Raw genomic sequence first — 72089 nt, 5'->3', positions numbered from 1 at the left:
AACTCTGGCTTTAGGGAATACAGTATCATTATCTACAGCCTTTTTGCTCATTTATATACACACACAGTGTCATTATCACGGCTTTCCCTTCTGCCAAACACACACACAGCTTCAGCTCAGCCCCTGAGAGAGAATACAGCCCTCGCACCCCCAAATCCTCAGATTAAGCAGTCTTTTAACCCAGTGCCAGAACTGGCTAGCTTACTCTCTGTGCTAGAGGGCGAAAGTCTCTCTCTTTCTGTTTAGCCTCTCTCACTCTTTTATCTCCTCTTAATAAGCTCATCATTGTGTGTGTGTGACGTGAAATCACTGATCAAGGACCACTTTTGTTCAGACAAGATGTTAAACATCATGAAAAAAGTAGTGATTTAAAATGAATTGATTTCACTTATATGAATTTACTTAAATTATTTTTTGTTCGATTTGTCGGTTTAATGCCCTTTTACCCATAGCTGTGTTGATGCAACATATTTACTTTTTTATTGTAGACTTACTACTATAACAGTGAAGCAGGGGAACAAAAGGCTAGGGAAGAGAGATTCCCATGCCACTAGGGATACTAAAGTGCCATAAAAGTATCAGAAAAAATGGCTTGAAATACACTGTGGACCAGATGCATAGTACCTTACTACGTACAAATAAACACATAGATGGTCATAGCCACCCTAAAGTGACTGTGTAAAGAAAGGATTGCTTCCTAACCCTCTGATATCAGAACCCAGACAGTTGACTCCACAAAACAGAAAATCAGGTCAAGTTCTTTTCTCTTTCTGAGGGGTGTGTCTATCTCTTTATTCATGCATTCTTCTGTCTGTCTTTATCCAGCCATTTCTCTGTCTGAAGTAAATTCACACTTTTTTTAGAACTGTAGGTTCTATCCAGCTAAAAAAACAACCTGGGTAAGTTAATTGACCAGCATGACCAAGCTGGATGTCCAGCATGAACAAACATGACCAAATTTAAATGCAACATACACTATACTGGCCATGAGCTGGTTAATCGTTTAGCTTACCAATCTGGGTGACCAGCCTTGCAACTATCCGGACCATAAAAATCCGTCTGAGACCAGTTACCAGCAAAAACTAGTTTTGAGCTAGATTTTTAGAAGGGTTTAAATCATACCTTTAATATATTTTGCATTTAAGAAAAAAATTCATTGAAATTTATTCCTTTCAAAAGAAAGTAAATTAAATTAGGAACATTTATGACTATATTTTCTGTACTAACTCATAACTCATAATCAGGATGTATCATCACGTATTAAGGAAACATGCTAAGTTAAATCATCAAATGTCTTTTCAGCAGAGCATCAGCTAGTATGTTCTTATATGAACCGTGCTGAAAGTCACAGTAATCTGTGTGGTTTCCAAACCTGCCCACCGCCATTCCCTACTTTTGCAGGGGCCTCCATGTAAAGTCAGGGCTTTAGATTTAATCTTTCTCTGTTTAATGATGTCATGCTTTTCATTAGACTTTAGAAGACTTGATTTGTAAGGTCTGTGACACCATATATGTCCAGTTTTATGTCTCCCTATAATATAATCTATTTTATTATCTAGAACAGCTTTTGTTGGAATATGCTAAGAGGGATAATATATGAGCTCTGTTCATGAAGCTAGTCTCTTTATGTAATATTATACAGTATATTCACACAGCAGCACAGACATGTTGTCTGGTGTTGATATACTGCTTCACCGGGAGACATGAAATGAGCTCAATTTACAGAAATGAACGCTTGAAGACCAAATACCTTATTTCACTTCAGTCTGACATGGAACACAAGAGACAAACCATGTTGCAGCATCTAGTATCCTAATTAGAGTCTATTTTTCATCCATCATGCATGAGGATGACTGACCTTTCAGGAGCAAAACATTAATTAGAAAATGATTGTTAATGTGGTGTTCTGAACAGGATTTTGCTCAATTTAAAACTGAAACCAAAAATAATGAACAATAACATAAAAGCAGTATTTCTTAATTACTGGGTTGAATTTAGATTGGTATTATCTTTGGTCTGACTCTTGTTGTGGACCTAATGTCATACATAAGAACCAAGGCTGTATATTGGCAAGAGTTGGCGATATGATATGTATTATAATACTGGACTAACAAAGGGTTTACTTTTTCATGCAATCAGAACAGTGGGGTCTACAACACTGACATCTAATGACTAGGGCATAAATACATCACTAAAGGAACCCCTGTCTGCCACCAATCTTTACATTAAAAAAATATGATCAATACTGTGTTTTTGAAAATTGAACAGTATTGCAAATCCAAAAAACAAAATACTTTGGTATCCCTCTTGTGTAGCTTTTTCTTTCTACAAGAATCAGTAAGGTTAGAGGCAGTTGTCATGGCCTTCATATCTGCTGAATGGCTTAACTGTGCTTGTACTTGTCCTCGTGTTTCAAAATAACCAATAACACAGTGGCACACTGCTGTACTACAAACTCAGCTAAGGTTTTAGACTCCAGCCTGGAGTTTAATTCAGACTTGTTGTGTCTGGCTGTAATTTGGCTGTCGTAGTTAAGTCTTCAAAGCTGCTGCAGCTACAGTTTAGATTTGAGTGGCTTTAGATGCTCCATTATTCACACAGTCGCATCATTCTGACCCAAAACTCTTTTTATCAGTAGGCTATGAAGAAAGGAGTTACATCTGGAGTTGAAACCAATGATGCTCATGCCAAAAGTACACAGCTAGAAATAACACTAGCAAAAACACTGTTAAAATGATTCCTGTAAAGTAGCAGTTACTATTTGGAAGCAGATGTACATTTAGGTAGTGAGGAATGAGGAAAAAAAGTATTTACATCAATGCCTTGTAGATGATAGACTTCTCCAGACAATAGAGTTTAAGAACCTAGCTTTGCAGCTTTATAAATTTATACTTGCTGACATATAGGGTCTAGGGTAGCATAGACTATGTTTTGTTTTATCATTTAGCTGGTCTTCAGGCAAAAACCATGACAAACCTTGCTGACCAGGGATTTCATTTTTTAATTCAGTATTGTTAATGCATTTCACAGTAGACATACAGAAAGATGTTTGTGCCATTCTGTAAAGGCTATTATTTCAGGTTAGTATCTCTGGTGATGCTGACATAAATATTACATGCTGAGGTTTTCACAGCAGATTCACATCAGCAGCTGAACTGTGAGACAGAGAAATTTCATATGCCTCTCCAACAGAAGACAGATTTGATTTCACACAAACCTATCAGAAATGATCATTATCGCACAATAATAACGTTCATATTTAACGAAGAGGGGCATTGTGACATCTGTGATCTTTAAGAAACTCCTGAAGACAGAGCTCTTCGAAGAGCACTTACTCCCCTAACACCTCTAATAAACTAACTACTTCTAACCTCATTTCCTTTTTCCCCTCCCTTCTTCCTCTATCCCACTATTTCCAGTTGAGCACCTTTAGACCCTGTCTAAAAATGTTTTTTTACCTTGAACTTCTAATATTCTATGTACATCATTATTGTAAGTCGTTTTTGACAAAAGCGTCTGCCAAATGTAATGTAATGTAATGTGTCTCAGTGTTACTGAACTTACCAAAGCATGATTACACTGATTAATCACTGTGCTGATCAGTTATGTATCATAGTGTTACTGAACTTAATAAAGCATGAGTACACTGATAAATCACTGTGCTGATTAGTTATTTATCTCACTGTTACTGAGCTCTACTAAAGCATGAAAAGACTGATAAATCAATTATGCTCTTGATGTGATGTCAGTTTTCACACTGCTGTACCTTACACTTCCTGCCATCCACAGTCTCCTCATCGAACTCCTCTCCAACGTGGAAGTTGATCTCTGTGGTGCGCACAGTGGTGGAGGTCTTAATGTAGAATTGCTCTCCGTCCTGTCGGATCTCCACATGGGGTTTGGCAGCGGCTGCCCCAGCCACCTTCCGGAGCATGGCGTTTACGCCTGAGGGAGCACAGCATGGGGGTCATAATGAGCTTCTCTGCTGCCCAGACAACTGCCCTCAACCAGCCCCACCCTGCCCTTAGCCGTCTGACAGCACGATCCCCAAACACAAGAGCCCTGTCCTTTACACAGAATCCCACCGCCTTCATGCTGTTAGAAACAGACAGAATGTTCTCTGCTTGGACCCCTCGCTGTATTGAGAACATAATGTTGCAATATTTATGTGAACGTAAGAGACCACTTCTGATTAATGTGGCAACAGATAAGCTTTCACAACTAAGTTGTTTTAACACTCAAAGGTAATATAATGCAATTCTCAGACTGCATAAATGGGCGGCAGCAGGGAGAGTTTGTTTTTATATCACTGGTGCCAGACAGAGCACCATAAACTCTGATTATATTGTCACTGAGGAGCAATCTGAGGAATTCTGGGACTGCAGACTTAGACATTTGACTTGTTTTTTCCCATAGTGCAACACAGTCTGTCTAGAGCTGTGCTTTCAAAGGCTGTGAAAACAAAGCCAGTGGTATACAGGCAGTACAGGCATGTTTTGCTGTTTAAAACATGGAATCTAAATTCTCGAGGGACAGTCAACCAGAGATTCACCATTTAAAAGTCCTCTAGCCTGTATATGTTTTTCTCTCTGTTCCTATACTGTAAGGACCTTACACAGGGATTGTATTGTTTATGCATGGGGTGTCCAGCCCTGGTCCTGGAGGGCTAGATTTTAACACACTTTCGTGATTTTCGTAAATTTACCAAACCTGAATGAAATTACCAGCCTGGGCTAGACATAGGTCCTCTAAGACCAGCGCTGGACACATCCAAAGAACGTAATTATACCCTAAAAATTGGCCAACCTTAGGGCTTACATGTGTTTTAAAGATACATTAGTTTACTTTTTTTGGTGTAAAGGCACACAAATGTGCATTTTACCTTTTTCAAATAAAATAATACAACAAAAAAACTAAAATACGTCAGAACTGTGATTCAGTGCAATTAGATCAATTGACATAACAAATGGGATACCCTAAAATGTATACTTTTTAGTATCTGTCTTTTGTATCTGAGAATATATATTAACATGGAAATCTGATCTCAGAACAGCCTAAACAGATGTAAGACCATTGTGCTAAAGCCCACGGCTCCAGCGGAAAAGCTGCTGAAAGATCAGAGGGCTCTGCTGTATCTCCATTACACATGGCCTTGATGGTGAAGTTGTTGACAAGCACAGAGGACTTCAGACACAGTGGGTGAGTGATTTCTATGGCCAGTTGTAGTTAATTCATGTATGTAAGCCCTGACAGAGTGACAACAAGGAGGCACACCAGCCCTGGGAACATTATCTCCTAATACATATCAGTATTGTAATAAACATCAGGGACACTAAGTTCTTAATCTTCATTGGCAGGCTTTTGCTTTCGACATATTTTGAAATATTTTTGTATTACAAATATATAATGCAATGTTTAAATTATAAATCCATAATTTTTTGCTTGTATACTTCAACATATAGGGAGTACTGTGTTTTAATTTTGCAATAAACAGCTGTGTTCATGTCTCTCTTTACAAGGATAGCTTGCTCATGTAATCATGTTCGTCTCTGTGTGGACAAAAAAAAAAAACGGAGGGAGGTAATGGGGATTCATGTGGATTCAGCCTAAAATGTGCAAGAAAGAGGAAAGCCAGGCAGGTACTAAACGTCTTGTAAATGTCTTATTAGATTAGGGCCTTTAGATTAAAATCCTATGTCGAAAGCAAAAGCCTGCATAATTTTAGCCTTTAGCCACTCCCAACATGCTCAAGATATTCAGCTAATCATCAAGCCTTTCAGAATGTGGATTAAATGTGATGTGTAGGACCCTGACTTAGAATGTGAAGAGCAGTGGTGTACATTTGATAACTGTTCATTTTTCCACTGAAAAGGGTTATCTGCAATACATATGGTATACTAATAAATACACAATATTCAGATTTCTCAGGCATCATCATTTGATAATAACAATAAATTCCTTCTGCATATTGAAGATACACACTTTGACCTACTTTACATCTAGGGCTAGACATCTAAAGATACAAGAGGGGCAAATGGTGGTCTTTGCCTTTCTCCAGTCAGACCACATCTATGCTTCTACTCTATGTGCTTCACATTCCTGCTTTAGCGTGAAAGCTCTGATCTCATCTCTCACAATCTGCCTTGCTAATATTACAACACTGCAGCAGACATTGATCAGGAGGTTAATGCACTCAGCTGTAGTTTGCATACAGAATAAAGAATGAAGCGGGATATTGGTCTCACTTATCTGCTCTCCCAATATAAACATCCTGGGGCCAATCTCTATCAGATTGTGAGGAGTAATTCAATCTGGCTCAGTATGCACTCCTGAAGGGCTTGGGTTGAATGCTTTTCCTTTCTGACACACAACGGGTTCAAATCTCACGCAATCCCTTCTAGTGCAGTTAAACATATTAGAAGCCAAGCCAGTTCTGCTGTAGATAAAGACAGCAGAGAATCAGGCCCTAACTTTTCGCTTTAGGCATGTGATATTTGCCAGTTTTTCCCAAATGCAGCTTTTGTCTTATCTTTAATTTTGGCTGTTTCAAATAGGCACATCACAGTAAATATCATTTTTTTAAACTAACTTTTTTGGATTATGCCCAAACCTTGAATCAGAGAAACAAACTTCAATATATTACTGACCCAGTTTGTGCTCATTGTCCTTCGGGGTCTCTGCGGCCAAGCCTCACAGAGCCCGCTGTCTGATCTGCAGATATAAAGGGGTACAGAGGAGAATAAAACGCACACAAAAGGCAAGACGAATAGGAGAATTCCTGCTGGGAGACCTCCCTCTGCTCCGGGGTGTTCTACTTTAATGCTAAACGTGAATAATTAGTCCTCTATACATTGCCTGCCCTTGTACTGTACAATAGAATGCCTGTTCCAAATGAAGACCAAGTGTTGGCTTGACTGTATGTTGATGAAATAGCCTGTGCTATAATGTGATTATGGCTTTTAAGCTAGTCTGAGAAGATCTAAAGCAAAAGATGAAGTGAAGAAGTGACTGTTATTATCATGAACACACTGAGTAAAAGAGAGGCAGAGAGGCAGTCTTACCCAGTGCTTTAAGAAGTTCATCAAAATTCTCACTGCTCTTCATCTTCCAAGTGCCGGCGAAGTTGGGGTGCATTATCTCAGTCAGGGTTTGTCCAGGACAACCTGCAGTTCGTTCTGCTCACTCTTTCTCGCTTTCTCTCCCTCTTCTGCTCCTCTTTTCACTCTTTTTCACTCTCGCTCTCTTATCCTCCCCTCCCTCTCCCTCTCTCTCCCTCCCTCTATGGCTTCAACTGTCTTCCTTACTCCTTACACAAATATACTCTCTCTCTCTCTCTCTCTCTCTCTCTCTCTCTCTTGCTGCACCACTCACTCCAGACACGGCCTCGAGTCTGTCTCCACAGTTCCACCCCTATCTGTCACAGCACAGCCCCAAGCAACCTGTTTCTGCAGAAGCTGAAACTCTGGATGCTCAATGTGTCTGCACATTTCCCCTGTCACAACAAGCTTCTGTAAAAAATATATCTCCCAACTCTACTAAAGATGCTGATATTGGAGTGATGCACAACTGTGGTCATATGTTTACGTACACATTTTTTTCTCTCACCCCATCTTCTAGAGCCTGCTAGGGTAGTTAAACAAGGTGTCTCATTCTTAGTATATTTATATCTCATTCACAAACAAATTAGCATTATCATTTTCCCCAGAGTTCTCATTTCCACCGTAAATTTCACCTTAAATGGGACAACTCGATCAGCAGTTCAAGCTAACGTTAGGGACAAGTTCTGTTTTTCTCATTCAATGTCAATAAAGCCTGCTAGAGTAGTTAAACAAGACATTCTTATTTTTAGTACTTATAGTAGTTTAGTACTTATAGTAGTTTTAAAGTCTATTCTCACTTTGACATTGAGTGGAAGTGTTTGAGAATCACAGCCAAGTGCATTATGGGTCATTCCACCGAATTGGTGCCATTTGCTTGTTATAACTCTTTTTTTTTTCAACTCTGAATCTAATAACACATATATTTAACTATTCCCAACATGTAGTGGTCAAACTTTACTTAATCGGTAACACTATAATACTGTTCCATAGTTAATAGGTAACTAAGCAGGAACTAATTAATAGTGCTGCATTAACACCTAAATATTTTCTATTAACTACCAGGGAGTACTGAATAATTACTCAGTAGATAATACTGAACTAATATTTATAGTAGTTCACTATTAACTCCACAATAATTACTGAGACTTACATATCTCCTGGAGAAGTACTTACTAATAATGTTTCATTTATAATAACTATTCATTAATTACTGCTCAAATCAACATTAACTACTAAAAACCCTTACATGCCACCTGGGAACTAGATCTAAATCAGTCTACACAAACAATTATTTGATCAGTGGTGATATTAAAGGCATATTTGAAGCCAGTGACACCATTTGTAGTAGTAGTAGTAACATTAATTACCTTATTATCCTCATTATCTTCCAAATATTAGCAACATATAGTAAACTACTACAGTGTGTAGTAGTCTGCTTAACCCACATTTTGGAAAGGAAACGTAATATTATTACATAGGAGACATTAATTATATTCTCCAGAAGGCATCTAAGACTCTAAGACTGACTGTCCTTTATTTTGTTTTAATGATCACTGCTTTAATTTTAAGCACCAACCTTATAAACGTTCAGCCTTGCAGTCTCGCATACACTTTGAGTGCGCATTATTAGGGTAATTACGGTAATTCCACAGCGCCGGACCCTAGCCTCTATCAGTGTGTTTATCTGCTGCTGCAGGTTATTCTATCAGTGGTGATATTAAAGTCAATGACACCACTTATCATATATTAACCTTACTTACCTTAGTATCCTCAATATCTTCCAAATGTTAGACACACTGAAATGTGCAGTAGTCTGCTTGACCCCCATTTTTGTAATGTTCTGTCAGTGTGTTACAGGTGTTTATTCTAAACCTGTGCTCTTCTTCAGTCCTCCTGGAGATGTGCTCAGTAGAACTGATGGCTCACATACAGCTTTACTGTAGGCTGTGTCCTACATCCTTATTCTGGGGGAAATCATGTTTAAATGAATAAATATTTGTGTTAGATAACAGACTAGTTGTCCCTGTGTTCTTCATTTTTAATTAATTAGGTGTCCCTGTCTTCTTTTTTCGGGAGTTAACAGCACCACATGGTAACCCATTACTAACGACTGAGGAGTTACTGTGTTCTTCTTTAGGAGTTACTGCAGATCATGTCACAGTATTATAAAGTGAAACACATGGTAAATAATTACTAATAACTAGAGAGTTATTGCAGATCAGAACACAGTATTACAAAGGGAAATATATAATAATAATAATAATAATAATAATAATAATAATAATAATAATAATAATAATAATAATAATAACACATTTAACCTAGTTAACTAACACACACACATTTAAACTAGCTAACTAACAAATGCAAAAACTTAGCTAACTAACACAATTAACCTAGCTAACACACACACAATTCCCCTAGCTAACTTAGCTAGCTAACTAACTAACCCACACATAAACTAGTTAAGTAAACATAGCTAGCAAACGAACACACATAACCTAGCTAACTTACCGTAATTACCCTAATAATGCGCAGATAAAAAGTCTGCCAGACTGCAAAGGCTGAAGATGCCCTTTTATAAGGCTGATACCTAATATTATACTCTAAGCCATTCTTAGAGTCTTAGATGCCTTCTGGAGAACTTAATAACTTAATTAATATCTCCTATGCAATAATATTACGTTATAATGTTTTGTTTTTTTTTTCTTCCAAAAATTATGGTTAATACACACTATTTTACTATATGTTGCTAATATTTGGAAGGAACTGAGGATAATAAGGTAATTAAGGTTACCACTACTACAAATGGTGTCACTTGCTTAATTCAAACATGCCTTCAACTATTAAGCATTTAACTCAAATATGCCTTTAGACTGATTTAGATCTATAGTTCCCCAGGTGGCATGTAAGGGTTTTTAGTAGTTAATGTTGATTTGAGCAGTAAGTAATTAATAGTTATTATAAATGAGAAATTATTAGTAAGTAGTTCTCCAGGAGATATGTAAGTCTCAGTAATTAATGTGGAGTTCATAGTGAACTACTATAATCATTAGTTCAGTACTATCTACTGAGTAATTATTCAGTACTCCCTGGTAGTTAATAGAAAATATTTAGGTGTTAATGCAGCACTATTAATTAGTTCCTGCTTAGTTCCTGCTTAGTTACCTATTAACTATGGAACAGTATTATAAAGTGTTACCACTTAATCTTTTACAAGGTTTCTAAGCCGAAGATGGTTACATTTTTCTCAGTCCTGTTACCAAACTCGTTTAAAAAAGCATGTTTAAAAGCAAGTCCACTAATTCCTTAAATTTTCTCTCAAGAAAGTGTTTATTAAATGGTTGCATGTTGCATGTTGAAATAATTAATATTTATGACAAAAAAAAATCACTCTATGTCCGTGTACATTTATTATCATACAATTTATAAAACAAATGGATAACTTATGAACCAAACAGAATTGAAAAAAGAGGCTTACATTAACTAATATTCATATTAATAAATCAATAAACCAGGAGACAACACTCATTCCTGTAACTGGAACTTACTTCTGTTACTGGCATTCACTCCTGTTACTGACACTCACTACTGTTACTTTTTATGTTTTGAGTAACAGTGCTGAAAATAATGGGAATGAGTATTTAGCATAGAATTAGCAAAAACATGGAAAATAACTAAATGGCAGTTATGCTAATAGCATGAGGACACTGAGCCCAATCTAGTAATTTTCCCAAAATCTGTATTTTAAAAACTAACCAATAACATCTAAGAATTTATACATTCTGTGGAATGGCCCATATTTACATTACATACACATTTGTGATGTTATCAAATAATGATAATACTAAAATGTATGTAATTGTCAGGTTAATTGTACATCTAAACAGATATATTTTAATATTTTTAGGTTGTGTGTTCCTTATACAATTTCAACATAATGTACAAAGACAGTTTAGTTCATTAAATAAAATGCTGAAAATCAAATTTAGCTAGCTTTTTCACATTTTTATCCAATTATTAATCGATTCATTAAAAAAAATTGACAGATTAATCAATAATCAAAATAATCATTAGTTGCAGCCCTATTTGTGGCATAAATGTAGGTCCACTGTGTAAAACTCAACTAACATTAACCAGAGCACTGTCTCAAGGGTTTTGATATAAGCCAGTAAGTTAACTACAGCGGACATTTGATCATACTAACCACATCACCCACTCACTGTTAACTTCCCTAAAGCATATTTATGCTGTTCATCAGTGCTAAATGTTTGGTCTGCATTTAACTCATCTTAAAAAAGGTTTGGACATCCATATTTAACTTACTAGCTACCAAGATAAGTAACCTAGTGTAGTATCTCACTGAGGGGACTGACTGAATTCATTTCTTGTGACAGTACAGATCAATAGATGCCCAAAACATTTGAGATAATGATTTTGCAAGTCCTAGTCAGAGGTACTGAGGGGAAATTAAAAACTTATTTTTTTAGAGCATTATTTGAAAAAAGAGTGGGGGCTAATCCCCATAAGCTACTATGGAAGCCAATTCCCTCCACCTAAAAAATACAAATAATTCAGCAAATTTTTTTAATTATTACTAAGTAAACTGCTATCTTAATATTTTGAAATGCTAAGTCATTATTTTGAGATACTATCTTATTATTTTGAGATAGTAAGTCGCTATTTTGAGATACTATCTCCTTATTTTGAGATACTAGTAGAATGTACAGAGAGAGGTGAGACAAAGACGCAAAATGGGTACTGTTATTGAGTACTACTTCAGATGTGGATTCACAAATTATGAAATATTGGTGCTTTCAGAGGAATCAAACTATCAAAATAAGCCTTCATTTAATAACACACACTGGACTTCTGTTTTAGCTTGTTAAATAGTGTGGCTGTGGTGCCGACTGTATGTTATGTATCTGTCACCACTCGAATAATAAGGCCTAAATAAACTCTTTACAGTTACAGCAGAACACAGTTCACTCCCCACAGTCACTGCTGTCTTACCTGCCCCTCTCTACTCTTCTCCCTTCACCACTTAGCTCCTCCTAGTGGTTCTCTACACACCACAGTGTGGTAGGCTTCATTGAAATCTTCAAAATTTATAGTATCACAAAATAATGACTAGTATCTTAGAATAATGACATAGTATTTCAAAATAATGACTTAGTATGTTAAAATATTGAGATAGCAGTTTATTTAATAATAATAATAATAATAATAATAATAATAATAATAATAATAATGAGCTGGATTATTTTTATTTTTTGGGGTAATAATCAACAATATTGAATAACTTCAATAAATTGCAAAATAGTCTGTCAACAGCGCTTAATGAACAGCGCTTAATGAACTGCAATGAATCTTCCAAATTTCCTTCGGGATACATAAAGTATCTATCTATCTATCTATCTATAAGCTGATGAACTAAACGTGACAGATAATTGGGGCCATTGCTACAAACATAAGGGACTTAATCACCAGATCTCCTTAATCAATGTTGCCCATGTGTTGTGGGTCATTAAAAAATATTCAGGTCTTCAGCCAGGAAGTCCAGGCCAGGTGACACCCATATAATACATTATGTGAAGTAGAACTGTAAGATGAATCATATTTTTTTGTTATTGTGATATGATATTATGATTAGTTTTCAAGATCACACATTTAAAAAAACTGCACTAATTCTTTGAATGACAGCAAATTTAAACTGCATTACCTGCATGCTGCAACAAAAACAGCTCTTCAAGCTGCCAAAAAACATATTCTGTTCATATGGTATAATTTGAAATGTAAGAAAAAAGAGAGATCAATTTAAAGTGCAACAAATCTGGTGGTTTGATATACAAAAGTTCGAAATATTGGCTAACTAGGAACAAAAATTAGGGGTATGGGATGATGTTTGGGCAGACAAACTCTGTCTTTTATAAAGCCTGTTGGACCACTAAACAAAGAATTTCTCCATTTCATACTAAACACCTTTAATGTTAGCATTATGCATTTACAGTAAAGCATATAAAGACCTTATTCCATTTAAAGGACCAATTAGTATTATATGTTCTGTACTAACTAATGATCAGGATGTGTCAGGATTCATCAGATCTAAAGAAGACAAGTTTAAGCACTGTAATCTCATTAGCCAGCATGTTATTCTTTTAAATGTTTGTTATAAAGTGGAAATAGCAACTGATCAAACCACGGTCCATTCTTCATTCCCCAGTCCTGTTGCCGCACCTTGAGTTGCCAGGTATGGAACACAATTGTATACAAAACAGCATGCTGCATCCACATCGTTCTTCCAGAGAAAAACAGAGATTAAATATTAGCAATGCGTCTGACAGATGGGGACAGCTTAGAGCTGAGAAAGACCACAAATCAGATGCAGAGTTGGCTACTTTTCTCCTGAACGAGTAAACATTTTAAGTATTTCAACAAAAAAATGCTTGCATTCATACTGAGTAGTCTGTGTACAACCGTTTTAACACAGCAGTGATAATGGGGAGGGTAGGTACAGAGATTGATCCAGGCTAGTGCTGGTTAACGCCATTGTGATACAACATGCTATTAAGACTGCTGTCAGTCACAACAGTGGAGAAGATAGTTCACAGCTGTTTACTACCTAGCTATCAATCGATGTAACAGAAAAATACAACAGAAACCAAAAGTTTGACTATTTAGCTACTTATATGATTGTACAATGTCACTGCAAAGGTCCTTGAACTTTTGAAAATGGACTGTGCTAAAAATGAATACAATTCTTATCATTTAGGAGCTACCTATTATTCCTTGTAGAGAGGATAACTATCAAAAGTAAAATATTATCTCTACTGACTAATCTGAAGAAAAACAGACATAAATGTTCAAATGTTCTTATAGCCTATATTATAGTCTCAGTTTGAAAATTCTACCCTGCCTGACTAAGCTCCCAGAGCTTGTTCTATTTTCCTTTTTCTCTCATCTGCTCTCTGTTGAGTTCTGTTTTAGAGTTCACTCGGGTCCTGATCTTCAAAGCCAGGTTCATCCCAGGAGGAGACGGAGGTGTGGCACAGCTTAAAACGCTCAGCTTTTCGCCCTATCACTGCACTTGCTGCCAGATTACTATGTCCTGTTTTAGAGATTAAGATATCAAAGAGAGTCAAGAGCAAAATTTTAATAAATGCAAAGATTCTCTCACACAACAAAGACTTACCTAAAAAGCCCTGTTTCTTTTACTTTTTAAAAGTTTGTGAAATGTTTTCTGTGTAAAAAAGCCTCCCTACATATAAACACACTCTATAATGTCTATAGAGATGACCATAACCCTGAAATTAAAGATGTTTTATTTAATTGCCCGATTCATATCATTGGTTATATTAAGCATGATCTCTAATTGTACACTGGAATTAAGGATACCTGGTTGGAATTGGCAAATCACTGTTTTCAAATTGAAAGTAATGAAAATGAAAGAAAATGTTTGAAATGTTGAAAATGACTGCATATAACATAGACATCATTGTTCCATTCTCTTGATTCTATTTAAATGAAGATAAAATTTCTGCCATGTTGTCAAATTTGCAACCAGATCACAGCAAGGACCAGAGGCAGTACCAGATTCATCTACTTATTAGATAGATCCACCCCTTCTCCCAGAGCAAGTGTCTCAGGTTGCCTTTATTGAGTGCAGTCCAAAGAACCAATTAAGAGTGAATTTTTCAGTTTCAGTATGTCCAATAAGTGTAATGGTTTAATAGTAAATGTGCAGTTTACATATTATATTATAAAACAAAGCATGTCATTTGAATTACATCATCAAATCTCAGCTCTGCAAACACAGAGCGTTTGCCACAAAAAGCTGAACCTACAGTGTAGTTTAACCCCCAAGCTCTTGAAAGATGGTCAGACACACTCTTTTAAAAAATAAATGGTATTTGGATTTGGTTCAGACCAGAAATAATTCTGGCAAGAATGCTGGATGCAACTTCAGCTATTAGATGCCTCACATTTTTCCCCAGATATATTTCCTCAGTAAACAAATTATTTCTGAACTTCTAAGGTATAACTTATTCATACATCTATATAATACAATATATTTTGGCCTGAAACTCAAGCATATACGGAACAGAATTATCATATAAATCTTGGTATTGTGCTTGTAATTATAATCAATAAACATTTAAATTTAAATAGCAAAAATAAACAAATAATATAATCGAGACATCCTAAATAAGAACCTGTTTCATTAGATTCGTTTTTATTCTGGGAAAAATATTTCTAGGAAGCCATACTTTTAAAAGCACTTAAACATTTTCAGAGAATTACACACTGGCTGAAAAGCACACAATGTACTGAAATTCAGCTTGAAAAAAGTCTATTTTACTATTTCTCAGAACATAGTAAAGCATCTTTCCAATTAGTGCACCTCTTCAGCTGGTTGTGCTGGCAACCAACATTTGGGGGAAAAAAACATTTGTTCATTGAGAATAAAACCAAAACATGTTCAGTATAATTAGGAAAAGAGTGCATTTAGCATTCCCTACAGTGCTGGAAACAGACAGGCCGGGTTCAGGTGGAGTCAAGAGGTGTACTTTAGTGTAATTACCTGCCTTTCTATGGAACTACTAATTGCCACTCAAAGCAAAAGCTTTCTCTATAAATACACTGTATAAATAAATATACTGTTCTCGAATCGAGTATTCCCAACTTTGATTCAAACTCCATCTGAGACCAAAAGAGAGTCAGTAGAACACAAAAAACATAGAATGTCGGCACATCCTGTTTTACAGAGAGGTGATTAGCCAGTACTTTAGTACTGAATATAATATAGTTGAATAAGAGCATAGTAATGTTTAGAGATGGTAAAAATTGCATTATTTATGCTAGCAAAAAACAGCTTATGCATCTCCTTGCTTTAATAACAGCCTCAATCAGTCATGTCAGTTAAGGATTAAACCTGTTACCTGAGTTCCTGTCCTTCCGAACCCATCCACCCATTAACGTTGTGCTTTATGGCCAAGCAGAGCACAGTACTGACACTCCCACATTTACAAAAGTATGTTAGTGGCTATTTTTCTGTAATATTCATAGATCATGGTTTAACTGAAGTCTTTAATTTCACAAAAACAAAAGCATGAATTGCTCCCAGCTTAAACATCTTTTCAATCAAAAACAATAAAGTCCAGACCAGTGTAGGAATATAAATGTTAACATGTGTTCTTCTGCTTTTAAACATCTAATGTGTGTAACAGAAATGCAGAAAAAATGTGATTCATTACATACCAAGAAAACAGGAATGGAATCTTAAACCACACATTTTGTTTTTAATGGAGAACAGGATTAAAACATATTGGTGTGGTAACCATCTGGGCTGAGATTCTCAAAAGCATCTCAGCACAAACAGAATTCTAAAATGGTCAAAATATCCTGGTTTGGAATGCTTTTGAGATGCTTTTGTAAAATTGTACCCTGGATGTATCTGTTTTCTGGATGTCAGTTATTCACATATCATGGATGCTCAAGACAAGACTTCAGCTTTCCATCATTTTGCATATTTCACTTAAGGGTGCAGTACCGTTACAAATATGTAAAAACATAAGTCTTAATCTTATGACCCATTTATGCAGTTTGTTAAGGTTTTTTTTATTTTAAAACAAATGTAAGAAAATTCTCAGAAAAAAATAGTCAGTGAGACCAATGCACTTGAAACATATACCAAAAGTCCAAAACTACAATCCACTTGTTGTGCTAACTAATAGTAATGTGTTCTTTTGATATTTATCAGTAGTATTAGTACTGTTTATTAGTTTTTTAATTTTTAAAAATCTGCTAAAAAACATGAAAAAGAATGAACTTTGCTTTTTAATAAATAATATCATCAACATACAAGAAAATACAAATGGCCAAAAAAATAAAAATAAACATATATTTGCTGTTGTCACACTCTTAAAAGTGTGTTTCTCTTAAGAGTCTACATAGATTTTTTTTTCTTAAGAAACCCTTTATTTCTCCCCATGAGACAAAATTATATTTTGTTGTGATTTGTTTTGTGATTTTTTTTTTACACTCATTGGATTTTATTAAAATAATTATTTAAATAAAATAATACTTACATTATAAAACTCGTTTGTAGTATTTAAAATATACTATAAAGGCGTTTTATATTTAAACCTGTATTTTGTATCAACTGTCTTGTAAACTCCCACAATACACTGCGCGCTGTTGTCATGGCGGCTTACTGGTGAGGAAGCGGTGTGTTCATATTATCGTTAAACTGCAGCGCTCGTTTCACTGCGTTACAGTATTTCTGTTATTTAAAGACCATCTTGGCGAACACCAACATTCACAGCTTTACTATATTAATGCTATTTCTACATGATAATTATTATCTTTGTTTGGTTAGTCAGTGGCACAGTGTGACTCGGCTCGGCGGCTAATGCTAACTGTGTAGCCAGTCAAGCTAGCGCTAACAGAGAGTTCAGTGTGTATTAAGTGATTTAGCTTTAGCTAGCATGGCTAACCCAGCTAGAATAGGCTAGTTCAGGTAGATTTTATTAAAGCTGGCCGGCTATGCTTTGTGCTTAACTTGTTTAACTGGAGTTGTTGTTTTTACGAAACAGAGCGACTTAAGGATAAAATTGCCACATACGACGCGAAAAGATGAGCACCCAGGTAAGTTGAGTTACAGACAACAGCATAGTTATCTAGTTTGTTAGCGTCAGCTTACAACAGAACCAAAAATCAGATTGCAACTAATTTATCTGAAGTGTGTTTTTGCTTTCCTTCTTGGCTAGCTTCGTTTTTGTGCTTATACCATCCTCTTCTTCATTTCAGTACAGCATACTGTTCAAGCAGGAACATGGTACGTGGTTCTCTGTCTGTTACATTGCCTATAGCTACATAAAGGTTCTTAAATAAATCGTTCTCATGTTTCTAACGATTGTGGCTTTGTACTCATTTCTTGAAATATTTTTATATTTGTTAATTGTTCTTTACATTGTTAGAGCTTTGATGGGGGAACAATTGGATATTCTCCAAAATAACTTATATAAAAAAAATCTTTGTACATCCGTTTAAGTTAAGAAGGGTTTTTCCTTTTTCCAGTAACATTGTCATTTTGAAGATACACACATCCGTGTCAATTTGCTTGTGTCTCTGACTGTCACTGTTTCTGTAGCCCATGATGATGCCATATGGACAGCAGCATGGGGCAAGAGTGAGAAGGATGGGTCTGAGACTATTATCACCGGCTCTCTGGATGACATGGTGAAAATTTGGAAATGGTAAAGTGATGGTAAAAGGTCATGTTCTTAGGTCTTAGGTTGTTGTAGCTAGTGCATTTACTGATTATTCATATTATTTGGTATTGTAATACTTTAAACGTGAACTAATGAATTTATAAAACATTTAGTTTATTTTGCATACTTTTGGAGTAATAATATTTATCTCCTGTGCTGCTGCCTACAGGTCAGATGAAAAGCTGGAACTTCAGTGGACTCTGGAAGGCCATCAGCTAGGTGTAGTGTCAGTGGATATAAGTCACAATGGTGCCATTGCTGCATCTAGTTCCTTGGATGCACACATCCGCCTCTGGGACCTGGAGTCAGGCAAACAGATCAAATCCATGGATGCAGGGCCAAGTAAGTGCAGCACATTGATAATATTAGTGTAATTAATACCATCAAGTAGAAAAAAATTGGTATTTTTTGAAAATTGCAGTTAGCCAATATCTCATATGCTCAGTTATTTTAATGTATGGTTTTAAAAGAAAAGCTCTGCTCCTGGTAGAGAGTAAAATGGATAAACTTATGGTGCCATCAAACTACTTGTATTTTTGTTTTTATTCATAATTAAAAAAAAACACTGGATGTTTGCTACATGTCATCTAAGCAGGATATAAGTATCATTATCTAGTGTCAGTATAAAGTTTCCGTTAATTAAGCCAACTTGTAATTATGTGAAATTTTTCTTGCTATAGGGTAAAACTGAAATACTTTAACATTTTTGATCATGCTTATTTAATTGCAACTATTCTGCTCTCTATATAATCTTAAAGTGTGCATTATTTTCCTAATTTAAAATACTGTTGTGTCTGAACCACTTGTATCATTACAGCACACTTTAATAAACACTCTCTGTGGTGGCCATTTGGATTCTTAACCAGGGTTGGGAGGGTTACTTTAAAAATTTAATTTGATATAGGAAATTGATAAACTGTTAAAAAAGTAATTGTTACATAATCTAATAAATAACTAATATAAAATAATTTAGTCTGTTTATTTTTCATTCCTTTGGGTTAAGTGTCTTTTCATAACAAAATATTTGACAAAACTCAATGTGCATGAAGTTTTTCCTTCTTTTAATTTACCTTTTAAATTATTGAGATTCAATTAAAAAATATTGAATCTCACCTGAACATTTGTTTAGCAACAGTAAACATGATTAGGACAACAGCATGTCCAATAGTCAATTTTACAGCTGTTCTTACTATTAAATGGTTTGTTTAAATATTTTTAAATGCACTTTTAATCTGATGGTACAGAATATAGATGATTAATATTGATATAGAATATATCAATAATCTGTACAAAATATAGATATTGACCATTAAAGCTATTACATTTATTCTGTTACTACCTACTCTGATTAATAACATAGTAAACGGAACGACTTAAGTTTGTAATTATAGAAGTACAAAGTGCTCTTGTATGATGAGTGGAGCTGAATGGGCAGTGAGTGTAGAACAAACAGTTTGTGTGCCTTTAATATATAGCAGCTTTACTGTGCTGCACTATAGACACGTCCTCCATAAACTGCCTTGGGCAAGAGCATGTTGAAAGGAACACGGGTCTCTGGGGATTCTGCTGATGCTTCTTCAGGTGCATCATGTGATGTAATGACCTTTTCCTTCCTATGTTTCAGTTGATGCCTGGTCTGTAGCTTTCTCCCCTGACTCGAAATACATCGCTACAGGCAGCCATCTTGGGAAGGTTAACATCTTTGGAGTTGAGAGTGGAAAGAAGGAGTATTCCCTGGACACCAGAGGGAAGTTCATTCTGAGTATTGCCTATGTAAGACGCCCACCTTTCCACATATAAAATGATGTGTGTTCGATTTTGTGAAGCACAGTGTAGACTATTGGAAGTGGTTTAAAAATTATTATAGATATGATATTATAGATATGTGTCTTTGAGACGGTGCATCAGTTTACGTAAGAAGCTTTATTTTAATAGCAATGTTTATGACAAGCTGTAGTTAGAACTGAAGTTCAGAATTAAGCCAGGGTACAAAGATCAACTGACGTTTAGCTGTATTGAATATTTAACTTATTTGTCTAATTATCCGCGCACATGCCTGAAACAAATATTAGGGTTGTCTGCAGTCTTTTATGTTTTTTTTTTTGTCCAGCATTTTTATTCTGAATTTTCTTTTAAGATGGCACATAATCCTGTAGTGTTCTTGTTTAAAGTAAGAAAATGTGAATATCTGAATTGGAGTTTTTTTTTTTTCCTTTCTTCTGTGTCCTGCTCTGCCCCTCCTTTTTTCCCCCATTTCTCCCACCCATTTTTTTAGAGCCCCGATGGAAAGTACTTAGCCAGCGGTGCCATTGATGGAATCATTAATATCTTTGATATCGCAACTGGGAAACTGTTGCACACGCTGGAAGGTACAATTATGCTTTAAATGTCTTTGATGTTTTTTTAATGAAGCTAGCACTTCAAAATTCAACCCATGACTCTCTTATTTTTGTTTAATTAATTATTTTTTGTGCTCTTGGTAATTCTGTTTGGAGTGTGATGACTTTTTTAATAAAAATATATCACAGCTGATTGTAAGTTTAGGGATTGCAATGTTAAAAAGCAACACATTTGCCCCAGGCATTTTCCCCGGTTTCCCCCCTACACTCATAAATCCAGGTCTCCACTCTTTGGCAGTGCTTTTTTCCTCTCACTGTGACAGCATTCTTCCATCTTTCGCATTTCTTCCATCAGTTACTTCATTCTTGCTCTGCTAAGCATCTGAGCATGAGTGAAACACAGTGATATTGGAGTTTTAAATAAGCTTGTAATATTTTTTACAGCTTCATATAATTGCTCTTTTCCTGGTGCTTTGTGTGGGCCTGGTGAAGCTCTCAGTGGGTTGTTAAACTCTCTTTTTTTTTCTCTCTTCAGGTCACGCTATGCCCATCCGATCTCTCACATTCTCTCCTGACTCTCAGCTCTTAGTCACAGCCTCAGATGATGGCTACATCAAGATTTATGACGTGTAAGTCTATAGTCTTACGTACTATATAAAACTATTGAAGAAACACTTTGCATGTTTAGACTTCAGTAGAGGCTAATGCTAATACACATATATTCCAGGGCAAAATACAAATTAAAACAGACCAGCATATCATATAGTTCTGATAGTAAATGTGCTGTGAAGCTTATTGAGTATTATGTTTATACAGGCAGCACGCTAACCTGGCTGGTACACTCAGTGGACACGCCTCCTGGGTACTTAATGTGGCCTTCTCGCCTGATAACACACACTTTGTCTCCAGGTAAGAATAGAAAAGTGTGTAATGAGTTGGTCTCCTACATGTAAATATGTATCATAACTGATGTATTATTTCAATAAGAAAGATGTATTATTGATGTATTGTATCTGTCCTTTTTTTCGTATAAGCTCATCGGATAAAAGTGTGAAGGTGTGGGAGGCGAGCACAAGAGCCTGTGTGAACACATTCTTTGACCATCAAGACCAGGTGTGTTTCTCACTTTCACTGGTAGCACAGCTATTGTGTTCAGACTACCTGTGCCTTTAATTGTGTAGAATAAGAGCAGGCAGTCCCTTTTACAGGGGATATTTTTGGAAGTCTTAGTTCAGAGGCAGAACTCTCTTTGTAGTCACGGGAGAGGATGGGATTAGTATCCTCAGATAACTTCTTGGTGCCTCTTTGCTTGTAGCTGGAGAGAAGCCTGCCTGTAGGAGCTGAGCTGTCTTTTCATTTACATGTTGTGTTGTTGTCAGAATGGATTAGCACTAAGGAGATTAGTAAGTGTTTTATGTTTTAAATGTCTGAGATTCACAGTGGCCTAGTAAAGAAATCGTCATATAGATCTCTTTCACTTAATTAAAATGTAAATGTTTGATATCTGATTTGTGCTTTTTTTAGCATGGGAAATGCTAGGCTAAAGTTGCTAACAAAGACTAAATTTGGGCTGTCACCAATATCAACTATAAATATATGGCAAAAGCATAACATTTCATCAAAATTTTATTTACAAGTTATATTTATTTTATTAAAAAGGGAATTTGTTTGGTAAAACAGCATGGATAGACCCTAACATTTTAGATACAATTAGAAACCAAGAAACCACATCATTTGGTGATATGATGCTGTGATTCTGCAATACCCAGTATATTGCTAGACCGTTTGCTATGATACTTCACAGCATCTGTGTTACTAAAGAGGATAAAATTATGTAATTGTTGGTGTCGGTTTTACAGAATATGAAAACCAGTATACTTTGTCGCGGGTTTAACCTATTCCATTGATTAGCATTAGGAGTATTGAAGCAATAAATTTAGTAAGTCAAAATTGGGTGTTGAATTGTAAAGAGTTTAGTGTGCCGATTGTTAAAAATATCAGAATTTGAATTCCCTTTTTAGCCACTGTCGTCCAGCTTACTCTTGAATATGTGGTGGAAAGGTACAACTCAGCTGTGCAGGGAGCTTTATTTTAGTTTTTCATCTAGTACAGGGGATAATAGTTTTGTTCCTGAATTGCATATGAAAAGTAGCAACCTGGCACACCAGGACCAGAATTGCCTTCCCTTTGACCAGAATAAATTACATTGTAAACCACACTGATTTGTCTGATTTTCTCTGTAACCAATATAGATCAAGAGGCAGTTTGAGGTGTGTGTTTTGGTAAATTCATTGTTTATTAGCTGTGTTAGCCTAGCATCTCACTTTCTGAGCTATAGAAGCAAACTTTCATTGCCCAACATGTCTTTGCAGTGACTAGTCATATTAGTGCAATTTTGTTTTCTAAAATTATTCCTTTTTGTATAGCGTTTTTAATCAGAAATCTACTTTTTTGTGTGTGTGTGATTGTAGGTTTGGAGCGTGAAGTACAACAGCACTGGCTCAAAGATTATTTCTGCTGGTGATGACAGAGCAATCCACATATATGACTGTCCCATGTGAAGCTGCTACAGAAATGGAAATCAATTTCTTCACACCAATACCCTTTAGCAGGAGGGCCTTGAGAGTGTGCTAGTCTAGGGTCAGCTCTCTGGTTTATATGTACATGAATTTAAATATTTAGGACCAAACTGATCCTAGATCTCTACTGTTAATATAAATTCATACAGATCCTACTGATGCTCAAAAAACGCTATTTGTATATCAACTGGAGAGCTTCTAAAACCTTTCCCTGGAGCACTGTGTTGAAACAGAACCCTTCCTGAGCTTTCTGAGCTATGGTCCAGCCTGCTGTTAGGTAAAGCTTTTAAAAGGCAGAAAGCTTTTATTTTTCACCAGCTAGCTCTGGGTCTCTCCGGGGAGGGAAAACAATGCACGCACATAAATGATGCAGTGCTTGAATTGAGTATATTGGAATTTATTTTTTATTTTTTTTTGGTTTTGCGAACCATTGCCAACTTGACATTAAACATTTTTTTATACATACTTTGAAAAGTATTTTGTCTCTGTTTTAAACGACTGTGTTAAGAGTGTTGTTCCTGATGTTAAATCAATCAGATGTTGTGCAGATCGCCCTCTGCTGACCATATTATATTACAACATGTCACACATTCCCACACATGATTTCCAGTGCATCAAAACTGTAGGTGTGGGCCTTAATGGCCATGTTCAGCCCAAATCATATTTTTGGTGTAAATGGATTGTATGCAGATTAAGGGTGCTTTCACACCTGCCTCGTTTGGTCCGGACTTTTGGACTTTTCAATTTCAATTGGAACTAACACTGTGCCTGAAGTTGCTGCTGCTGGTATAAAAACCACAATAGCAGCACTACTATGGAGACTAAATGAATCTGTTCATTCATTTTATCCTTATCCTGGAAAGGCTTCCCATCGAATGAACCACCCGCTGAATCGTCAACACGCCAACAGTAAAATTCCCCCTCAAGTCAAATTTGCTACTTGAAAAGTCAGTAGTCAGAATCCAAGATGTTTGCAACAAATATCAACAGTATTAAAAAACTGTTGTATTATACAATTTATTAGCACCTTTGTCTATTTGTGTCTTGTTAAAGCAGTCATACACACAGTACTGTTCAACTGTAAACTGTCTTCCATGATAATTAGGAAAGTTAGCTCACGTGATGTAATTCTTGGCTCAGATATCCAAGGTAAATGGAATACAACATTAGCCCTGCACACCTGCCAGTTTTTGAAATGGTAGCAAACTGGTACTATGCCTGATGTGGTGCTGAATGTTTAATTTATGCAAGTAGAGTCAAAATTATTAACACCCGCCACTTGGCAGTAGAGGGGGGGGTGGGGTGGACTGTGGCCTGCCTCCTAAAAATCCATCATCCCTTAAAGGAAACATTTTAGAACTACTATAACCAATTTTGATTGTAGTTTTAGTTGATTTTTGATTTTACTGTCCATGTATGCACTGATGTTTTAAAAGTCGTGTGGTCATGAAAATTTGCCTTGCAGGCATGGAAAAGTCATGAAAAAATCATGGAAATTTATTGGTTAAAACATGTATGAATCCTGTTTTTAGATATTTTGTCAGATGTTCAGTAAATTTCGACTTGACTGTGCGCGCACCTTCATATTAAACTCGATATGGACATATCATAGACAATAAAAAGAGAATCTGTTAATGAACTTCTGTTCATTTAATGAGTTCCAGACACACACATTCATTTAGGTTAGAAACACAACAACATTCACAGACCTACAACGCATAGATTTACTGTTTTCTACAAAATAAAGGATTTCACATTTACAAAACATGATTTTAAGTGTAAAACCTAACTTTGGCCCCAGCACACATTAGCTCTTTTACATATAACACAAGGCCTCTTGAAATAAGGAACACAAACAGACTTGGCTGTGAACAGACAAAACAACTGCCTGTACACATTTATCCATGGCCAGCTGTTCACACAGTGAAGAAAAAACAGTTAATTGGACCATGTGTGCAACTATTTCACTATTGACTCCACTTATTGCTCAATACCCATTGATTTGACAATACGTTCACTGTAATCTCCATCCACAGTTATCTATGAGCAAGGTCCCAATGTGCAGGGGAAATTCTGATTTTGAGGATATTTATTTAGACCCTGTTCACATCTGCTAACTTAATGCTTTTTCAGCATCAGAATTAAGCGACATGAAAATGCAAAATTAAAACACACCCATGACACATTTTAAACAAATACAAATCACATCAGTAATCTGGATTCAGTGTGACTACCGTTTTTTTAACCCTAATCAGGATACAATAGCATCAAATTACCAGTTCTAAACAGGGTTACAGTTGCAGTAAACTGTTTACATATATTCATCATGGCAAGATCACCTTTTTGGTGACTTTTCAGAACTTTTGCCTTTCCTGGGCTGAATGAACATGCAACATGTATCTTTAATAGAAAGAAAAGTAAAACATATACAAACAGTGCCAAAATGTCCCTTATCAAGCTGCACCTTGACAAGATGCTTTTTTGATAGCCATCAAAAAGCTTCTGGGAGAACTACAGTTGGCTAAATTATTTATTTTACTGGTATAAAGCTGACTTTTAAGCACAGTGCAAAAATTTTTGACCAAGTTGAAGTCAGAACTTTGGGAATACCATTCTCGAAGTAACACTGGTGTTCTAGAACTTCAGCTTGTGGCACACATTTATTGATTCTTGGGTTGGTTCTGACCATTTAAACCAATTTCATACTTACAGGGTAACACGTTGGGTCTTCAAGACAATCTTGCTTTGCTTCTTAATATTGTGCATTTCGGCACTACTGATTAAGCTGTTGATTTTGGAATCTGCAGCTGTTTGGGAATGGCGCCCATATACCACTACAATGTACAGTCATCTTTCGTATATCAGCACTGAGCTCATTAGACTTTCCCATTATACAGTGTGTGGGTCAATCCAATAACTGCTGTCAAGCAACTCGTTTTATGTTAAAGCAACAGCACCAAATTATATATTTTTTTCTATTGAAGAAGTAAGTTGTGCATCCATTCATTCTGCCCTAGAAATGAACAGTCCAAATAAGTCTTTAAAAGTCAAGTATTGCCATTTTGGCATTCATGTCCATGAGCTGTGTATGCAAACTTATGGCCTCAACTGTTTTAAAGATAAGACACGTAAATAAAATTGTACACAAGTGGAGTTCACATAATATTAATAATAATATTCAAATAAATGAAATTATGGCACAAGGATGAAAAACAAAAGTATTAATCCCAGATGGGTACTCGTGCTGTGAATACTGTTTAAAACATGTTGCTGATCAACTCTACAGCTTGCTGAGGTGGAAAAGTATTTGCTGGTGGTCTTTTGAGGATGAGTTTCACCAGCCTTAGCATCTTCTGTGCTTAGGTCCATTCCATAGAAAAAGAATTGCTTAGCACTTTTCAGGGGCCTTGATAATATCAATTAGTGTGTTTATATACACTTCATAATTTGATTACTGCACGAACATTACAGATGGTGAGTAATTCGATCAGTGCTTTGCATGAACATTGCAAATCAGATAAGAAAACTCAAACTTACATGAGTCAGGCAAAAATGATTTTTTTTGTTTTGCAACTAGCCACTAAACTAATAAAGTTGCAACCATAATCCAATAAGGTTCAATCTGAACATCCTTCATTTCATACTATGCCTTTTTCTTTAAAACATTATCTTGCAATATGAACATACATCAGCAAGAAAATTAAGTTTATTTAAATACTTTGATCAGTGCAACTCCGAAAATGTTTCTGTCTTTTTTATGCACAAGCAAAGTGAGAAATCTGAGAATACTTTGCTGAATAGTATAAACAAATAAGAAATTACATTTCTTACATTCCTTTTGGACCTTAAAAATGGTGCTTACATGACTACATGAATAATGAGAACTGCAGTAATCTGATTACGTATGGGCATATAAATGCATTTACTGTGCCCAGGCCAGCTTAGATGCTTCTATGGAAAGGAAAGATGTTATCTGACAAGCAGAGACCCTGTGACATTTAAACAGCATGTGTAAATGCAAAAGTGGAGCCATATAGATTTTGTGGCCTGACTAGTGTGCATGAATACAGTTTTAATTCTTACCAGATTTAAAAACTGACTGTTAAATTTAGTGTAGTGTAGCTGGAAATGCTGGTTTTGGATGGGTCCACTATGAAGCACCATTACACACACACACACACACACACAATCAGGCCATAACATCCAAGCTAAAAAAATTATAAAATACATATCTCTACATAATCCAGAAAAAAATATTAGCACTGCACAAATTTCTCCTGGTCCTCTTTCCAAAATCCCTGTTTTAAAATCCATGCAGCCTGACCACACGTTAAAATATCCCAAAAGGCAACTGTTTAAAAGGCAAAGAGGCCTAAAAAGAGAGGTCCAGTCCATAAAGCTCAGCTCTGAGGTAAAGTTGTCCTGGACTGTGTTTCAGAATCCACTCCTGGGCTCTGCATATCACCAGTGTCTGGTGTGAACCAGCTCAGGCCTCAGACTGAGCCTTTTCAGTGTCTCGTAGCCAATGACGATAAGGATGGAGGTTGGAGTCGAGGAGATGATGCGTGCAGACAGACCCTTCGTCAGCCCCCACATTCCCTCCTCTGCCAAGAGCTGCTTAAACGTCTCAATCACAGATGAGCGGCCTTCAACCTTGGAGGAAATGATAAATTTAGAACTATGGAAAATTCTTTAGGTTTCCTTCTTAATACACTCGTTTGGATAAACCACTGACACAAGCAGAAGACACCAGAGAGTAGTATTTAAACTCCTACAACTTTAATTTATGCCTTCTCTGGCCTACACAATATATTTTAGTCTTGTGCACTTTAAAATTGTTAGAAGCAAGCTTTATATTTTACAAAAAAATATTTATAGAGCTAAGATCTACATGTAGGTATAAAATTCCTAATAAATAAGATGATGTGACTATCTTATAAATAAGATGTTTAAAAAAACAAAAACTGATTATAAATAGCTCACTTTGACTAGTGTATTAAATTATCTAGAACCGCTTTGCTGTACTGCTTTAAGAATTTTAGCTGTTGCCTTAAGGACAATCTTTTGAATAGGAATAGGAATAAGAATAGGAAACCATTTTCTTTTACTTTCTACTAAATATGGAATCAAAAGCATCAACTGGATCACATACTAGAATGTGGAACTGTCCTTAGATGGGGAATACATTTAAATACTTGTTTTTAGCCTCAAACTAGGGGTACTTTGAAATTCACCCGATGCCCCTGTTCATAAGACATTTTCTAAGGATTCTCCCAGTGAAAATAAAGAAAAACATTCTCTGTTAGGGACATGAGAACATTCTAGACAACGGGTTATAGATCAAAAATCTCCAGAGGGTAGATCTTCAGAACCAGGAATGAGTACCCCTACCCTAAACTGTGTTCAAATCTGCAGTTTCACCTTCCTCTACGCTCGGTCAGTTTTATCTCAAGATAATGAGATTTAAATCTGTCTTTGATATAAATATGTTTTGGAAGATCAACAGTGTGTATTTGCCTCTCGCATCAAGCAGCAAAAAAGTTGTAACATTTATTAAAATTAGACTTATATGATATTGCAAGTCCTGCAATGTGACTACTGCACATGCTCATATTGCAGTGAAAGATGTTGCATGCTTACTGATCTGTGTTTACTTCTACCTTTACTGGAATAATTTATTTTTAGTTACGTTGGTGGATCCACACTTACCGTATTATATTTAGTAGTATGTATCAGTATTTATATTATTCAGTATTTTGATTTTACGTAATCGGACAGAATACTGCTTGAGTGTACTGAGTGCACGACTGTAATGCTTTCAAAAAGCCTTCTCAAAAAAGCTCTTATAAACTGCAGCTGTGCAGCTTTAGAATGCATCTTAGACATTCCGGAAATGCCGTGCAAATAAACAGATACCATTAATGGGACTATGCATTAACTTAATTGTTATACCAGTGGGCCAGTGTGTTACAGTCATATAAACAAAAATGTGTTCTAAATGTACTTTACGTTTGTGAGTAGAATGACAATGACGTTGTGATACCTGTACTCTGGCTCTCACTACATCCATAGGGTTTGTAATGGTGGAGGCAGTGGCTGCAGCCATGGGCCCAGCCACAGCCTGCAGAAGCAGATGAGGGCAGTTAGAGGGAGCCAGCCTGGATAGCTGCTCTGTTTTAGAGACAGACAGGACATAATTCATCAGACATTATACAAACACAACACTATATGATATAATAAATAATTTATCTGGCAGTTGTTTACACTGGTCCCAAATGTCATAATTATTGGACCAACAGAAATGCTCCAAAATTACAGCAACAATGTATATAAGTAATAGGAGTTAAGAAGTGCACAGAAGTCTTTTTTAATACAATAACAGAAACACAGTAACCTACACCCTGGGCATTGGGCCATTTAATAACTGGTTATGATAACTGGTTTAAACTTAACACATAAGCCGTTCGGAACCTAAACATCAATTTGACAATGAAATAAAAACAGGCCAAACACAGTAAGATGGCTTTACAAATCTTATTTTTTGTCTCCTTGTTCTCAGTATGCTGCCATGACAAGCGTATTTACACTGAAAATAAATGAACACACCCAACATGTGTCTAGATATGGTAGGCCTAGAAATAGTATTTCAAGGCTACAGTACACTTTGAGAATTTTCAGCTCCTCATTTACTCTGAAGTCCTTCTACCACAATCCCAACACTGAAATATGGGAATAACAGGCAGCATCATGTTGTGGGGTTCTTGACATCTTGTCAATACTGCAGGACTAATGAATTGTGCAAAAAACAGGAAGATACTATAAGACACTCTGCTTTTGTCAGTTGAAAACAAAATATTGGGAGATACTTGTTGTTTCAGCAGCACCAAACAGAAAACCTTCTACAAAGTCTACATAGTTAAAGTCCAGATCTGACATTAACTCGATGTAAGTGGCACTATTAAAAACTGTCATGCACAAGCATTTTCAAACCAACCTGTACCACCTGGAGCTGATTTGAAATGAAGTACAACAGGTAAAAATTGCTTCTAAACAGTGAGCAAAACTAATTCATATGTAAGCAAACAGAACTTTTGTGTCAAGAGTCCAAAATAGGGTTACTGTTTTTTTTTTGGTTTTTTTTAAACATTCTATACATTTGGTCTAAAAACTTTCATCACCGTGTGGAATGCACTTTTCTATACTTTGTACACAGATATGCGACAGATATTTTTGTGTTTTCAATTTGACAAAATGCATTTTTAAGTGTTATTATGATATCATGATGTCTTATGCAGCATCATGATTGTAGAGGATAACTATTGAATTCCTTTATTTCTGTTTATAAATAAGGGTTAATGTTCAGTTACAGAAGACGCGGTAAACAAAAGTACAATCTATCATGCTTATATGCAAAGGGCAGTCAGATTTTGGCACAACATTTATTTTTATGCCATTAAAAAAATGACAGCCTGCTTTAACTTCTTGTTTTGGGTGCAAAAGTCTGCAAATAAACTGGACCGTGGAAGTAAGACTCCGATTTTGTTCAGACCGATGTTGTGCCTTTGGTTTGAACTGTGGTTAAAGGCACCTCTCATACCTGCTCTTGTGGCTAAGACCAAACTCTAAAAGGTCTTGACCAAACAAGACAGGTGTAAAAGGTGCCTTTAACCATGGTTTAAACCAAAAGTATGTGTTTTCATAAACAAAAAATGTTGGGTTAAAAAACAATATGTTTCAATGAATGTGAGAACTTTAACGCAGTTGAATGTACTTGATCCTGGAGCTTCAAGATATCTATCTATTCGGGATCAATAAAGTATCTATCAATCCATCGATCCATCTTATAACTACACTTAAAACAAGCTTGAGATATCTAGTATATGGTCTGGCCATTCTCTGTGAACATCCTGCTCTGAAGAAAAAGTTACATACTTAAGAGAACATTGTTCAGTGACAAGACTGTGCATTAGGAAGGACATTCACCAGCATATAATTTACCTGCATAAAAGTGATAAAAAGGCCACCACAAGGCACTGTTGGGGATGTAGGTGAGGAGTGAGGCCACATATCCACGATAAAACCCCTGAAAACCATCTGCTGCAAATATCTGCACCATAATGTCCTTGGTCTGTCCGAAAGTCACTTTATGTTTAGATGTGGCCACCACCATCTTGGACTTGAGCTTAAAGCGTGTGAGATGTTCTCCCTGGCCTTGCATCATGAGCTGCTGGGAGACAACGTCAATGGGAACAGTGATGCTTTGGGCCACCAGTGAAGCTGAGCCCCCAGCAACCAGTGACTTAAGAGTGTTGCTGGAGGAATACTGAGACACGTACTTTCTCACCAGCTCATATGTGGTGATGTAGGCTTGCCCTGAGATCAGTGTGAAGGTGTTGACCATAAAGCCCCGATACAGTCCCTGCATCCCTTCTGCTTTCAGGATCTTACAAAAGGCATCAAAAGTGCCGTTGTAGAGCGACTTTCCCTTCTGAATCTGAAGTCGAGTTCGGATTAGGGTGAAGGGGTAAACAGTAGCACGAGTTGTCAAGGTCATGAATACACCAAGGGAGTAAAACTTCCTTTTGTCCAGGTCCTCCCATTCTATAATCCGGATATTCCGTTTCTGCTGCATTATTCCAGCTGATATTATTCTTCACCTGACAGGCCTTGCACCACCACACCTGTCCATTAATCTGCAGACATATAGACAATAAAGAGGATAAGGTCAACAGAAAAAACTAACTGTAAAGCTCAAGTATAGAGTACCAGTCAAAAGTTGGGACACATTTTCTGAATCATTTTTTTCTTTTTTTCCCTACATTCTAAATGAACACTGAAGTCATCCAGGCTATAAAGGAATACATGAGAAATCATGTAGTAACCTAAACTGTTAAACAAACCAATTTACTTTTATCTGGGGTGCTGTTAACTTGTGGTTTCTGAAGCTGGTAAATCTGATGAACTTATTCTGTGCAACAGAGATAACTCTTGGTCTTCTTTTCTCTGTGAAGTCTCAATGACAGCCAGTTTCTTCAAAGCATTTTGGTCCTTGCGACTGCACATGAGGACACTTTTAAAACTGTTAAGTCTTTCAGATTGACTGACCCTTATTTCTTAGAGTATTTTTCTGTACTTAGTTGAGTATTTTTTGCCATAATATATATTAGAACTTTACTCAAATATGGCTATTTACTAGGGGTGTGACGAGATATCATGCCACGAGATCTCGCGAGATTAAATTTGACGATATTTCTCGTCAAGCTTAAACCTGTCTCGCGAGAGAAAAAAAAAGTTTAATGTGGACTTTTTAAGAGGGATCTGATTGACTGAACCCAGTAGCAGCGAGTGTGAGAGCAGCTCTCAGCAGAAGAGGAAAATGGGCGGACCGCGGTCCGGACCCAAACGTTGTCCAATGCGGACCCAAACCGATAAACTACTGAGAAGGATTTAATTGTGTTATTTCTATTCCTTATAGAATCAATGTGTGAGAGAAACCAGTCTGTTAAGTTTGCGGTATATGATTTTGTCCAAAGAAAAAAAAAAAAGTTTTCTTTAAAATTTTATTTTTAAATCTCGTCTCGTCTCGTTATCGTGAACCCAATATCGTGTCTCGTCTCGTCTCGTGGTATTAGTGTCTCGTCACTCCCCTACTATTTACTGTATACCAACTCTATCTCTTCACAACACAAACTTATGCTCTCAAACACATCAAGAGGCAAGAAATTCAAGTAATTAACTCTTAACAAGTTCAGCACAACTGTTAAATCAAAAAGGCCTTGCAGGTGACTGTACCTCATAAAGCAAATCCCAAGATTTTGTCATCTAAGCAAGGCATGCCTACTATGAAGAATCTAAAATATATAACATTCTGATTTTTTTAACACCTTTTTACTAGATAATTACATATTTTTCTTCATAGTGTAAATGAAATTATTATTAATCTACAACACATAACTTTTTTTAATAATTTTAAAAACACTGATTTTTAAGGCGTATCCAGTGTCCTGAAATTCCATTTACACAACACATTAGAAATTAGGCTGGGACTTGTGAACAGGATAAGAAAGAAGGGTTGAATCAAACAGATGTTGAAGGCTTGGAGTTTTGTTTAGCTAGTATGTTATTATAGCACACCCAGCAGTGTCAAGAGACCAAAGGTCTTCACATGATCAGTGCAAAGGTGAGGCAAGCCCACCACACTGAAATTATTAGCGCGAGATGCGTTTTGTGAATTGTTCAAAAGGGCAAATACCTTTACCCACCTGATACCTTCACAACCTTATACAACTCAAAGCTTAAAAAACACAGACTTAAAGAACTTAATAATGGTTAAGGTAACATATTTTACATAATAAGGTTTAAACTGAAATATTTTCAAAAGGCACATTCAGACTATGTGTGAACTCTTGTGATAATTAAAAATATTTAGTGTTAAATGTGTTTGTTTTTTTCTGGAGGTGCTGAACAATAGTTGCTGCTTTTCCTCCACACTGTGCACCAGCTCATCCTAAATCAATCATCTCAATTTTAGGATTTAGGTCAGGGCATTGTGGAGGACAAACCTTTTTTTGTTTACTACGTAATTCCATATGTGCCCCTTAATTGTTTTCATGTCTTAATTGACAATGTAAAAATAAAATAAAGAAACAAAGAAAAACATTAAATGGTAAGGTTTGTTCAAACATCTGACTGGTATTATACTTCTTTTTAGGGATGCATCAAATATTTAACAAACCAAAGTTATGTAGCAAAAAATGGCCAAAAACACCAAAACAAAACAAAAAAACATTTTGTTGCTCTGTCAAATTAGTAATTTTCTATCGAAATTGTAAAAAAGGTTTTACATTCTTTTTTATGTTTAGGCCCAAAATGTACTGTTTTTGTTCATATAGCTTACTGTTTTGTAATATTAAGTTGGCTTGGAAAATCCAATTTACTGTTCTTCGTGATCTTATTCTTATTCCTTTATTTGTAAAAAAATTTATTCACCATCAACTCCCACAGCTTTCAACGTAAAACGAGAAATCTTGCAGAATCGAAGAACAGGATTAAGTTGCTTGTGCTTTTTTTTGGAGCAATATGTTGTGCATTTTTCGTACAGCCAACGCTTTTATGCTTGAATATTATCCCATAGGATTCCATTCAAAGTGTCCGCAAAAAAAGTTTGTCAAAAAATTACGTTTTAGTTTTAGCTAGAACCACAAAATTCTTAGAAACACTCAACCCATTTTCTGTGACATATTAGGTTTTTGGATACTAATCTAGAGACAAAATTATAAGCATTCCACCATTTATCCAAGTGTTTTTGAACACAGCTCCAATAGCCGAAATTTTTAGCACCATTTACTCCAACAGCAGTATTTTCAAGCCAACTTAAGATTTTCTTTATTTAGTTTTTATTTTACGCATTTTTTAATAAAACACGTAAAGCATTTTAGGTTAAACTGAACTGATAAACCTTATACTTATTTGTGTTCCCCAACAGCGTACTCTTCACTGTGGATGTTCTACACACCATTTCTGCTACTACCAGACCTCCACCCTCCAGGATTTCTCAGGCCCACCAGCTACAACCGACTCATGGAGCTGCAGCACTAACCGAACAACATCTGACCTTAATCAGTCTTAACAAAGCGCGTTTATTCGAGCTGACTGCGGCTCATCTTCCCCTTTACTCGCTTCCTATCCTCTGTAGTTAGCGTTGTGGTCAGCTTGCTACATGCAGACAGCTCCTCTTTGACCTCTCAACATCATGTCAATCTGAACTCACTCACCAGGTCAGCTCGACATGATCTCCTCCTCCCACTCGAGCCCTGATAACTAACACACGTCCGCGATTTTAAACACGGCAGCGAACCTCAGCATGTTAGACAGAGGGGTGAATTAATGTCTCTCACGGCCTTTAAACTGGACTGTCCGGCTCCATGATAAAGTCACGCTGTTCTGTGGAGGTTTCTACAGAGCCGGGTTATGGAGAGCCTACCCATTTCCTATTTCCCCCGTTAGATCAAAAATGACTAAAAACCGCCAGAGGGAGCCCGTGGGAGAGTCCTTAGTGAATGGGTAAATGGAGCTTAAGGGCTAAAAACTCAAAATAATCATACTGTCTAACTACTTGTCAAAAGTTTTCCTTTAGTTTTAGAATGTAGAATTACGTTTTAGTTGGAAAGCAAATGAAACCAGCCTGTATGTGCCCATTTGTCTACAGCAAAATGATTTTAAGCAGTAAAGACGCTAGCATTTGGTGCTACTGTGAGTTGACTGGTCGGTAAGCTAATGCTGGAGTTACGGTCAGAGCAGTTTTAAAAGGCTTTTATCTGAAGGTTAAGAGCTTTAAAATAATGTATGCGGTACTAAAACGTTTGACTTTGCTCTGTATTGAGAGAATGTGTACATTATCCTGTATAAAAATTATTAAACATTTACAAACTCTTATTTTGCTCACTCCATTTAAACCCATTCATTTTGGACTCGGGAGCGCCCCTGGTGGTATGACAAAGCCCGGGCTACAGGAATACATTATAATAAAGTTGGAGTTCTCCTCTCTAGAGTTTCTATCTAGAGGTTTCTATCAGCGCCACATCCGGCGCTGTTGTTACGCCACTGCATTGGGCAGGTGGGCGTGGCTTTGACCTCACTCCTGTCGCTAATTGGCTGGATGTGGGGGAGGCGTTACCACACTCCTCTCGAGCAGAGTCGTGTTAATCTCAGAAGTCATCATGGCGCTCACTTCCTCACAGCAAGGTAAGAGCCCTCTCCTCCAGCCTGCGATAATAACTCTTTACCCCGGGGTTTATAGCCTGTCAGCGAGGAGTGTGAGTAGCTCTTCACACAGCGGCGGTGTCGGTTAGGAGAGGAGCTATTTAAAATCCCCCTCTCATTAGCCGACAGGCTAACTAGCTAGCATTGACATAACGGGCTGTTAAAGCTAAAGCTGCCGGTGTTCTGTCGAATTTTCCTACCCATCGATACATGCTTCCCAAAGTTACTGCGCATGCGCCGACCTACACTATTTAATTATTTCTCGTTTTTTATGTATAATTAATCTGGTTTAGGGGGGTTTATGTGTATTAAACAACCTGGACGAACTGTCATTGCACAAACGTGTAAAGGGAAACAAAAAATTACACTTATTATCATAAATAAATACAAAAGCAGTTTGTAATGAGCTATATTTACTATAACTTTGCCATGGTACAATGAATTATGCAATCCAAATCTAATAACGTACATCTACTGGAATATCACTGGGTACATGCCCTAAAATAGTGCTTCTTTTGTATTTTTACAGTTAAATATACATTGGGGCAGCACGGTTCGACAAGGTAGGAGAATTCGACAGAACACCGGTTCGGCTCTGCTGACATTAAAGAGCAGCGACGCAGGACAGCGGGCGTCGTTCCCTTAACTACTAACTTTAGCCGTAATGTGTGGTCCGCAGCGTTAGCTAACTAGCGTTAGGGTAATTAACTAAAGTTAGGTTTCTTAAGAACATGAAACGTTAGCTAACTAGTTACAAATGTCAGCCAAATGTCAAACGTCTTCAGAAGTACGTTAAGGTGTTAGGTTAGCTACGCTAGCTAGCTAACCCAGCTAGAGGTTTGTTCTCAAGTATTGTCTGCCACTGTCCGTAAAGCTCCTGTGTACATATACAGTCGCTGGAGCTGCAACCAATAGCTATTTTAGTCGTCGGATAATGGGACGTTTTCCCCCCGTATAATCGATTAGAGTCTATAGTTTCCAGTGGGCGCAGCTTCTGTTCCAATAGTTACATGTTTTAACTAAGTTACCTCGTCTGCTCAACCTGTGAATGGCAGACTGTTGTCCTGTTTCTGCCTTAACATAAAACTAGATAACTAGATCCCATTACAAATAATAAAGCGATTTATGACTAGTGGTGTCGATTAAAAAATATAACAAATTAAGCACAGTAGAAATATGTGATTAATCACATCTGTGTAACCTGTGAGTGAATTCATTGCTGCTCTCCCACTGCATTTCTGTCCACAGCACTGTAGTGCATTGCAATTACAAATGACCAATAAGTCGACAATTTGTTGTAATTAACATTGTCGATTATGTAGACTAATAAGTGCAGGCATGATAGGAAATACTTAGTAGTCTGTAGATTTGGATGATGATGTGGCTTAAAAGTTACAGGGGGCTTTAATCTTTAAATAGTTGAAGTGTGTTTCATTATGCCTCAGTAGGGGTCTTCTAATCTAGTAAGGAAGAGCATTTGGCTCCAGAGATAAGGAGAGTGTTCCCTCCCTGTCCACCCAACCCACTGCTGGCCTGTAGCTACTGTTGCCGGTTTCCTTTACTGAATTATTGTCTGCAAAGATCAGAAGACCTCTTAGAGTGTGTCACGGAGTGTAATGTCTCTAAATTTACTGAGTTTGTTTGGTTCAAGAGTTACATTAATGTAAATAAATTGGCATACGGTGGTATGTTGACTGCACGTTATTTAAGTTTAGGTTTTACAGTTACAGTCACATTGTCACTAGAGACCGACCGATATGGGTTTTTCTAAGGCCGATGCCGATACCGATCATTAGTGGTCAGAGTCAGCCGATGGCCGATGTGACCTGCCGATTTTTAGTGACGATATGCTATCGTATTATACTTATTTGGCATGCTTAAAATCATACTAGTAAGAGGAGGCACAACAGTTGTAAACTTCACACAATTTATTGAAAATAAGGTTAGCATTTTATAGTGACTTTAATGTTACTATATCACTATATCATACCTGTCAAGTCTCCCGTTTTGGCCGGGAAACTACCGTATTTTACTCCTCTTTCCCGCTGTCCTCCCGTATTAGTATTTTCCCGTAAATTTCCCGTATTATATTAAAATAAAAAATATATATATTATTGAGGAGACAGGGAGCTGACTGCTCTGTGTCTCTTAACCAATCGTGCAGCCGGTTCAAGGAGAAAGTCCCGCCTTTCAGGAGAAACAGCCAATCAGCTTGCAAAGGAGGGTCAGTGTGGGGAAGCCACAGGCAGCTAGTCGGAGCAGCTGATGTTAAAACATATCTGGATATACAGCGATTTTTCTAAAAGAAAGGGAACGGTAGGCTAATCATGTAAACTGTGATGAGATTTTTCTGATAGCTGCTTAAAAATACTCGTCTCTGAAATAAAACACACAGATTAAACCTTAAAAAAAAAAAATACAGCTTGAACTAGAAATGTTAAAAATTAACTAAACTGATCAGGGGTGGAGTGATCAAAAGATTCAGTTTGCAGAATTTGTGCACCCTTTGTTCAATTTTGAATCCATTAAATAAATAAAAAATATATTATAAAAAAAGAGTGCATTTATGCCAAAAAGACATGAAATCTTAACTTTTAAAAAAATATTTGGAAAAGTGTTTTTAATTTGGCTGTATTAAAAGAATGACATATGTAGGAATGTCTGCAACATTTCAGATTCTGATCATCTAATTGTGTGTAAGTGGTTCACATGTCGTTATTTTAGATTTTTTTTGTAAACCTGTCTTAAAATGTACGGGATACTGAACCTACGTTGGGCTGGTGGGACAACTTTAAGCGGACAGAGGAAAATATCCCTTATTTTTTAATCTAAAATTTGACAGGTATGCACTATATGTTAATAAAAAAAATATTACTTTTATTTAGATTGTATTATCCATAACATTTTATTTTATTCATTATATAACATATGTTCTATATACACTATATATTCATGTTTATAGTAGAAATATTATGTTGGCTATTATATAAAATTTACTGTAGGGGCCTACTAATTAACAAATGTATGACTTGTTGCAGTCTGTTAGTCTATTAATTATTCATTTTAATATGTTTAACAGAGTGCAAGAAGACTTCCATAATGTGACAACTTTAGATAGTTACTCCAAAACGGCAAAGCTCATTTCTTCTTCAACTCCATGCAGTTGAAAACGAATGGACATGGGAGGACAATGTTATAAAATGTTCACATTAGGGCTGCAGCTATTATTTTACAAAAATGGGTGACGTTTAAATTAAGAATAAAATTATAAATAATGCAAAAACAGACAGGTGCTGTAATTTAAATATAGCTTTATCTGTTTTTTTTTTTCTTCTTCAAATGAGCTCCTTAGCCAGAGAAACGCGTCTCATCAGCTGTACTGGAGGTTCGGTGCGTGAGCGGAAAATGAGTTGAGAAAGCTGAAGAGCGCGGACTTTATAGGTTCAGGATAAAATGAGCTTTTATCAGAAAAGTCTGGAGGGGGTTCTAAAGTAGAACCCGACAAAACAGAAAATTCTGCTCATCGTTTCATTTAATATCTAACAGCGCAAACCGCTTTAAACGGGTGAGTTTTACAGCAGAACAGCAGGAGGCGGCATGATTTAATGTCTGTTTGTAGTGAAGGAAAAAGAGATGTTTTATTTTAACTCCATTATTTTAGAAACTATTTGTTTTATTAATTCGTTTACAATAAAGCTTATTTATATATAAGGAGAAGTACAGTCCTCTAATAATCCTGACTAACCAGTAATTATTATTTCAGCGCAGCTGATGCTGCGAATATCCTTAAACAGTTTTAGTCCTGCCCTTTTTCATTTCGTCTAAAAATAATTTAAATACTGAAAATATCAAGTGTTAATTTGATTTTATTTACTTAGATTTTCGTTTCTGAAGAAGAGACGTCAGTTATTTTATACTAGAGCTTATAGATAGGGCTTGCCTTGCATAGTCAGGGCGCATTCCAAATGCACTCCTGCCATCAACGCTAAGCATAGTTTCGTTTGGAGAGAAATGCTACAACACCGATGCAGTTGAAATTCTATTCTTTTTCAGTAAATGAAGCAACATCACAGATTACTAATCATGAGAGAAAATATAGACTTTGGGACACTGGATTGTAAAAATGGATGCCTTACCCGTTGAAAGTCTTGCTCACTCTTGAAACCTTGCGCTGCGTTCCAAGTAGCTGCCCGCAGATGTGCCGGATTAAAATCGGCTTGGCCAAATAAGAAAATCGGCCGATGCCGATTGATAAAAAAATAACAAAAATCGGCCGATTAAATCGGCTGGCCGATCGATCGGTCGGCCTCTAATTGTCACTGTCTGATATCTGCCACACCTCTTTTGGTCATTTGACAATGGGGTTAACTTCATAGCTTGAAAAAGTGTAACACTATCTGAAACACAAAAATGTTTTTTCATTTTTCTGTGTCTGTGTTTAAATGAGGTCCAGAACACTGCCCTTACACTTTCTCTGTTTGATACTTACGCTAAGCTATACATTCATAGCTATACTGTCACATACTGACTACTTCCACACTATCCGCATATCTACATCTGTGCATATCTGTTCTGTGCAATATTTGTCTATAGTGTAAGTTATCATGTTTATTGTAATTAAGTGTATTGTAAATAGTGTTTATACTGTAAGTTATCTGTATGTCCTATTTTTATATATTTTATATTATTTTATTACTCTCTTGTAAATATTATTCTTTGCGCATTGGTGGGAATCTGCACCCAAGTTTTTCACTCACATGTACACCTGTACTCTGTGACGTGACAATAAAATCTTGAATTGAATACATAGATGTTCGTGAGAACCACTCAGATTGTTTTGGTTTTGAAAACTACTGTCAACACTGTAATGACTGCCTCTGTTTTGTTAATGATGGTGACTGGTGTTTGTAGAAATTACACTAAATTTCACTCCAGGCCCCTACACAGCTCAAGAGATTTGGGAGAATTATTACTGATCTTTTAAACATTAGTATGTATTAGGGGTGTCACGATTCTCTAAATCCTCGATTCGATTTCATTTTCGATTTGAGGGTCACGATTCGATTCGATTCTCGATTTTCTTGTTTTTTTTTCTTGTTATTATTTTATGCCTCATAAAATTTAAATAATATATTTATTATTATTATTATTATTATTATTATTATTATTATAAATATTATAAATATTATTATTATTATTTATTAAGATATATATGGTAATGCCATCTAGTGACTTTTTTTGGTAGCAACAGTGTGCACTATTAAAACAAGCAGTTTATCAGAGCTGTGTGTGGATGGCTGGTGAAACTGCTCATTACATGAAGCTGCAGTTCTTCATCCAACCACTAGTCGGAGCTGCAGCAGCACAAGCCCCGCTCTCTAAACTCAGTCACTACTTCAGTACAGCCCAGCCACGGGCTACAGAGCTCAGCCAGTCCGTTTTTACCGTTTCTGTAAACAAATAAAGGTTTTAACCCCACTAACCGGATAATACAGCTCACTACAGTTCATCTTTCAGCCCAAGCAGCTAACAGCAGCAGGTTAGAACAGCCGACACGGAGGCACTGCTGGGATTACATTATAAACAGGTCAGTTAGCGCGCTGCTAACCTCAGGATGTTTATAACTACGGAGTTTAGTGGACACACCACGGCCGCCAGGTAAGTCTTTTAAAGGCTACTGAAGACTATTAAAGGCTATTAGAGTGTAACCCCTGGCTCCCAGGGGTTACAAGAGGTTATTGAAAGCATTATTGGGGGGCAGAAATCAGTACAGGCTGGTTAGATAAGTGATGTGGGTATTGTCTTATAAATATTTACACATAACTTATATCTCTCCTGAAAAGCTTTTATTTTAGTCAGAAACACGCTTGTGTTTACTTTATCTGAGAGAAAGATGTTTTTTTAATTCAATGGAAAGCAACAGGTGTAGTCAATTATAAGTTTAAGATTTTTAATCCACCTCACTGTGATCTATAGTCAGTGTTCTCAAGTCACACTGACACACGCATTTCAGCGAGTTCACACGCTCTCACCTGCGCGCACCCACCCCTCCGTTAGATACAGATACAAAACCTGCGCGCACCCCCCCGCCCCCCCTCCCCCGTTGGACAGATAAAAAACAGTGATCACACTCCCGCCGACTGCGCTCATGCAGTGGCTATCTCTATTTAAATGAATAGGATGCGCTGTGTTGGTGCCGCGCCATTTGCGTAGCGCGCGCGGGAGGGATCGTCGATCCTCTTTTTGACTTCGATACTCGAGATCGTGACCTCATTTCGATTCGATTTCGATAAAATATCGAGATCGTGACACCCCTAGTATGTATGTACTAGTATGTTGAAAGGTTATTTTTTTTAGTACATCAGTAAGGAAATAGTAGCATTTGCAATACTTAAGGACTGGTCTCTCTTTCCATAAACATTATTCAGAATGTTTTAAGACATTGTATTTAAAATGTGAAAACTAAAATTTACAGAACAATGAATATTATTTTGTATATTTTAGGCGGGGCCAAATGCCACATTAATGGCACATAGATGCCAGGCAAACTTGGTACAAATCTTGTAGCAAAGGCTCAAATGTTTGATATTGGGATTCCCTTAATTAAGACCACATCTTAGCAAACACTGGGAATCTAAGCTGACTGTACACAAACAGAAGTGCTTTTACAATTGTTTTTTGTTTAAGTAGATTTCAATACTGCGGAAATGGATATCCTAACAACATTTTAATAATAACAGCGATAATCTCTGTGAGAGATTATGTGATTCCCTGTACAAAACTTAAAGGAGCTTAAAGTGGAAAAAACTGAAAGTTGCTGCTTTGTCTTACACTAAAAACAGTGGTTATTGGTGTAAGCTAGCTTTGCTACTCATTAATTGGGCTGAAAGGTGCACTCTGGATAATACCGGTCTCCTGTTAGTGGGGTTAAAATCTTTATCTTTCCACCATGAGGCATGTTAGTCCTACACATATTAACTTCATGGTTCAGTGGGTATCTAAATTTTCTCAGTTGCTCATGTAGAAGATGCTGTTTCAGTAAGTCTCTTTGTGATTTCTTTTTTCTCTTAATATATTAAACCAAATACCTTTTAGTTGACTGTTCTTTTTGATTAGTAGCACCCTCCAAATCAAAGAGTTATTTATTTACCCATTTATTTTTTTAAAACTGTTGCAATATTGTAAAGGTGGTGTTACTAGATGTAATATGGCTTTGTGTTATTTTTGTGCAGAGCACCCATTTGCCCATTTGATTGACACACTACAAACTGAGAAAAATGAAGCCCAGAAATATTTCAATCCTCAGAAACTTGGGGATCCCAAATATGGTAAGTGCCGTGAGATAAGCAGATGATATCTTTACCACAGGTATTTGTAAAGCTTTCTGTTGACCCAGAACCCAACTGATATGCTGACCAGAAAGCAGCTAGTCAGTAGGCAGTGAGTTATACCTGTCAGTAAGCCTTATTGCTGAGTAAATTTACAACACCTTTTTTGTTTTTTTTAGAACTGTGTAATTTGTTTTGTTAATGCTTACATAATGCAAATGAGCTTATTTGCATGGAAACATGACAAAGGCTGCATATCACAATATGCACTTGGTGTTCTATTTCTTTTATGCTAAGATCTGTGTTAGCATTGGGGTAAATACTGTGTAATTGCAGCATCATTTACCAAGAAGTTAAAATAATGCAACATAGAAATGAGGATTTAAGTGTAAAATGTGTGAAAGATAATGTGCCACACACTGCTGTGCAGGTAGATAGGAGAAAATGTAATATTTATAGTGGTTTAACTTCCTGTTTGTCTGTTAATGTTTGATTAACATGATGTAGAGCACACAATCTCAATTGTGGAATTAAGGCTTAAAACTCATTTTAAATACAAAGACACAAATGTGAGAAGTCTGCAATACATTACATTTTGAAGAAAAAATGGAATTTGGTGGGAAATATAAAACAGGAGAATGATTAATCCTGAGTGATGTCCCTAACGTAACTACATTGTGATAAAGTCTACATTTTGTTACACTTAAAGTACATTAAATATTGTCCAGGTTATTTCCATGCAATGGTTTGGGCACTACTGGTGGGTAAAACAGACATTTAGTTTCAGTTCACTTAATAGAGTAAACCTGTATTAAATGTGCAGAAGTGTGTTCTTTGTAGAGGACATGCACTTATTTATGCCATTTGACCAGGAGCAAATGTTTACACAAGTGTACATGTTCAAATAAAAAGAATCGCTGATGAGTGATCCCTACATATTATTTTACCCTCCTTCTTTCAGAGAGACTGCCGCTTTCTATTCGTGTGCTGCTAGAGTCTGCCATCCGGAAGTGTGATGGCTTTTATGTGAAGCAGGAAGATGTGGACAATATTCTGAACTGGGAAGAACGACAGAATGAGGCAGAAATCCCGTTCTTCCCTGCACGAGTCCTGCTGCAGGACTTCACGTGAGTTTTTAAATTGTATTGATTACTTGTCTGTGTTAAAAGTAGTTCTGTAGTTATGTGTTTGAATCTGTGTGTGTAATCCTACTCACAGGGGCATTCCAGCCATGGTGGACCTGGCAGCCATGAGAGATGCTGTGGCAAAGAACGGAATCGACCCCAACCTCATCAACCCCAAATGTCCTACTGACCTTATAGTAGATCACTCACTACAAATCGACTTTAGCAAATGGTAAAGTTCATTAGACGCTCAAACTGAAGATGACTGTGATTAAGGCTAATGTCTTATGTTAGTGATTTCTGTTCCTAGATTTTTCTTCAATGTTCTTTTAGTTCTTTCATTTTTCTTTATGCATTTTTAACTATGGTTACACAGAGAATAGCAAAATTGCACCATATGAGAAAAGCAGTGGTGGTATTGAAATTAATTAAGATTATTAAAATATAACTAAGATGTGTGTAGAATGATAGATCTGCATCCATGTGGTTTTCAAAAACTAGACCCAATTAGTGATTTACTCCCAGTTTCTGTCTTTTGTACTTCATGCAAATCTCACAATTTGTAGGGATACATGAGACAGTAATGTTTGCTTTCAGTTTAGCTTGGAATGCAGTTAGCATCTGGGTAACACACTCCAATCCTTATTGTTCACCTGCTAGTTCTGCATTTTTTTTCACCCACTTTTGATGCCTCAACGGTGTAATTAGCATATACCCAAATCACTTAATAGAGTAAACCTGTATTAAATGTGCAGAAGTGTGTTACATGTATGTAAATAATTAATTTCCTGTAATTTCCTGTTCTTATACCGTCTGGTTTACACTATTTATAAATGCATCTGTTTCTTTCTTTTCTCAGTGCCATCCAAAATGCCCCTAATCCTGGCGGAGGTGATGGACAAGGGACAGGTCCACGCTTGGGCCCTGCACGGTCTTCTCCCAGAAACAGCCAGTGTGGAGGTCAGAGAGGAAGTTGCAGCAAAGGCTCCTGCAGTGATGCTCCCTCCAATGCCAGCAGAGCACCTTCGGTACAGATAGAAAATACGCCACTTCTCTGCCCCTTCCATCTGCAGCCTGTCTCAGAGTAAGAACAATGTTGCTTTATCAGATCCCTAAACCAAATTTTCTTCTAACCATAGTCTTCTCTAAGATTTGAGTCTATTGATATTTGTATGTTATTACCTGGCTTAACAGAGGGATGCTAAATGCCTCCTGCATAGACTACTGTAGTCACTGAATCTAGTATAGTCCTTTAGTTTTGTAAAGCCAAGTACTGAGAAATGTTCGGTTTAAAAAATTAAGAACAAAGAACCAAATATGTGAATAAATCATTTAAAGCTTCTGTTTTGTGTTTTGTAAAAGTGGTTGAGTCAGTGTTGATGAAGTTGTTAATTGGTGTTTATGGAGACTAGCTGAATACATAGCTCTGTTTCTGCATGCCCACAGGCAAGATACAGCCGTCAGGAACCAGGAGATGGAACTCATACGAAACAAAGAAAGACTTCAGTTTTTTAAGGTGAGGGACAGTTTTCAAGTTCAAGAACTAAGCTTTCTACATTCCTATACTATATAAAAGTTTCCTGAATTTAGTTTGGGGGCCATTACTTTTAAATTAACATTAAAGTATTTCTCAATGTGAATTTATGTTTTCCACAGTGGTGTTCTAAAGCATTTAAGAATGTGACCGTGGTTCCTCCAGACATTGGTTCTGTGCACCAGGTCAATCTGGAGTACCTGTCTCAAGTAGTTCAGGAGATTGGGGGCTTTGTCTATCCAGACACAGTTGTAGGCACAGACTCCCACACGACTATGATTAACGGCCTTGGTATACTCGGCTGGGGTGAGTCTTTCCTGCTTTTACATCTCTGTTGTCATTTACACACAGCAGTAGATCTAAACAGATGGATACCAGATAAACAAGAAGATCATCTATTCATGTGCTTGGGAAAAGAAAAAGATGGAAAATCAGTAAAAAAAAAAAAAACATTTTGTTGGTCAATTCATCACAAAATGATATACAATAAACCGACACATTGACATTTAATGTCAAGAGAAAAATTGTAAATATAGAAATGACAGTTTATTGGATATACCGTCGTAAAAAAAAAAATCCTCCTAGAGTGTGTTTCTTACATACAGTGATACTGTGGCATGCAGAAAAAAGGAAATAATATTTTGGTGACATTTATTTTTACTGATTTCTTGCTTTTTTTGGGAAAACTGCATTGAAACATTGTTTTGGATTCTTTCAAAAAATTTGTGTCAATAACCTTTCAAAATATGTGTTTTAAAGCTGTAAGATGACTTCACTCTGAGATGAATTTACTGTACAAAGATTTTTTTTCCCTCCTGGCACTAAAAAAGTCTAGTTGTGGTCTAGTTGAATGCCGTGTGAGGCGTATTTTTGTTTAAAAAAAAATTGCTCTGGTGTTTCTATTTAACCCTGCTTTATTTCGCTGAATTAGTGGATCTCTGAAGGAAGACTAAATTTGGGCTCTTGCTCATGAATATTAAGACATGCAAACATATCGCCTCTGATTGTCTAACAGCACTGCAGCAGAGAACGCCTACCTCCTATGGTTACTTGCACAAGATAGCTAATGCTAACTAGCTGGTTTAAACACAGCTTTAAGCTGACAGTGTCAGGCTCTGCTGCTGCCTGGCTTTAGCTCTGTCTGTGGGCGGTCCAGAGCCAAGGTGGGCGAGGCAATGAACTCACGAGTTGACGTAGACACAGCTTTTCTTGATATACTTGTTTTTCTGAACATTTTATTTTACTAGCTATTACAGACAGTGGGGGTTGAAGAAAAGTTTCATATGCAGCATACATATACAACTCTGAGAGACCTATAGTATTCCACAAAAAAGAACAATAAAAAGTGCATTTGAGCATAAGGAGACCTTTAATTTTGTGTCAATCAAACCTTACACAAAGCCTACATTAAAAGTTTATTTATTATATAAATAATCGAAAATGTTATGTTGTGATAAATTGTGTCTATTGGTTCATTAATCATAAAATGTTTATACAGTATAGAAAACATCTGCTTAAGTGTTTTAGTCCAATGATTTTCATTATGCTGCTGACTGTTTGTTTTGCTGGTGAGAACCATGTAGAATACAGTGTTAATCCTGTTTTTTCTCTCTCTTTTCACCTTGCCTTTGTTTCTCTCTCTCTCTCTCTTTCAGGTGTAGGAGGAATAGAGTCTGAGGCAGTAATGCTGGGTCAACCTGTATCTCTGACCTTGCCACATGTTGTGGGGTGCAGGCTGGTGGGATCCATCAGCACACTGGCTACATCTATAGACATAGTTCTCGGTATCACAAAGGTACTTGCACACACTAATCCTCCAGTAATGGGGATCACACTTTCCTTTATCACACTCAGATAAAGGACATCACACTCTTGTAATCTTTTTATCAAACGAAGCCTGAAAACTGTATAATCTGTCTGTGTGCAGCACTTACGTCAAGCCAGTGTCGGTGGGAAGTTTGTGGAGTTTTTTGGACCAGGAGTTTCTCAGCTCTCTGCTGCAGACAGAACCACCATTGCTAACATGTGCCCTGAATACAATGCTACTGTTAGCTTTTTCCCTGTGGACGACACCACTCTCAAGCACTTTAAACAGACCAGTAAGCACAGGACTTTTTCTTTTTTTTTTTTTGCAAAGAACATTTACTTAACATAAAATACAGTTGAAGAATGTAAACCTTTAGGAGCCACTTTAAAGGTCTAATTAAAGTCTATTGTTTTAGTCAAGAGGTTAGGAACCGGAACTTGTATCTTGCTTTCTGAAGATGGGCCTTCACCACATAGGATTATCAAAGTGTGCCTTGATTTCTACAGATCTCAGAAAATAAGTTATTAAAGCTTACTAGGCTGAAAAAGTATGAAAGTATGAAAACACAAAAAATACCCATGCCCATTTGAATTTAACTTAAGCCCACTTACATAGGCCATGATTTCTTATAAAAAAAAATCTGTGGATACATGAATCCAAAATATATTTTTCAGTTTAAATAAAAAGCCAACACAGTCTCACAACATAAGAACTTCACCCCAGCTGTTAAATATGGGAGTGGGAGTATCATAGTTTTAAGTGGTTTTGCTTGGGTCCATAGTTTTTGTTCATAACCTGAAGCTTAATTCTAAGTGGATCATCTAGCAAGACAGTACTCATAAGCACACATTTATAAAAAATATTAATAAAGCAACAAAATACATTATTTAGAAATGGGCAAGTTAACATTCAGATCTTAACATGGTAGAAATGTCACACCAATACAAGGGTTTACATACTTTTCACATTTAGACAAAACATTGTTGGATAGATTTGCTTAATAAAAAAAAAACAAAAGTAAGACACCACTGCATTCCTAATTGTTAGTTGCTGAGATGTAATTATAAGTTGTAAATTAAGTTGCTGAAATGTAGTGGCTAGTGCTTTTTTGTGTGTATATGAGCATATTTTTCCATTGTGTGATATTTTCATTTATTTGTTTCAAAGACTTTACAGAAGAGAAACTTGAAGTTATGGAGCGATACCTTAAAGCTGTTAAGCTGTTCCGGAGCTCCGATGATCAGACAGAAGATCCACAATATTCTGAGGTAGGACTACATCTGATGGTTTGATTGGGCAGTAGATTAGAGATGTTTAATGTACATGCTAAGTTATAAAGTTCCTTGGATGGCATTTCCTTTTAATTTAAAGTCTTTTTTGTACTAATTTACTTGTTGCTGTAGAGCAGGATTCGTTGTCTAACATGTTGTTCTACCATTCTACAGGTTATTGAAATCAACCTAGCTTCAATTGTGCCCTGTGTAAGTGGACCCAAACGGCCGCAGGATCGAGTACCTGTACCCTGTATGAAGGAGGACTTTCTCAACTGTCTCAATGAGAAGGTATGTCTGCCAGCATATTAACAATGTCTGAAATTCAAAAAGGACAATGAAGATGGAGTGATAGACTATGACTTCCAATTAAATTTTTAACTTTTTGAGTTTTAAACTTAAAACAGTAATGAATTACATTTGTCATTTAAAATAACAATATAAAAAAATAATCTGCCTTATAAAATACAGTACTCATTTGTAATATAACACTTGCAATTTGTTTTAATCAGGTGGGTTTTAAAGGGTTCCACATTCCAAAAGAGAAGCAGTGCATTACAGTGCCGTTTCTACATGAGGGTACCGAGTACTTTCTGTCTCACGGATCAGTTGTCATCGCCGCCGTTATCAGTTGCACTAATAATTGCAACCCTTCTGTCATGCTCACTGCAGGTAAGAAAGGTGGTTTAGGCTGTTTACATGGGAAGATTTTGTCTGCACCACAGTTTGGGTTTGGTGACATTTGTATTTTATCTATGTGGTTTGCTTTGTTTCACTGTTGCAGAACCGGCAGGCAGAACCGAACGGTTCGATAAAATACAGAGAACCGCTGCATCCCTAGGATATACTTTGTTTTGAAAATTACATTAATTTTTGCACTGTTAAAGGCATAATTTACCTATGATATTTAAACAGATAATGTGGACATCTAATACCTACATGCAGAGACAAAAACGTGGTCTTGCGTTCAATTACTTAATTTTTTGTGAACCATCATAAATCATGTCTTACTGACAGCAAAATAAACCAAATTTTACTTCTATCAAAACAGAAATTTGCCATTTTTAAAAGATCTTTTTTGTCTGCCCCTCTGTCAAAACAAACCAAACAAAAGGAAGTTTTGAAGGCATTCTTCAGTGCAGAAAATGGTGTACTTAATTTTGAGTACAGACGTGTGTTCTGTGGTTGTCTTATAAACAGCATTATGAAGTAATTTTGTTGTGCTTACAGGCCTTTTAGCAAAGAAAGCTGTGGAGGCTGGTCTTACGGTAAAGCCTTACATCAGGACCAGCCTAGCTCCAGGCAGTGGCATGGTTACACACTACCTCAACGCCAGTGGAGTGCTGCCTTACCTAAGCCAGCTTGGGTAAAAACACACATTTGTAGCTTGTTTGGGGGTGCATACTATTCCCACTTTTGTTCTTAGTTTAAGCTGTGTTATTACAGTGATTTGCTGCTTAAGCCTTAAATCATGTAAATAGAGAAAATATAGTGATCTGTGGTTTAAAGTTGGGTATATAGTCATGTATTAGCTATGTATATAATGCCAAAAAGTATGTTATAAAATTAATACATTTTTTTTTCCTTCTAAACTACAAGTTGAGGTTTATGCTTCTCTTTAACAGCTCAAATGTAGTTGTTTTTGTATAAACTTTGGCCTGCACTGGCAGAACTTTTAAAGCAGTTGCATTACCAGATAAACCTGCGGATACATTATCAGTAATTTTAGGTAGATAGTAATAAGTTACAACAATACAACACTGGTAATTATAAATACAGTGTAATAAAATAAAATATGAATAACTGAAAATAAATATAAAAAGAGGAACTAAAAACTCAATACCCAAACAGGTGAAAATAAATGTGATATTTTACGGTTACAAACAAAGCTAAAGTAATTAGAATGTAAAAAAACAAAAGCTTGTTTATGTAGTGAGCATGTCTCAAAGTTAAGCCTTTCCTTCTGACAGTAAGTTATTTTTCTATATGCCAGGTTTGAGGTGATTGGTTATGGATGTGCCACTTGTGTAGGAAACACAGCACCTTTACCTGAGTCTGTGGTAGATGCTATTAAACAGGTAGGATTTCATATACTGTGACTCATATTCTATTGTTTGTTTTATCTATTTCATATTTTATATATATATATATATATATATATATATATACTAGTTTTAATGTATTTCTGTTTCACACAACACTGAACCGGTTACTCTCTTGTTAGGGTGATCTGGTTGCATGTGGAGTGTTGTCTGGTAACAGGCATTTTGAAGGACGCCTTTGTGACTGTGTTCGTGCCAATTATCTAGCTTCACCTCCCCTAGTGGTTGCCTATGCCATCACGGGCACAGTTGGAATTGACTTTGAGAAAGAGCCTATTGGTAAGACTTGTATTTATGTATTGATTTGGCTGTGAACGTTTTTACTGCAAAAAATATATAGATATTTTTTTGCTATGTTTTGTATGTAGGCTTCAACCCAGAAGGCAAAGAGGTGTATCTTAAAGATGTGTGGCCATCTAAAGAAGAAGTTCAGGATGTAGAAGAACACACAGTTGTTGCCTCTGTATTTAGAGAGCTTAGGAGTCGGATGCAGGTAAAGGTCTTAAACTGTTTCCAGCAAAGTAATGTAAATCAATTTATTAAATCAATCTATCTCAGATTATTGGGGTCTCTTTCACTTTTAGAAAGGAAGCACGTATTGGAGTAACCTGGATGCACCAGATGCTCTGCTTTTCCCTTGGGATCCCAAATCTACATACATCCGTTGCCCCCCTTTCTTCAGCAAACTTGTAAGTGATTGTGCATCTTACATTTAAAAGTTTTAGAGAATTGATGCTATAGTGCAGAGTTTACTAACTGAGCTGTCCTGTTAACTTTCCCCTCACAGTCTAAAGAAATGCCAACTCCTGTGTCCATCGATAATGCTCATGCTCTTCTCTTTTTGGGGGACAAAGTCACCACTGATCACATCTCTCCTGCCGGTAGTATTGCACGTGTCAGCGCAGCTGCAAGATACCTACAAAGTAAACGGTAAAAGGCTCATCAACTGTTTTGTCATTTCAGTTATGTACAGCTTGTGCTTTTATATAGGTTTATGATTTATTCTTATGTCTAACAAACCTGAAAAAGTCAGGTTAACCTGAAAAACTATTTCTTAACTTTTTAAAAGACACAAGGTTAATATCAATTTACAGAATGTTATCCTTTAAGTCAAGGCATTCAAATTTTAAAATGACATTAATTTGCGATTAACACTTGCATTTTTGTGAATTAGCCTTATCCATATATAATCTTGATTCTTAAGACTGATTATGTTACCAGGTGTAAATCATGTCAAACACTAGACTTGCATTCTCACCATCTCATTTCTATAAATGCTTCTTGTCAATGGCCTCTCAATCCACAGCCTGTTGCAGTTAAATCCCAGTAACATTAGAACATGGTATCATATTGTTTCAGTAGATATACAAATACAGTACCAGTCAAAAGTTAAGACACAGCTTAAATTCAGTATATTTCATTATTTTAAAACATGGAATTATTTAGTAAACACAGTGTTAACCAGAACATGTTTTCTATTTTAGTTTTTTCAAAGTAGCACCTCTTACTTAGATGACAGCTTTGCACTTCTTGGCATTTTCTTGAATGGCTTCAAGTAAACAGCGGTTTATTCGTAGTCGGAATTACTTTAATATCAATTTACAATTTACAAAAAGAAAAACACTGAATGAGAAGTAGGGTGCCAACTTTTGAGTAGTTCTCCAAAAATAAGATTTTAGGTGAGTGTGTGAAGAGATGCAATTGTGAAAATATGATTTCAGTGTTTGTTAGCAACATTAGCCTTGTATCTGGTGTTCTAAACTAAAGAACCACACACCGACATAAAACATCTTTCCTTGGTGGACTGCATCTGGGGTCATAGAATAACGTCTATTTTCTACTCCTACGAGTTGTGTTTTTTTTTTACTTTTGCCATGGTGCTAGCTGTGTGTTACACTATGACTATATACAAAATCTGAGCTTTCTGTGTTGTTGCACACTGCTGATAACGAGGAGTGCTGCTGACTTTCTGCTACAGTCCGTGCTGGTGCAGGCTCCACTAGTTACACACAAACATGACTGGGCACGTTTTGGACTTAAGATCACTAATCTTTTTTACCACCATCACATTTGCCAATATGAACCCAAGCCCACCCTATAGTTTCCTAGAACAACATTTGTGGAAATTACTTTTGATTAAAAGTAAATTATTATTATAAGGTGATTTTACAACCTAAACATGTTACTCCACGTTACAGTTACTGTTGTTAGAAAAAATTATGCATGCAATGTCTGAATTATATACATACGACAAAAATAATCAGTTATCACCTAATATTTAAAAGAATAACAGATTTGTTTATTAAAGTAAGTGGTATGATGTGTCTAATACACTGCTGGATTTACATAATGATTAATTTAGGATCCATAGGGGGCTAAAGGATTTTAACAAGTAAACTCAGTAAATTACAGTTCTGAAGTTTATATGTGTAGGACTAATGTGCCATCTGCTGCAGCTAGAAAGCTAAGCTAAAGTGCAAGGTTGTTGTTGTTGTTTTAGTTATATAAAAATAAAAACTTATATATTATTTTTAAATAAATATAATCTATTTTAAGATGACTCCAGAAAACAGGCTGTGAGAAGGCAGATGGTGAGATACCCGTTCCTGCACTATTGACATGTATCTAAACAAAAACATAATTATAAAAATAAAATCAATTACACACATCTTGCCTAAAAAACGTTTGCTGGTGAGTAAATCGCTTTCGTTTATGTACAGTCTGCTTACATTTTTATTGTTTTTTTAGTGGTGGCTGTAATTAGGGTGATTTATACCGAGTTTGCTTGGCATCAGTGTGGCTTAAATGTGACATTTGGCCACGTCCAAGATCAGCATTTAAATCGCTCCCAAAAACACAGATCGGTTCATCACTACTACTTTCATATCTGGTATTGAAATCAAATGATACATGACCTATATGCAGCGATGTGACCGATCAGAAGCCATTTGCTGAGGTCAATGAAAAATTAATGACTAAAAATATATGCTAATTAACATTAATTAACATTTATTGAAACTGTATTAAAACCTCTTTGGACCCCGTTACCTGCTGTGTGAATGACATACCGGTAGATTTTGTGTCTTTTTTGTATTTATTTAATTATTATTTTTGTCTTACTATTACTATATTTTTGTCTAGTGTGGGGAACTTGAATATTGACACTTTTTTTTTTTTTTTTTTTTTTTTTTTTTTTTTTTTTTTTTTTTCTCCCCAGCCTCACCCCTAGAGAGTTTAACTCTTATGGAGCACGGAGAGGAAATGATGCTGTAATGACTAGAGGAACTTTTGCTAGCATTAAACTCCAGAACCGTTTTATTGGCAAAACTGGCCCCAAGACGCTTCACATTCCTTCTGGACAGACGGTAGGTTCCCAATAATATTGACCACTATTAACAAGGTTGTACCTTGAACATCTTTATCTGCTTTACAGTAAATCTGTTGTTGTGGTAGTGATGATTTGTTTAACACTGTTCTAGTAAGTCCTGTGTTTCATCTGTTTGGTAGTTGGATGTGTTTGAGGCAGCGGAGCGGTACCAAAGAGACGGAGTTCCCCTCATCATTTTGGCAGGGAAAGAGTATGGCTCTGGCAATTCCCGGGACTGGGCGGCTAAAGGACCTTACCTACTGGTACATCTGCTACATTAGAGGGCAAACAAACCCTTCTGTTCTGCACTCTAGATAGCAGGGCAAAGTCTTTGTCTTTGATCTTCTGTTTTATCAGATGCGTTTTTTCTTTCTGTGTGTCTCTAGGGAGTTCGGGCAGTGATTGCAGAGAGTTTTGAGAAAATGCATAAGAACCACCTGGTAGGGATGGGTATTGCTCCTCTACAGTTCCTGCCTGGACAGAATGCTGACTCACTGGAGCTCTGTGGAAAAGAGAGATTTTCTATTTCAATACCAGAGGAGTTCACTCCTCAACAAGAATTAACCGTAATGGTAAGATGTTTTTTAATGTTCAACAGTTGTGCTTTTTTATGATTAAATTATAGTCTATTAATCAGTTTACTTGTACAGTGTATTACAAAAGTGAGTGCACCCCTCACATTTCTGCAGATATTTAAGTGCAGCTTTTCATGGGACAACACTGACAAAATTACAGTATGACAAAGTAGTGTGCAGCTTATTTAATAGTGTAAATGTATTCTTCCCTCAATATAACTCAATATACAGCCATTAATGTCTAATCCACCAGCTACAAAAAGTGAGTACACCTTTTAGTGGAAGTTTCTGAAGTATCAATATGTGGCCACCTTTATTTTTGCGTTTAACCTGCCTACACCTCCACACAGACTACTTTTCATTTTGTCAGTGTTGTCCCATGCAAAGATATATTTAAATATCTGCAGAAATATAAGGGATGTCCTCACTTTTGTGATGCACTGTACATGTACTAAATACTCACTAATTACAGTCAAATAGTTGTCCCAATAGTTCTAATGCATGTGTTAACACCCCCCTGGGTAATCAAGCTAATAAAATCACAGAACAATGTGATGTAAACTTCAAATGTCCTGCTGCAGCTTTTTGCGCACATTTTTGACCCATTTTATTAATTAATAAATTAAATAATTATTAGGGTTTTTAATTGTATGCACTACACTACACTTTCTACATATTTTTCTGCTGCCTTTTTTTTTTTATAAATAAATACAAATGAGTGAAGTGTCCATCCTATCTGGTTACATTTGTGCACATACACAGACTGGAAAAAAAGTTAATTTATACATGTTCTGAGAAATAAAATCCAGCTCTCTCCATCAGATTTCTTTATATATTTCTGCATTTAATTATCATATTTAAATCTCTTTTTAACAGATTCATTGTGTAGTAGGAGTAAATATTTAGTTGAGTTTATGTTTACAATACATTTTTATTCATGTAAAATTTTCCATGATTAATTGTTGTTTTCAATCACTTTAGAGTTTGATAACTGTTAGCTGTGCTGATTAATATTTTCTTTTTGTGTTTTAGACAAGCACAGGAAAGTGTTTCCGTGTGGTGGCTCTGTTTGAGAATGAGATGGACGTTGCGTTTTATAGACATGGAGGTATCCTGAAATATGTGGCTCGGGGTATGCTCCAGTAACATCTGTGGCCTGCTTCTTCTTGTCTCTAGACTCTGATCCTGGGTCAGTCTTGGAAGTACTGAGTACTCCACCGACAGGGCTATTTATGGCCTAGCAATTGCTCTGAACTCCAGTCAGTGATTTTCAGGCCATGGACTCTGCTGTGCCTGTTTTCTGCTGTTTCCTCTGTCACACCTAGGGCATCTGCTGAAGGATGCATCTCTCTTGCACTTAAAAATAAATAAATAAATAAATAAAGGTCTGTGCATGGGTCTCTAAAATGTCTGTAGAAATGGACATTTTTGTTTGCAGTGCCTGCTCAGCTCGTAAGTGGACGAAATTTCAGTCAAGGTTGAAGATTGTGGTGCTAGGCTCCTGCACAGGCTACTCAATGTGCTTACTTTCGCCGGTGCTTCTCAAACTCAAACTGCATTCTGGTCTTTTACTTCTGCTGTAGTGCTTACAGGCAGATAGATGGAGCTTCTTTTCTTTTTCAGTTTTTTTTTTTTAATTATTTGTGTTTAGAAAATTATTCAGTTAAAAGTGTACGAAGTCAAACGAAATGCCTGTTCACCTTACTTATTCCAGCTTTTTTTATGTTGTGATATATTTTTTTTCTTTTTCTTATAAATGTTACCCTCACATATTGCCATCATTCTGAGGAAGAGAAAAATCATTGTTTATTTTTTATCCAATCGAGCTCAGAAATCTTTACGTTAACAGTTTACATATATCTCTGACCCTTGAGTGTTTTGAGTGCTTGTGTGGACAGTGACAATGACTGGATGTAGATAATTGCAATAAACCTGATGTCATTTGTTGTTCATTTAGCTGGCATTGAGTGAAGCTGAAAATGTTTCCTGGATTTTCACTAAACCACTTTCCTGTGTACTCTTAAATGGCATTTTTCTGATAAAGGTAGTTGGAAAATTGCAATTATAGTAGATGGTGGTTTATGGTCTGGCAACTTTTAAGAAAGAATACAGAATAACTTCATTTCCTTTTTCTCATTATTTGAAAGTTTAGATAAGCTACAGCCAGGTTGGTATTAGTAAACAAAATAAATGCAGTAGTGTGTTAAAAAAATGTCCCAATTAGAAAACTTAATAAAGGCTTTAAATGGCTATGGCCCACTTTTCCCAAAAATATCTTGTGCGATGTTCACATTACCATGCTAAAATGACTGAAATCTGTTTTTTTATAGATTGGAAACATATCTAATATATTTGATTTTATGTATTTATGTATTTTTCTTATACACATTTGGGAAGTGATGAAGGGACGTGCATAAATATATCAATATGCGTATGCATGCCATTTCCAAAACAAAATTGACTACAGCAGTATCTGATCTGAGCAAAAACATCAGAGTAGATTAATAAAGTCTGTAATGTGAACATAACCTTAAAATTAAGATGATCTTTTAGGAATATTATTATGTTAGGAATAAGAAAAAAGTGAACATTGTCTGATTCAAGTGTTTGGAGGAAAAATGCTCTCTTTATTATATAAAGCCTTCAGACGACCGTAGAAGTTACTGAGATTTGTAATAAGCTGAAAAGCCAGTTCGATGAAAAGCACTGAGAAATTACAGAACATATAAATGCTTCGTCCATCACAGCTAATCCTTTGTGTTTATTATGCCGAAAACACTAAAGTAGAAGTTAGCGTGTACCCAAATTCATATGGTTTTGTTACTGCTCTACAGTAAAGCTGTTTGCCTTCGCAGTGTGAACCTTTCTGGTTTCTGTTTTCTTATTATGCATCTCACCATCTTCTACAAGGAATGGCCTGCACATACACACACACACCTTTTCCGTAAACATGTACTACAATGATCGTGTTTGTCTAGAGCAGTTAAGGATGTATCTCTGATCCTTATCAGCCTTTCACCGTTTGTTTGAGATGACCGTATGCAAGTGTTCCTGCTGAATAGAAACGTGGGCGGGGGGGGGGGGGAGACAAGGAAGATCTTCTCCTAGTATTCAAAATGACAAGAAAACATATCATTTTGTTGAGGTTTTGTTGTTGTAAATATTTTTTTTTAATAAACAATGACGAGCAGATGTGTGGTGTGCTTTTTTATGTCTTCAGTCTGCAAAGCTCAGTTGTAACCACAGACAGTTTTAAATTGGTTCCTTTGTGTTTACACTGCTGTGATTTACTTTTTTAAATATGCACATGATGCTCAATCACCAATGTATTATATTAAAAAGGATAAATGCGGTCCCTTTAGTGGTCATAATTTGGATCTCATCACTGTAACACTCTAGAATACGGCTAACTGAAGCTGCATGACTACTATTCATGATGTCGTTGATGGACGCTGTCAGACCTTTTTAATGGTTGGCTCTAGCTTCCCCTAAATATTTTTGGTAAACCTGGTAACGGTTTATTGAGAGAACTTTCTATCATCTACACTTAGTAGAATGTGTTGCAGTCCTGAAATGCAGGAATAGATATTAATAAATGAAATGAGTCTGAGCTAGCAAAAAATATTTAATATCTTTAGTTCACGTGGTCTGCTAAGAAAAGTCAAAGTAAAGGTGAAAAACACTGCATTTTCAATACGTTTTCTGATTTGGGGTTGTATTTTGCATGCATATTACAAAGGGTCAAAATTAATGCAATGGCCATTCTAGTAGTTTTTACATTCTGATATTTAGTGTTAAGTCATTTCACTAACTTAAAAGAAATAATTTAACTTGACAGAGGTATAGGATATTATTTGTTGATGTGCTGATTTGAATGAAATCTATTAGATGTTTGATATAGGCTTGCAATGCAATAGTGATTTTTGGAAGTTTTTGGATTTTAGAAGTGATTTTTGTGAAGCCTCACAGTCAGGACCCACACATGCCACTGCTACATAATGTATCCCTCCTTTTGACAGGTACTGATTTAAAAAGGTAAGTAGTACTTAAGTAATGCTTTAATACAGTGGCGATTGCTCTAAGACTGCAAGGGAAGTTCAGCTTCCCCTAAAATGTAAAAAAATAAGTGATTAAATATATACTGTTGTGTGTACATGTCACTGATTAAATATGCGCTACAACGCGCTGAACTTAGTTCAGAATCAGCTTCTTATCACTGGTAACGCCGCGGCTTTCCTCTCACTCATTCCTGCAGCTTCACAGCGCTGCTTTAAACAGTGCGGACGCTCAGCGTCCACAGACTTCAATAGCGGAGCAAAGCGCGCGGCAAAACGAGACGAGTCATTGGATAAATGCTGTGCTTTGTCCCGCCCATCGGACGCTCAGCGTCTCTGGGGGTCTATGGAGCAGTGGGCTGGCCTCGGCCGGCCCGGACGCTCAGCTTCTGCATAATGATTGGATGATCTGTCTGAGGCGGAGTCCCTTTTTGATTGACAGCGAAATGAGCGAATCAGCGATCTTTTAGTGTAAAAATCGTGATGGGAGCATTTTCATTCTGTTCTGAGTTGAACCTGAGACTTTCCTAATCCTTATAGCGGCATTTTCTTTGATAAAAACGACTAATATTGTGTAAAAAATCATTTAAATAATTTAAATTAATAAAGGGATTATTCAAGGAAATTAAAACTGTCCAAAAAGGAACTAAATTTATCTGCATTTTTTCCTTTACCAACTTTAAAGAGTTTGCGTAATGTTTTTTTTTTTATGTTTTTCATTTTATGTTTATTCATGCCATAGCGTCTTTTTTTAATGTAATTATTCAATGTAAAGAATTGGTACCTTTTTGTTGTGTAGTGAAAACTTGAAAATAATGCCTTTTGTTTACAAAAAAAAAAACATCTCAGGGAGAGTAGAATTTTTGTATAAATAAAACTACATATGTTAAGATGTAGGCCGAAATTGAGCTTCCCCTCCTTGAAAGACCAGCATCTGCCACTGCTTTAATAGTCTGGTTGATGTAAAGCATTGAATATTTTTATATACTTTTTTCCACTTACTGTTGCTACAGAGACATGTTTTCTTAAAAAAAAGAAAAAAAAGAGTCATTAACCAACCCCCTATAGTGATCAGCTGTTTCTGTTTCTCTTTCAGCCTTTTCTACTAAAATAACCATGAGACCAGCTCCTGTTTTTTCACAATATTTTCAGCGCTTGGGGCACTTAATTTTTCCATAAGAAACAACTCATCATAGGCTAGAACCATCTCAGCATAACTTGTTCAGCAAAAATCAAAGCAGTTGAACAAACAGTGGTATGAAAAAGTTAATATTATTTTAAATGTTTTTTTCCTTTATAAATCAATGGTTGTTCAGATCAGCAATTTCATTTCAAAGTTGAAAAAGTTTGCGAAATAAATTTGTCTTCAAAAAACTTCAAAAACATTTTGAGAACCGAACAAAAATGAATGTCCAAAAAAAACTTAAAAAAAATATGGAAAACTTTGTCCCTAAAAAAATGTTTAAAAATGGGGGAACCGGAAAAACTTCATCTCCGAAAAACGTTTTTTAAATTTTAGGAACCGATAAAAGAAAAAATTTGGGAACCGAAAAAAAAATTGGCTCTGAAATTTTTTTTTACATTTTGGAAACCAAACAAAACGTTATCTCTGAAAAACATTGAAACATTTTGGAAAAACTTTGTTTCTAAAAATTGTTGAAATTGTGGGACCCAAAAAAAAATTTTGTCTCCAAAAAACTTCGAAAATTTTTTGGAAACTAAAAAAAAAAATGTCTTCAAAAAACTTCAAAAAAATTTTGGGAACCAAAAAACAAATTCGTCTCTAATAAACAGAAAAAATTGGGAAAAACTTTGTCTCTTAAAAAAATGTTGAAAAATTATGTCAGCCGGAAAAAACTTTATCTAAGAAAATTTTCGAAAAATGTTGGGATCCGAAAGAAAAAAAAATTGGGGACCCTAAAAATTTTGGGAAATAAAAAAAAAATTGTCTGAAAAAAAAAAAAAAAATTGGGAACCGAAAGAAGAAAAATTTTGGTAACCATAGAAAAACTTTGTCTCTGAAAAATGTCAAAAAAACTTGGGAACTGAAAAAAATTGTCTCTGAAGTTTCTTTAAAATTTTGGGAAACGAAAAAACTTTATTTCCGGAAAAAAGTTTGAAAAATTTAAGGAAACAAAAAAAAAATTGTCTCCAAAAAACTTTGGGAACCGAAAAAAAACATTGTCTCCCAAAAATTCAAAAAATTTTGGGAACCGAAAAAACTTCGTATCTAAAACATTTTGAAAAACTTCGGGAACTGAAAAAAGAACAATTTTGGATCAGTGCATGTGTGAGTTCAGTAAAGTGATGGCTTTTGGGTAAAAACTGTTTTTAAGTCTGTTTGTCCTCGCTTTGATGCACCTGTAGCGCTTCCCTGAGGGCAACAAATCAAAAAGCTCAAAGCTCGGATGGGTGCTGTCCTTAATCGTGTTCCTTGCTCTGCTGAGGCAGCGCGATGTATAGATGTCCATCAGGGAGGGAAGAGGGCAGCCAATAATCCTCTGTGCTGTCTTGACTACTCTCTGAAGTCTCTCCCTGTCAGCCATGGTGCAGCTTCCATAGCACACTGTTATGCAGTATGTCAGCAGGCTCTCTATAGAGGAGCGGTAGAACAATAGCAGCAAGTTGGAGTCCAAACTGTGTTTCCTGAGAACTCTCAGAAAGTGTAGCCTCTGCTGGGCCTTTTTGATGATCACTGTGGTGTTCTCTTTCCAGTTGAGGTCAGCAGAGATAAGGACACCGAGAAACCGGAAGGTGTGGACCCTCTCCACATGCTCATCGTTGATGTAAAGGGGGGCTAGGTCGGTGCTGTGCTTCCTGAAGTCAACAATGATTTCCTTGGTTTTCCTGGTGTTCAGAGTCAGGTTATTCTCCAAGCACCAGGTTGCCAACCTCACAACCTCCTGTCTGTAAACTCCCTCTTCTCCCTTAGAGATAAGTCCAACCACTGTGGTGTCATCAGCGAATTTTATGATAAGGTTGCTGTTATGGGCTGGTTTGCAGTCATGGGTGTAGAGACAGTACAGCAGGGGACTAAGCACACAGCCCTGTGGTGAGCCAGTGCTCAATGTACGAGTAGGGGAGAGGTGGGGGCCAAGTCTCACAGTCTGGGGCCGGTTGGTCAAAAAGTCCTTTATCCAGGCACATGTGAGAGGAGGAAGGCCGAGAGTGAGCAATTTGGTGATGAGTATGTCTGGGATTAAGATATTAAACGCTGAGCTATACTCCACAAAGAGCATTCGGACGTAGCTGTGCTGCTGTTTCAGATGTTTCAGTGCAGTGTGGAGAGCTATAGCCATAGCATCCTCTGTGGATCTATTTGTGCGATGTGCAAACTGGTAAGGATCAAGGTCTGGAGGAAGATAGTCCTTGATGTGTTGGAGAACCAGTCTCTCAAAGCACTTTGAGATTATTGAAGTGAGGGCCACAGGTCTGTAATCGTCGAGGCTGGTGATTGGGGTCTTTTTCGGCAATTTCGGGAACCAAAAAAAAACTTGGTCTCCAAAAAAATTCCAAAAAATTTGGAAACCAAACTAAAATTTGTCTCCAAAAAAGTTTTAAAAAATTTGGGAACAGAAAAAACTATGTCTCTAAAAAATGTTTGAGAAAACTTCGAGAATTTTTGGAAATAAAAAAAATGTAACCTCCGAAAATCTTCCAAAAATTTTGCAAACCAAAAACATTGTCTTCGAAAAAAAAAAAAACGGGAACCCGAAAAAAATGATTTAAAAAAACTTTTAAAAAATTTTGGAAATCTAAAAAAAACATTTTGGGAAGCAAACAAAAAAAATGAAGGAAAAAAATTTAGTCTCTAAAAAAGTTCGAAAAATTTTGGGAACCGAAAAAACTTCGTATCTAAAAAATTTCGAAAAATATTGGGACCCAAGAAAATTTAAGACCAAAAAAAAACTTCGAAAAAATTTAAGACCAAAAAAAAACTTCTAAAAATTTTTGGACCAAAAAAATTTTGAACCAAAAAAAAACTTCGAAAAATTTTGGGACCCAAAAAAATTTGTGTTGTTAAGAATTAACAAAATTTTGGGAGATGAACCACGCCTCAATTTACCAAGCTCCTCCCCTGGTCCTAAATATATAACTTCCAGCTGCTCACCTACGTTACTTTCCACCTCGCACCCGCCTCCACCCTATCACCACCCTCGTCTTCATCACTCATCTTCATTACTCACCTAGCTGCGGGGGGGACCTGGCTTGAGAACCCTCTCAAGGTGTTCTGAACTGTACCCCAAGCAACATCATCACAGTTCCCCTCCCCGCATTGCGTAGGCGGGTTTCATTATAGCAAATGACCCAAAAAAAACTTCGAAAAATTTTGGGACCCAAAAAAAATTTTGACCCAAAAAAAAACTTCGAAAAATTTTGAAACAAAAAAAAAAAACTGACCCAAAAAAAAACTCCAAAAAATTTTGGGACCAAAAAAATTTTGACCCAAAAAAAACTTTGAAAAATTTTGGGACCAAAAAAATTTTGACCCAAAAAAAACTTCGAAAAATTTTGAAACAAAAAAAAAAAAACTGACCCAAAAAAAAAACTCCAAAAAATTTTGGGACCAAAAAAATTTTGACCCAAAAAAAACTTTGAAAAATTTTGGGACCCAAAAAAAATTTTGACCCAAAAAAAACTTTTACCCACAAAATTTTGGGACCAAAAAAATTGACAAAGAAAAACTTCGAAAAATTTTGGAACCAAAAAATTTTGACCCAAAAAAGACTTCGAAAACTTTTCGGACCAAAAAAATTTTGACCCAAAAAAAACTTCGAAAAATTTTGAGACCAAAAAAAATTTGACTCAAAAAAAAACTCCAAAAAATTTTGGGACCAAAAAAAATTTGACAAAGAAAAACTTCGAAAAATTTTGGGACCCAAAAAAACTTTTACCCAAAAAAAAACTTAGAAAAAATTTGAGACCAAAGAAATTTTGACATAGAAAAAACTTCGAAAAATTTTGGGACCCAAAAAAATTTTGACAAAAAAAAAAACTTCGAAAAATTTTGCTCCCAAAAACATTTTGACCAAAAAAAAACTTCGAAAAATTTTGGGACCAAAAAAATTTTGACCCAAAAAAAACTTCGAAAAATTTTGGGACCAAAAAAATTTTGACCCAAGAAAAACTTTGAAAAATTTTGGAACCAAAAAAATTTTGACCAAGAAAATTTTGACCATAAAAAAAATTTGAAAAATTTTGGGACCAAAAAAATTTTGACCCAAAAAAAACTTTGAAAAATTTTGGGACCAAAAAATTTTTTTACCAAAAAAATTTTCACCCAAAAAAAACTTGGAAAAAATTTGGGACCAAAAAAATTTGGACCAAAAAAAAACTTCGAAAAATTTTGGTATGAAAAAAATTTTGACCCAAAAAAAACTTCGAAAAATTTTGGGACCAAAAAAATTTTGACCCAAAAAAAACTTCGAAAAATTTTGGTATGAAAAAAATTTTGACCCAAAAAAAACTTCGAAAAATTTTGGGACGAAAAAAATTTTGACCCAAAAAAAACTTGGAAAAATTTTAGACCCAAAAAAATTTTGACCCAAAAAAAAACTTGGAAAAATTTTGGGACGAAAAAAATTTTGATCCAAAAAAAACTTGGAAATATTTTTGGGACCAAAAAAATTTTGACCAAAAAAAAACTTCAAAAAATTTTGGGACCAAAAAAATTTTTGACCACAAAAAACTTCGAAAAATTTTCGGACAAAAAAAAATTTGACCGAAAAAAAACTGAAAAATTTTGGAACCGAAAAAATTTTGATCCAAAAAAAACTTTGAAAAATTTTGGGACGAAAAAATATTTGACCCAAAAAAAACTTGGAAATATTTTTGGGACCAAAAAAATTTTGACCAAAAAAAACTTCAAAAAATTTTGGGACCAAAAAAATGTTGGACCTAAAAAAAAAACACCCAAAAAATCTTTGAAAAATTTTGGGACCAAAAAAATTTTCACCCAAAAAAAACTTTGAAAAATTTTTGGACCAAAAAAATTTTGACCCAAGAAAAACTTCGAAAAATTTTGGACCAAAAAAAAATTCGAAAAAATTTTGACCCCAAAAAATTTTGAGCCAAAAAAAAACTTGGAAAAATTTTGGGACAAAAAAAATTTTGACACAAAAAATTTTCAAAAAATTTTGGACCCAAAAAAATTTTGACCCAAAAAAACCTGAAAAATTTTGGAACCGAAAAAATTTTGATCCAAAAAAAACTTGGAAATATTTTTGGGACCAAAAAAATTTTGACCAAAAAAAAACTTCAAAAAATTTTGGGACCAAAAAAAATTTGACCCAAAAAAAACTGAAAAATTTTGGAACCGAAAAAATTTTGATCGAAAAAAAACTTTGAAAAATTTTGGGACGAAAAAATATTTGACCCAAAAAAAACTTGGAAATATTTTTGGGACCAAAAAAATTTTGACCAAAAAAAACTTCAAACAATTTTGGGACCAAAAAAATTTTGGACCTAAAAAAATTTTGGACCACAAAAAACTTCGAAAAATTTTGGGACAAAAAAAAATTTGACCCAAAAAAACTTAGAAAAATTTTCGGACCAAAAAAAAAACACCCAAAAAAATCTTTGAAAAATTTTGGGACCAAAAAAATTTTCACCCAAAAAAAACTTTGAAAAAATTTTTGGACCAAAAACATTTTGACCCAAGAAAAACTTCGAAAAATTTTGGACCAAAAAAAACTTCAAAAAATTTTGGGACCAAAAAATTTTTGACCCAAAAAAAAATTCGAAAAAATTTTGACCCAAAAAAATTTTGAGCCAAAAAAAGTTTGAAAAATTTTGGGACCAAAAAAATTTTGACCCCAAAAAAACTTTGAAAAAATTTTGACCCAAAAAAAAGTTTGAAAAATTTTGGGACAAAAAAAATTTTGACCAAAAAAAAAGTTCGAAAAATTTTTGGACCAAAAAACTTTTGACCCAAAAAAATCTTTGAAAAATTTTGGGACCAAAAAAATTTTCACCCAAAAAAAACTTTGAAAAAATTTTTGGACCAAAAAAATTTTGACCCCAAAAAAACTTTGAAAAAATTTTGACCCAAAAAAAAGTTTGAAAAATTTTGGGACAAAAAAAATTTTGACCAAAAAAAAGTTCGAAAAATTTTTGGACCAAAAAAAATTTTGACCCAAAAAAAAGTTTGAAAAATTTTGGGGCCAAAAAAATTTTGACCCAAAAAAAAGTTCGAAAAATATTGAACCCAAAAAAAACTTCGAAAAAATTTTGAGCCAAAAAAAAGTTTGAAAAATTTTAGGACCAAAAAAATGTTGACCCAAAAAAAAGTTCGAAAAATTTTGGACCAAAAAAATTTTCACCTAAAAAAAACTTCGAAAACTTTTCAGACCAAAAAAATTTTCACCCAAAAAAAACTTCGAAAAATTTTGGACCAAAAAAAACTTCAAAAAATTTTGGGACCAAAAAAATTTTGACCCAAAAAAAATTTCGAAAAAATTTTGACCCAAAAAAATTTTGAGCCAAAAAAAGTTTGAAAAATTTTGGGACCAAAAAAATTTTGACCCCAAAAAAACTTTGAAAAAATTTTGACCCAAAAAAAAGTTTGAAAAATTTTGGGACAAAAAAAATTTTGACCAAAAAAAAAGTTCGAAAAATTTTTGGACCAAAAAACTTTTGACCCAAAAAAATCTTTGAAAAATTTTGGGACCAAAAAAATTTTCACCCAAAAAAAACTTTGAAAAAATTTTTGGACCAAAAAAATTTTGACCCCAAAAAAACTTTGAAAAAATTTTGACCCAAAAAAAAGTTTGAAAAATTTTGGGACAAAAAAAATTTTGACCAAAAAAAAGTTCGAAAAATTTTTGGACCAAAAAACTTTTGACCCAAAAAAAAGTTTGAAAAATTTTGGGGCCAAAAAAATTTTGACCCAAAAAAAAGTTCGAAAAATATTGAACCCAAAAAAAACTTCGAAAAAATTTTGAGCCAAAAAAAAGTTTGAAAAATTTTAGGACCAAAAAAATGTTGACCCAAAAAAAAGTTCGAAAAATTTTGGACCAAAAAATTTTTCACCTAAAAAAAACTTCGAAAACTTTTCAGACCAAAAAAATTTTCACCCAAAAAAAACTTCGAAAAATTTTGGACCCCAAAAAATTTTGACCCAAAAAAAACTTTGAAAAATTTTGGGACGAAAAAAATTTTGACCCAAAAAAAACTTGGAAAAATTTTAGACCCAAAAAAATTTTGACCCAAAAAAAAACTTGGAAAAATTTTGGGACGAAAAAAATTTTGATCCAAAAAAAACTTGGAAATATTTTTGGGACCAAAAAAATTTTTGACCACAAAAAACTTCGAAAAATATTGGGACCAAAAAAATTTGACCCAAAAAAAAGTTCGAAAAATATTGGGACCAAAAAAATTTTGACCCAAAAAAAAGTTTTAAAAAAGTTTGACCCAAAAAAATTTTGAGCCAAAAAAAAGTTCGAAAAAATTTTGACCCAAAAAAAAGTTTGGAAAATTTTGGGACCAAAAAAATTTTGACCCAAAAAAAAGTTCGAAAAAATTTTGACCCAAAAAAATTTTGAGCCAAAAAAAAGTTTGAAAAATTTTGGGATCAAAAAAATTTTTACCCAAAAAAAAGTTTGAAAAATGTTGGGACCAAAAAAATGTTGACCCAAAAAAAAGTTCTTAAAAATTTTGACCCAAAAAAATTTTGAGCCAAAAAAAAGTTCGAAAAATTTTGGGACCAAAAAAATTTTGACCCAAAAAAAAGTTCGAAAAATATTTAACCCAAAAAAATTTTGACCCAAAAAAAATTTGAGCCAAAAAAAAGTTCGAAAAATTTTGGGACCAAAAAAAATTTAACCAAAAAAAAAGTTTAAAAAATTTTGGGACCAAAAAAATTTTGACCCAAAAAAAAGTTCGAAAAATATTGAACCCAAAAAAAGTTTGACCAAAAAAAAATTTCGAAAAATTTTGGGACCAAAAAAATTTTGACCCAAAAAAAAGTTCGAAAAATTTTGGGACCAAAAAAATTTTGACCCAAAAAAAAGTTCGAAAAATATTGAACCCAAAAAAATTTTGAGCCAAAAAAAAGTTCGAAAAAATTTTGACCCAAAAAAATTTTGAGCCAAAAAAATGTTCGAAAAATTTTGGGACCAAAAAAATTTTGATCCAAAAAAAAACTTTGAAAAAATTTTGACCTAAAAAAAACTTCAAAAAATTTTGACCCAGAAAAATTTTGACCCAAAAAAAACTTTGAAAAAAATTTGACCCAAAAAAAAGTTCGAAAAATTTTGGGACCAAAAAAATTTTGATCCAAAAAAAAGTTCGAAAAATTTTGGGACCAAAAAAATTTTGAGCCAAAAAAAAGTTCGAAAAATTTTGGGACCAAAAAAATTTTGAGCCAAAAAAAAGTTTGAAAAATTTTGGGACCAAAAAAATTTTGACCCAAAAAAAACTTTGAAAAAATTTTGACCCAAAAAAAAGTTCGAAAAATTTTTGGACCAAAAAACTTTTGACCCAAAAAAATCTTTGAAAAATTTTGGGACCAAAAAAATTTTCACCCAAAAAAAACTTTGAAAAAATTTTTGGACCAAAAAAATTTTGACCCCAAAAAAACTTTGAAAAAATTTTGACCCAAAAAAAAGTTTGAAAAATTTTGGGACAAAAAAAATTTTGACCAAAAAAAAGTTCGAAAAATTTTTGGACCAAAAAACTTTTGACCCAAAAAAAAGTTTGAAAAATTTTGGGGCCAAAAAAATTTTGACCCAAAAAAAAGTTCGAAAAATATTGAACCCAAAAAAAACTTCGAAAAAATTTTGAGCCAAAAAAAAGTTTGAAAAATTTTAGGACCAAAAAAATGTTGACCCAAAAAAAAGTTCGAAAAATTTTGGACCAAAAAATTTTTCACCTAAAAAAAACTTCGAAAACTTTTCAGACCAAAAAAATTTTCACCCAAAAAAAACTTCGAAAAATTTTGGACCCCAAAAAATTTTGACCCAAAAAAAACTTTGAAAAATTTTGGGACGAAAAAAATTTTGACCCAAAAAAAACTTGGAAAAATTTTAGACCCAAAAAAATTTTGACCCAAAAAAAAACTTGGAAAAATTTTGGGACGAAAAAAATTTTGATCCAAAAAAAACTTGGAAATATTTTTGGGACCAAAAAAATTTCGACCAAAAAAAAACTTCAAAAAATTTTGGGACCAAAAAAATTTTTGACCACAAAAAACTTCGAAAAATATTGGGACCAAAAAAATTTGACCCAAAAAAAAGTTCGAAAAATATTGGGACCAAAAAAATTTTGACCCAAAAAAAAGTTTTAAAAAAGTTTGACCCAAAAAAATTTTGAGCCAAAAAAAAGTTCGAAAAAATTTTGACCCAAAAAAAAGTTTGGAAAATTTTGGGACCAAAAAAATTTTGACCCAAAAAAAAGTTCGAAAAAATTTTGACCCAAAAAAATTTTGAGCCAAAAAAAAGTTTGAAAAATTTTGGGATCAAAAAAATTTTTACCCAAAAAAAAGTTTGAAAAATGTTGGGACCAAAAAAATGTTGACCCAAAAAAAAGTTCTTAAAAATTTTGACCCAAAAAAATTTTGAGCCAAAAAAAAGTTCGAAAAATTTTGGGACCAAAAAAATTTTGACCCAAAAAAAAGTTCGAAAAATATTTAACCCAAAAAAATTTTGACCCAAAAAAAATTTGAGCCAAAAAAAAGTTCGAAAAATTTTGGGACCAAAAAAAATTTAACCAAAAAAAAAGTTTAAAAAATTTTGGGACCAAAAAAATTTTGACCCAAAAAAAAGTTCGAAAAATATTGAACCCAAAAAAAGTTTGACCAAAAAAAAATTTCGAAAAATTTTGGGACCAAAAAAATTTTGACCCAAAAAAAAGTTCGAAAAATTTTGGGACCAAAAAAATTTTGACCCAAAAAAAAGTTCGAAAAATATTGAACCCAAAAAAATTTTGAGCCAAAAAAAAGTTCGAAAAAATTTTGACCCAAAAAAATTTTGAGCCAAAAAAATGTTCGAAAAATTTTGGGACCAAAAAAATTTTGATCCAAAAAAAAACTTTGAAAAAATTTTGACCTAAAAAAAACTTCAAAAAATTTTGACCCAGAAAAATTTTGACCCAAAAAAAACTTTGAAAAAAATTTGACCCAAAAAAAAGTTCGAAAAATTTTGGGACCAAAAAAATTTTGATCCAAAAAAAAGTTCGAAAAATTTTGGGACCAAAAAAATTTTGAGCCAAAAAAAAGTTTGAAAAATTTTGGGACCAAAAAAATTTTGACCCAAAAAAAACTTTGAAAAAATTTTGACCCAAAAAAAAGTTCGAAAAATTTTGGGACCAAAAAAATTTTGACCCAAAAAAAAGTTCGAAAAATTTTGGGACCAAAAAAATTTTGACCCAAAAAAAAGTTCGAAAAATATTGAACCCAAAAAATATTTGACCAAAAAAAAAGTTCAAAAATTTTTGGGACCAAAAAAATTTTGACCCAAAAAAAAGTTCGAAAAATTTTGGGACCAAAAAAATTTTGACCCAAAAAAAAGTTCGAAAAATATTGAACCCAAAAAAATTTTGACCAAAAAAAAAGTTCGAAAATTTTTGGGACCAAAAAAATTTTGACCCAAAAAAAAGTTCGAAAAATTTTGGGACCAAAAAAAATTTTGACCCAAAAAAAAGTTCGAAAAAATTTTGACCCAAAAAAAGTTTGAAAAATTTTGGGACCAAAAAAATTTTGACCCAAAAAAAAGTTCGAAAAAATTTTGACCCAAAAAAATTTTGAGCCAAAAAAAATGTGAAAAATTTTGGGACCAAAAAATTTTGACCCAAAAAAAACTTCGAAAAAATTTTGACCCAAAAAAAACTTCGAAAAAATTTTGACCCAAAAAAAAAGTTTGAAAAAATTTGGGACCAAAAAAATTTTGACCAAAAAAAAAGTTCGAAAAATTTTGGGACCAAAAAAATTTTGACCCCAAAAAAAGTTCGAAAAATATTGGGACCAAAAAAATTTTGACCCAAAAAAAAGTTCGAAAAATTTTGGGACCAAAAACATTTTGACCCAAAAAAAACTTTGAAAAAATTTTGACCCAAAAAAAGTTCGAAAAATTTTGGGACCAAAAAAATTTTGACCCAAAAAAAAGTTCGAAAAATTTTGGGACCAAAAAAATTTTGACCCAAAAAAAAGTTCGAAAAATATTGAACCCAAAAAATATTTGACCAAAAAAAAAGTTCAAAAATTTTTGGGACCAAAAAAATTTTGACCCAAAAAAAAGTTCAAAAAATTTTGGGACCAAAAAAAATTTTGACCCAAAAAAAACTTCGAAAAAATTTTGACCCAAAAAAAAGTTTGAAAAAATTTGGGACCAAAAAAATTTTGACCAAAAAAAAAGTTCGAAAAATTTTGGGACCAAAAAAATTTTGACCCAAAAAAAAGTTCGAAAAATATTGGGACCAAAAAAATTTTGACCCAAAAAAAAGTTCGAAAAATTTTGGGAACAAAAAAATTTTGACCCAAAAATAAGTTCGAAAAAAATTTGACCCAAAAAAATTTTGAGCCAAAAAAAAGTTTGAAAAATTTTGGGACCAAAAAAATTTTGACCCAAAAAAAACTTTGAAAAAAATTTGACCCAAAAAAAAGTTCGAAAAATTTTGGGACCAAAAAAATTTTGACCCAAAAAAAAGTTCGAAAAATTTTGGGACCAAAAAAATTTTGACCCAAAAAAAAGTTCGAAAAATTTTTGGGACCAAAAAAATTTTGACCCAAAAAAAAGTTCGAAAATTTTTGGGACCAAAAAAATTTTGACCCAAAAAAAAGTTCGAAAAATTTTTGGGACCAAAAAAATTTTGACCCAAAAAAAAGTTCGAAAAATTTTGGGACCAAAAAAAATTTTGACCCAAAAAAAACTTCGAAAA

At 35.1% G+C, this 72089-nt stretch overlaps 4 protein-coding genes across 6 annotated transcripts in view; 2 read left to right on the top strand and 2 right to left on the bottom strand.

Moving 5' to 3' along the window:
* The window catches only part of crabp1a (cellular retinoic acid binding protein 1a), a 21632-nt gene extending 14242 nt beyond the window's left edge, over positions 1-7390 (bottom strand). The window contains exons 1-2 of the mRNA XM_007228553.3: positions 7062-7390; positions 3767-3945 (exon numbers count right to left, since the gene is read on the bottom strand). Of these exons, the coding sequence (XP_007228615.1) occupies positions 3767-3945; positions 7062-7134 (252 nt within the window). The 5' untranslated portion in view covers positions 7135-7390. The remainder of the gene's footprint in view (positions 1-3766; positions 3946-7061) is intronic.
* Positions 7391-17264: 9874 nt separating this feature from the next.
* Positions 17265-23756, top strand: wdr61 (WD repeat domain 61). 2 transcript variants are annotated; one of them, XM_007228551.4, is made up of 11 exons: positions 17265-17316; positions 17696-17747; positions 17910-17937; positions 18253-18358; positions 18543-18715; positions 19998-20146; positions 20649-20742; positions 21248-21341; positions 21529-21621; positions 21747-21825; positions 23184-23756. In XM_007228551.4, exons 2-11 carry the CDS (start codon positions 17736-17738, stop codon positions 23271-23273), a joined length of 918 nt encoding a protein of 305 aa, XP_007228613.1. In that variant the 5' UTR covers positions 17265-17316; positions 17696-17735; the 3' UTR covers positions 23274-23756. The 2 variants fall into 2 exon arrangements, with proteins under 2 accessions (XP_007228613.1, XP_007228614.1); XM_007228552.4 differs by having other exon boundaries at positions 17278-17327.
* A 1166-nt stretch (positions 23757-24922) lies between these two features.
* slc25a44a (solute carrier family 25 member 44a) lies at positions 24923-35425 on the bottom strand. Of its 2 annotated transcripts, none has more exons than XM_007228549.4 (4): positions 35066-35425; positions 31290-31984; positions 29335-29462; positions 24923-27944 (listed from the first exon to the last, which is right to left on the bottom strand). In XM_007228549.4, the coding sequence occupies exons 2-4, from the start codon at positions 31921-31923 to the stop codon at positions 27753-27755; spliced, it is 954 nt and encodes a 317-aa protein (XP_007228611.2). In that variant the 5' UTR covers positions 31924-31984; positions 35066-35425; the 3' UTR covers positions 24923-27752. The 2 variants fall into 2 exon arrangements, with proteins under 2 accessions (XP_007228611.2, XP_007228612.2); XM_007228550.4 differs by lacking the exon at positions 35066-35425 and adding an exon at positions 34807-35043.
* A 502-nt stretch (positions 35426-35927) lies between these two features.
* ireb2 (iron-responsive element binding protein 2) lies at positions 35928-57117 on the top strand. Its single transcript, XM_007228554.4, has 22 exons — positions 35928-36035; positions 43286-43381; positions 44343-44508; positions 44600-44737; positions 45365-45589; positions 45952-46021; positions 46162-46345; positions 47695-47834; positions 47967-48138; positions 49014-49114; positions 49292-49408; positions 49630-49789; positions 50348-50483; positions 51111-51195; positions 51342-51498; positions 51588-51712; positions 51804-51908; positions 52007-52149; positions 54437-54584; positions 54727-54849; positions 54973-55158; positions 56194-57117. The coding sequence occupies exons 1-22, from the start codon at positions 36011-36013 to the stop codon at positions 56305-56307; spliced, it is 2916 nt and encodes a 971-aa protein (XP_007228616.3). The 5' UTR covers positions 35928-36010; the 3' UTR covers positions 56308-57117.
* The last annotated feature ends 14972 nt before the right edge of the window (positions 57118-72089 follow it).

This window comes from Astyanax mexicanus, chromosome 2, assembly GCF_023375975.1.
Source record: "Astyanax mexicanus isolate ESR-SI-001 chromosome 2, AstMex3_surface, whole genome shotgun sequence".
Lineage (NCBI taxonomy): Eukaryota > Metazoa > Chordata > Actinopteri > Characiformes > Acestrorhamphidae > Astyanax > Astyanax mexicanus.
Note: the sequence above shows the minus strand (reverse complement) of the source record. Positions and strands in the feature narration are given on the sequence as shown.

Coding starts and splice junctions, on each gene's coding strand:
- slc25a44a (XM_007228549.4), bottom strand. CDS start 31,923: ATGCAGCAGAAACGGAATATCCGGATTATAGAATGGGAGGACCTGGAC. Junction 29,463..31,289: donor TTTTTATCACTTTTATGCAG/GTAAATTATATG, acceptor TCTCTAAAACAG/AGCAGCTATCCAGGCTGGCT. Junction 27,945..29,334: donor TAGTGAGAGCCAGAGTACAG/GTATCACAACGT, acceptor ATTTCCTCCAAG/GTTGAAGGCCGCTCATCTGT.
- ireb2 (XM_007228554.4), top strand. CDS start 36,011: ATGGCGCTCACTTCCTCACAGCAAG. Junction 43,382..44,342: donor ACTTGGGGATCCCAAATATG/GTAAGTGCCGTG, acceptor TCCTTCTTTCAG/AGAGACTGCCGCTTTCTATT. Junction 49,790..50,347: donor TTCTGTCATGCTCACTGCAG/GTAAGAAAGGTG, acceptor TTGTGCTTACAG/GCCTTTTAGCAAAGAAAGCT.
- wdr61 (XM_007228551.4), top strand. Junction 18,359..18,542: donor ATGGTGAAAATTTGGAAATG/GTAAAGTGATGG, acceptor TGCTGCCTACAG/GTCAGATGAAAAGCTGGAAC. Junction 20,743..21,247: donor ACTGTTGCACACGCTGGAAG/GTACAATTATGC, acceptor TTCTCTCTTCAG/GTCACGCTATGCCCATCCGA.